We start from the raw sequence: 72,089 nt of genomic DNA on the forward strand, positions 1-72,089 counted from the left end.
GAGGAATACAAACTGTAGGATTCTAATAATGTGTGATTAAATAATAATTAAGTAGTAATTCCCAGTGTGTGAAAAATTAACTGTTATTTTATCCTTGCTTGTAGTCTTCTCAACCACATGGGCTCAGGAAATTTTACAGAAATTTCAGAATTTCTTCTGTTGGGATTTTCAGAGGAATAAGAACTGCAGTCCCTCGTATTTGGGATTTTCCTCTCCATCTACCTGATCACTGTGCTTGGAAACCTGCTCATCATCCTGGCTGTCAGCTCAGACTCCCAACTCCACACGCCCATGTACTTCTTCCTCTCCAACCTGTCCTTTGTGAACATCTGTTTTACATCCAACACTGTTCACAAGATGCTGGTGAACATAAAGGCACATAGAAAAACCATTACCTATGAAGGATGCATTGCCCAGATGTATTTTTTCATTCTCTTTGCACGACTAGACATATTTCTTCTGACTGTGACGGCCTATGATCACTTTGTAGCAATTTGTCACCCCCTGCACTATATGGCTATTATGAACCCTCGACTTTTTAAGTTGCTGGTTCTGGAGTCATGGTTCATGGGTGTCCTGCATTCTTTGTAAGAAAGCTTAATGGTCTTGCGGCTTGCCTTCTGTACAGATTTGAAAATCCCTCATTTTTTTGTGAACTCAATCTGATGGTTCACCTTTCCTGTTCTGACATTTTTCTTAGCAGCTTGGTGATGTATTCATCATCTGTACTGTTGGCTGGTGGTCCCTTTGCTGGGGGATCCTTTTCTCTTACTCTAAGATTATTTCTTCCATACATAGAGTCTCATCAGCTCAGGGGAAATATAAAGCATTCTCCACCTGTGCATCTCACCTCGCAGTTGTCTTATTATTTTATTGTACAGCCCTTGGAGTCTATCTTACCTCAGCTTTTACCCATAATCCACAACCAAGTACAAGAGCCTCAGTGATGTACATAGTGGTCACACCCATGCTGAACCCCTTTATCTACAGCCTCAGAAACAAAGACATACAGGGAGCTCTGAAAAGGATCTTTGGAAGATACTTTATACGTGGCCCAAATGTCCTAGGAATTTCCAGTAATATCAGGCTCAAAGCCTGAGTCAAATGTGGCAACTTGATTCTACTATGGAAGTAGAACTTGTCTCTTCATTTCTCATTTTTTTGACTCTTTGTAAAATCTGTTTTAAAATTTTACTCTAGTTTATTGGTGATGTTTCTGATATTCAGTGTGTTTTCTCATTTGCATTTTTCTATGCTGCCAAGGGTTGTTGCACTTAAATCTTTAACATTAATTTTCTCAAGGTAAATATATCATTCTAAATATTTTCATTTATTTGACTCATGAATTATAGTCATGAATTACTACCCCTACAAAAAACTATCTATATAAATATACATTAGAGAATAATCTGAGTCCAATATTTTTCACTTTTTCAAGTATTAATATATGTATACTTATCCCTCTCCACACTCTCAGATGAGCCTCAGCCATGAAGGAACTGGCAGAGGAACATAGGTATGCGGGACCCGTGGCTGAGATAGCCAACCCTGCTTGGATCGGGATTGGGACTCCTCCACCCAGATCCCCAGTTTTCCAGTAGTTTGGCAGTCACACCCACAAACTTCCCTTGACACCATGTAATCTCATAAATGGCCAAGATCCAGAGACTATAAAACAAAGCTCCCAGAAGAGAGTGATGCAATTTTTCCTAGAGTGTGCGGCTACATTCGTGGCTGTGTGACATCTTTATTTTTATTTATTTATTTTTTTCCTGCATGGCAGAGCCTGGCAAGTTACCCGTGATGTATTTGATATGCAAAAAACAGTAACAACAACATTCTCTTCATGTTCCTGGAGTGAGCTGACGCTATTGGGCCACACTAGCATGCAACAAGGACAAATGAAGACGTTACTGGAGCCTGCTTGAGCAAATTGATGAACAATAGGATGGCAGTGATACAGTGATACAGTGAAACAGTGATACCTATCCCTTAAAATGCTTCCTGGTTGGATAGACTGAACATTCTGGCTATTGGAGCTGGTCATGGGTTTGTTTCATACTGTTGTCCAAAAAAGGGCACAGGAACAGTTGACTAAGAAAGAAGATTTTTACATGCAAGAAAACAATCTCAATTAGAAAGCTTACCTGCTAACCAGTTTCTGAAGATGGCTAAAGGGCAAGCTTTAAAAAGAGAAAATGGGGTCAGAATTAGGATGCAGTAACAGTTTACACACACTTAGTAGGTTTGGGAGAAAGTCATGCATATTTATTATACCTTGGGTATGCATGACTGAGAAATGGAAAATAGACATACCTTGCATGTACAGAAATGAAGGGAAAATGTAGGGAGCCATCTTACCGAGCTTGGCTCTTATCGTCTAGTCAAGCGGAGGCTGCTTGGGATTCCTGTGATCTTATCATTTCACCACTTGTCTCACTAGCCAACGGCCATGCCTGATCAACATTTTACTATTGTTCCTGTGGGGGTCCAAGCATGCATACCACCCCCTCCCACCAAGAGGTATAAGTATTGTAACTGCTGTGAATAAACTCTCTCTCTCTCTCCTCCTCCTTCTGGCTCTGCGTCTCTTCGTTTGGTTGTGTCCCCTCATTAGCCCCACGAAGGGTCCTCCCTGCGGGACAGGATGATGCCCGCAGGGGGGACCCCACACCTGGCGCCCAGCGTGGGGCACTAGGGGACCACCGAACGCCCGGACAAGTTCACGTTGGCCGATGAATTCACGGAAAAGTGAGTGTCTCTGAGGGTCGCCTCTCTCTTGGCGCACACCCTGGTATGGGACCGGGCTCGAATACAGTCTCGTGTTAAGGACGAGACAGTCACTGGTGGAAGGCTTGAATCCCTTTGTCCTGTGTTTTCATTTCTGTCGAGTTGGCAGAAACAGCCTACCAGTGAAGACAGTCACTGGTGGAAGGCTTGAATCCCTTCATCCTGTGTTTTTCATTTCTGTCGAGTTGGCAGAAACAGCCTACCAGTGAAGACAGTCACTGGTGGAAGGCTTGAATCCCTTCGTCCTGTGTTTTTCATTTCTGTCGAGTTGGCAGAAACAGCCTACCAGTGAAGACAGTCACTGGTGGAAGGCTTGTATGGAAAAGATATTGGATGGATTGTCTGAACTCCTGTTACAGTGCTCTTAGATAATTGAATTCTTCAAAAGTTGCGGGAAATCAAGGGTTTTTCAAATGGGATTAAATGAATTAGACATGTTTAACTGTACACTGGACTCCCAGTACAGTGCTCTTATTAATGGGAAGTCAAGGTTTTCAACATGGGATTGAATGGGTTAAATATGATGTTAAATTGTACACTTTCTCTACAGATTTTAGATTCTTTGGCTAGGAACTACAACAAATGGATGTGTTGCATCTCACTGTGAGTAAAGTGAAATGTTTTTCTCTTCTTTGTACCTTCGGTATGTTTTTGATGCTTCATGGCACTATGTTGGTTTGCATAAATCCAGACAAAAGTCTTTCCTCTCTGTAATAGGGTCTACCCCTCATGCAGACAGGAAAATCAATTATGGGATCCCAAAGCCCTCTTTCAGGGAAAGAGTCAAGGGATTGGTCTAAATGACAGGAGCAGGTATTTAACAGGTACTGTTTCAAGTACCTACAAACCTCAGGGAGACCCTAGAGGCCAGTTGGCTTAAGGAAACAATGGAAATCATCACTGCTATGGAAAATGAGAAATCCGGGAATCTGTGTGACTGACACAATCTGGGCCTACTCAGCATCAAGAAAAACCCTGGAAACCAGGATCTCTCTCAGCCCTGAAAAAGGGAGGGGATGGACTCCTTTCTGCCAGGATGCATCTACGGAAAGGGCCACCTCCAGTTCAACCTGAAAGCTCGAGACCATCCAGTTCATCGTGGGACATTTATGGCCAGGCCTGGGTAACCCTGACGTGCCACATAAGATTAATGCCATTATTAGTGTGCCTCCTGTCTTTAGCCCAACCCCCAGGACTTCTCAGTAAATAATGGGGTACCCCAAAATGGAGAGTTCTCCAATCTTGCTGTGTTTATGCAAAAGAACAATAAAAATAGATAATTGGATAGCTGGCAGTGGAAGGTGTCAACAGATAAAAAGAAGCCCCCAGGGTCACCCCCTCCATATGCCCAGGGAGACTGCATGATTGGGTGGAGCTCATGCACAACCAGACAGATGGCATATGCAGGCAGGGACAGATACTGAGCACAGGTGTCTTACCCACTTGCACTGTGGCTGTGACTGAAGGGGAGGAAAGACAAGCTGACAGGAACTGCTGGGGTACAGTTTTAGAGAGACCCAGCAAAGGTGGAGAGCACAGGGATCTTGCCCACAGCACTTGGCAGCAGGTTAGAGACTTATAAACGCCAGGACAAGATGTCAGGGAACCATTGCAGTACACAGTACAGTTTGGGAAAAAAACAGGGACAAGATTTCAGACTAGGAAAAACACTGAACAGAGGCCATGCAAGGACAATGCCCCGTCATTGTACACTGGAGGTGAGTGGAACGCAGGGAACAGGCCCAGAAGGTCATCCATGGGAACAGGGCAGTGCCTCCGGCTGAATGAGTGACATTGCACACGTGTAAAGGAGAGGTCTGGACACCTGGGAGGGACATGGACCGATCTACTTAAACTGTACAATAAACTAAGTTCTTAATCGATGCCAGTGGGGATCCCTGGGTGACTTCTATGACGTGTGGAGGAGAGAAGCAGCAGCCTTGAGAAGGAAACATCCAGCTTTCTCTCTGCCTCTGCTACCCAGAAATGGCTGGGGCGCTCTTGGACTGATAAGAGTGCTGTGAGCCTTGCTCCACGCATGAAAGAACAGTCAGTTCTAAGCCCTACCCAGGCCTTTCAGGTCCATCGCTTTGCCTGTCTGAAAAGAATTTCAGGAGACAAACAGTGAAGTAAAAACAAGTTTTACTTGGAAGTTTTGAGGTGGGGTGGGGAGATAGAGATAGATAGATAGATAGATAGATAGATAGAGAGAGAGAGAGAGAGAGAGAGAGAGAGATGCCATATGTAAGAGAGAACACAGGCTTCTGCAGGGTGGAGAGAGAGTCCCAGTGCACATCCCAGTGTTAAGCATGAAATTACACATCTTAAGAGAGGAGGTGAAAGTGACATGTGCTTGGGGAACCTGGGCAACACATGTGCTCAGGCAGTACGTGCACTCTCTTTATTCAAGTTTGCCTATACAGGGTTTCTCTCAACCTGCCCCACCAGGGGCTATCTACCTAGGTACAAGTCCATTACTAGGATAATTCGGACTAGCTGATTGATGGTCTTCTTTGATATTTCTTTCCTGGCCTTTGTTCCTGCTGGAGCTTTTCTCAGAGGGGTTCCAGCCTTTTCTGGGTCCATCCTGGTGCCAGTTAAGGACAGGGACTATCAGGTCTTAGTTCCTGTGTCCCGAAAGGTGAGTCCTGGCAGTCTTAGGGTTAGTAACAGAGTAGCTTCTTCAGTTCCTATCTCTGAAGTTTTCATTATGTCCTAAAACTGATTACTGTGACGGGGGAAGGGAGGGCTCTTTAGTTAGCAGGGGACAATCAACATAGAGTAAGAGGTTTTGTTTGGAGGTTTTCAAGGAAGGGGAAGGAATGAGAGAAAGAGAAACAGTGTAACATGCATGAGAGAGAACTCGGGCTTCTCCAAAGATGGAAAGAGCCCCTAGCACACATGCCAGCATTAGGTATGAAGGAAGGTACACATTTCAAGAGTGAAGATGTGGGCAACACAAATGCTTGGGCATCACATGAGTTTGGCCATGACACATGAACACAAGCTACACATGGGCTCAGCTCTGGCAGCATATGCATGTACTTACTTTGTTCAAGTTGGCTTTTATAGGGTTTCTCCCAAGCTGCCCATGGGAGGTTTTCTCCCTAGGCAAGAGTCTGTTGCTAAGGAGGTTGCCAAGGGATTAGAGTTTGGAGTAGTTGATGGTCGTCTTTGAAACTGCTTTCTGGTCTCTGTTTAGGTTGGAGCTTCTCTTGGAGGAGGGTCCAACCTTCTCTGGTTTGTGTTGGCACCAAGTAAAGGTTTAATCAGGCTATAGTGGGTCCTGACAGCCTTATGACTCGATGGCTATTACTCCCCAGAAATTCCATAGCTATGGGGGCCCTGCCCTATATGCCTGCCTACCTGCCTCACTTCTATCCTATCTCTACACATTTGATTGCAAATGAAAATGAATGATTAAACAATCATAACAAACATATCAATAATAATCTTACTACATGAGAGACCCTCTGCTCCTAGAGGTCTTCTAACCCATTTTGGCACCCAGAGCGGCTTCTTACAGAAATGCATCTAGACTGTGAGCTGTACTATGATTTTGTGCCGCCCAGGAAGGGATTTTCCCTCTCTACCCTGTTTTTCTGTGCGAAAAATGGCGGCGGCATCATCCATGTGGCGAGAGCCACCCCCTAAGACTTCCGCCCAGAGGTAGGAACTTTGCAATGTTGTGGCTCATAGGTGATCATGGGAAGGGGGCATTACTGGCACGCCCTTGGCCCAGATAAGATCTGGAGCTGCTGCTCGCGAAACAGACCCTTTGCTCCTAAAGACTGATCCGAGAGGTCTTCTAACCCATTTTGGCAAGCTTCTTACAGAAACGCATCTAGACTGTGAACTGAACTAAAATATCAGAAATACAAAACCACCGGCCAGGACAGAATCTTCATTCTCAGCAATGAAAATAAATTATTAAATTATGCCTTTTCAGCAGGCCTGATTGTTGGGAGATAATTCCAAACACTAATAGTGAGTTCTCTATTGAAATATTGAATGTATTCAAAGTATAGAGAGAATAAAATGAAGATCATTTTCTACTTTGTTGGGGGTTGGGTGGGCGGGGGGTATATTGGGGTTCTTGATGGTGGAACATGTGCACTGGTGAAGGGATGGGGGTTCAATCATTATATGACTGAGACTTAAAACTGAAAGCTTTGTATTTTTTCTCATGGTGATTCAATAAAATAAAATAAAAAAGACACTTGGTTAGGCCCTAGATTTTGAAAATAAACAACAAAAGTGTGCTGCTTAAAAAAATAAAATAATCTTACTACATGAAACAAATTGGCTTTGCTGTTCAGAATTTAGGAAGTTACTGGATTTGTACTGTGTGGTATTCTCTCTCTCTCTCTTTGTAATTAGGATCTCAGAGGGTCATTTCTAGTGATTCTCAGGTTAGTGGTGCTTGGGGGTGTTATTGAGACCACAGTTGGGCTTCCGTGGGTCCACTGGGGCTATAGCCTCAGTTTTCGTGGAACCTTGTGCTACCAGGCACATGTTCTCCCTTCTGAGAAAATAACCAACTCTAATGTTGAAGAATCCTTTTTTTTTTCAGAGCTTCATTCTGAAGTTGCTCAAAAATTTGAGTAAAATGTAACTTTGTCTTGGATTGCTTTAAAAATATCCTCTTGAATCCAGGCCCAGTAAGACAAGCAGTAAAAGAAAATTTCCAGGGCCCGTTCCTGATGAAACAGTGAACAAGGCAAAGACACTGGAAAAGAACAGAACTCACCCTGGATTCATGGACCGACTGGAGAATGGAGGAAAAGAAAGAGAGCTTTGGAAAACAGGAGTGGAGGCTGTCCCATAGGGAGACTTGGGATGATACCTGCAATCATAATATTGTAAACCCAAGGAGAATCATGGGGCAGAAGCCTTGGAATGTTCAAACTGCAGTAGTAAGTAGTAAGTGATTTCTCGGTTGATGAGAGAGAGACTATAGACTCTCCCAGAGCTTTACATACATTTGTAGTTCGCATGATTGAGGTTTTCTAATGGCCCCAGTGGGAGGAGATGCTTTCCTTTGAGTAGGAGGTAACTCCAAGAAAATTAGTTGTAGATTTCCATTTTTATTACAATCTTCAGAGTCCTGGAAGCTGTCTTGTCTCAGAGTTGATAACAGAAATTCGATTTAACTAGAAGCAAATTCAGCTAGAGAGCTCAATAAGCCTTAATCTTAAATTAATAAATCCCAGCAAAGGAAGGACACTATCTCCTGCCTCCTAGGCATATCTGATTCCAGGAAGTGGGAGTTTGTCCCCCTAACAAAAAGCTATAAGATTGGGATAGTACCCTGGGACATAAGACAGTGTCGATATTAGAATATAATTGGCTGAGGGGGCTGGAGCGATAGCACAGCGGGTAGGGCGTTTGCCTTGCACGCGGCCGACCTGGGTTCAAATCCCAGCATCCCATATGGTCCCCTGAGCACCGCCAGGAGTAATTCCTGAGTGCAGAGCCAGGAGTAACCCCTGTGCATCGCCAGGTGTGACCCAAAAAGCAAAAAAAAAAAAAAAAAAAAAAAGAATATAATTGGCTGCAAGATACGTCCAGGAAAGAGTAGACTAGCAGGAAAGAATAGAATATATGCCTCCTTAGCTGCCCAGGAAATCATGGAATAAAATAACTTGGCAACACAGGCAAAGATAGAGTAAGAAATTATCACTTTATTCTATACTTTCAGGGTGCCTGCTATTTGGCTATGTGAAGTATCCAAGCTTCTGCTCTACATGTATCTATTGAATGTGGATGTGCTTACTAGCTGTCCTTGATGTCTCTGTCAGCTTAAACAATGCCGAAAGCCAGGTGGGGGAGTGATATTGTATTGCATAAATGGCCAGCTTGTGAACTCACTGAGGGCTACCTATAGTTCTTGTATGTCTGTTTGTTTCTTTGCTGGTTTATCTCATTTTCTGCTACCAAGGGCAGGATTCACCAGTGTGCACCCTTACGCCTTCCCCAAGACACCCTCCACCTGCCTGGGAAGGCAACCATCTATACACAGAATCCAGCCTCTCCAGGTTTCACCTGAGGAGAAGCACATCTGTACCTGGGGCATTAGATATAAGAAAAGAAAAGAGGTCAGCAGCCTAACCAAAGGGGAGGAGACTGGGGGGGTTCTAGTAGGGTCACGGGATCCGAAATGTTCAAGTGCCTAAGATAGAATGAAGGCAGCATCTATGAGCACTTCCTCTCTCTGTGGCTGTCTGCTCTCTCCTTTCTGGAAAACAATGATACCCTCTCCCTGTCTCTAGTATCTCCTGCATGGCACTGGGATCCCACAAGTTGTGCACAGAAGACATCTCCTCCTGCTCATGGTGCCCCACAGGGACCCCACTCCTCATGTGCTCCCACTGAACTGTCAGTCAGTGATAGGCAAAATTCTAGCACCCATCACTAGGGAAATCAGATAAAAATATCTCAGTAGAAGAGATGAGCCCCAGGAGATTCCATCCACTGGAGAGATTCTGCAAAGGTAGTGTCAGAGAATGAGCTCCAGGGAGCCAGACCCTTGGGTGCACATGATATGTATTGGTGTTGCTTTTTGAAGGAGGTATTACTTTTTCCTGTTGTGCATCTATACAGTGTCCAAAACAAAGACAAAAATAAAGTTTGTTTTTTACCTAGAACCAAATGATTTCTTAGATGTTAGAGCTTTCTGGTTGATTTCCAGCAGCCAATGTTATCATGCCAAAGTGTCATCTAATTGCGCAGGCCATAGACCTATGCTTGCTTTTTCTTAGATTACTTTGGTCTAAAATTTCAGAACTATACTGGGTGGGGCTGGAGTGACAGCACAGCAGGAAGGGCATTTGCCTTGCATGGGGCTGAGCCGGGTTTGAATCCTTCACCCCTCTCAGGGGCAAGCTATTGAGAGTATCTCGCCTGCAAGGCAGAGTCTGGCAAGATACCCATGGCATATTTGATATGCCAAAAACAGTAACAACAAGTCTCACAATGGAGCCCACTTGAGGCAATCAATGAGCAATGGGATGACAGTGATAGAGTGATACAGTGATACTGGGTGAGGCTGTGACAGGCAGGTTTGTCTCATATATAATCTTCACAGTGATCCTCAAGTGTTTTCACATTGGGCATGATATGAATTCATAATAAAGGAAGCCCTCTTTTCGTGAAAATGTAATTTTACAGCAGCCGAAGACATAGTAGAGGGGTAAAGACAAATACCTTACACACATCCGACACTGGTTCCATCCTTGGCATTACATGGGTCCTCAAGAACTGTGTTCAAGGGACAAAGAGAACATCAAAAGAAAATAAAACAAAGCATCTCCATGTATAAAATCCACAAAGAAATGTTATAAGACTGAAATAAATGACGGGGAGCTTCTGCCATTCTTCTCTGAGAACACCGAGGGTTGCTGCAATGTAGCTGGGCTGGCTGTGCACCATGGGGAGCCTGAGGGAGCTGGGCTCCATTTCAGCCTCTCTGGCTCCTTAGGCCTTCAGGGTCACCAAGTCTTCAGTGGCACGAAGGGGACGTCAGTGGCTGAACCACTTGCCCTGGTGGAAACCAGCCCTGGAGTTGAGCGGCAGTGGCCCGCCCAAATTAAAGGGTAGATGGAAGGACATCTGGACCAGAAGGTTCTGAGAGGTCAAAAAGGACTAAAATTGCCCTGAGTCTTCAGGTTACAAGAGCAGAGCTGGTCCGAGTCAAGAGGCATAGAGAGATTTCAGAGCTGGATGGGGCTGCGATGCAGTGTCTATGGCGAGCCAGTTATGCCCATCACAGTCCACTCAGGTGGTCTTGCAGTGATGCATGGTGCAGGTGAACTATCCTGGCATCTGAAGAGCTAAGCACTGGTTTCCAGAGGGGCCAGGAACATTTTATTGTTGTAAACTGGGCATCTCCCACAATTACCCTTTGGTGTGGTCAGTGGCAAAGACACATTTATATCATGGCACAGGATAATGACTGTCTGGTCCAGGGTATTTCCATCACTGGGACAACCCTTACCCACTGCTCTCCCCGCCATCTGCTTTCTGTGCCTCCCGAGTCTGGATGGCAAGACATGATGTCAGCCCTATGGAGACACACACAGGTAAGGGGGAGGCTCCTGCCTGTATTTACAAGTGTGTGTTCCTGCCCTGTCATACTGTCCATTTTCAGCTCCAGTCACTTGCTTGTATCTTGTGAGGCACCCTCAAGGCAGAGTTTCTAGCAAAAGCCACCGGTTCAGTATTGGAATACTGCAGGCCACCCAGTGCCCTTGCTTTGAGGCTTAAAGTCACAGAGTTCCTCCTCTACACGTAGAAAGGTGTTAAGTCCATTGGTAAAAATTTCAACACTATCCATTTTGCCTAAAAGTTTAGATATTTTTTCCTTGTGTCCTAATAAACTCAAATCTATTAATCAGAAAAAGAAAGGTGTTAAGTCAACCCCCTGGAAATGTATTTATATTGTAAGATTGTAATACATTTTTAAAGGGGGTAGTATGAATTTATGGGCACCAATCTCACAAGCATTTTATTCACATCTCCCCAGGATTGTCTCATACCTACTTGGAACTTTTCTGGTACTTTTTCTGGTACATAGTACTTTCCATAGTAGGACCAGAGATTGGGACACTTATTTGGAGCTTAGGGAGATCCAGGCACCTGTTCACAAATCAAGGTGCTTGGGACTACATGGTCTTCCAATGTGCGCCTGTCTATGCAAAAAATTTCATGTCACTCCTGAGAAAATGGTCCTGAGAGAGGATACAGGGTCAGACCCAGGAAGCAAGAAATACTAGGTCCAATAGTGGGAGGTTTTGAGGGGCATCCAAGCCCCTCCCAGGTGCAGGATGAGCAGAAAAGAATCCCTTTCTCTTTGGGTCCCCTCCCTCCTCCATCCTGAGGGCCAAATTGTTCAGAGGGTAGAGTAGACAGAGGAACAATTAATTTAATGAGCTCTGTGAGAAGTAACCTCTGAGGACTTGGTGTGTACATATGGTCTCTACTCCTCACACCTACAGTTGAATGTGTTCAGGAAGGGTTCAGCTGCATTCTCCGAGAGAGGGGATCCGAGGCTGCCCCTACTCTTTCCAGAGCTGATCAGATATCTGTGTCTCAGGACTGGAGACCCTGAGACCATCGAGTGTCTGCAGGAAGAACAACAGCATCCAGGCAAGTAGGACTCTCAGAGGGTGGTTCTGGGGCACAGATGTGAATGAAAGAGTAATGGGAGTTTGCATCCTTTAGATATTCTGCAGAAAGAAATTGATTCTTCAAGTTTTCTGCTTTTCAGTATCTGAATTCCTGAGAAGCTCTGGCGATCCTAATGGAAACTAGCTGTCAGTTTCCTTCAGTTCTCACCTAAACACCTGTGGGGTTTCAGTCCTCCTACTGGTGCCCTCATCAAGGACACCACTGTGTTCTTCACCCGTCAAACCTGACTCATCCACTCATTCATGCAGGCACTGCAACTTGAGGCACATGTCCCTTAGCTCTTTGTGTCTCAGTTTCTGCGTTTGTAATGTACTTCAAGGCCTTCTCACCAGCCCAAATGAGAATGTTCTTTGTCAGATTTTCGTAGGTTCTTTGGGGGATCTGGGAATGTTCCTTACTATTAACTGATATGGGAAAAGCAGCATTCTAATACCTCCTCAAATAGACTTACAAAAGTGCTCCAAGAATACTCTACTTTGAGGTGACAAGGGAGCCCGTACCCACTGCCTAGGGTTGATGTGGAGATTAGGGGAGGTGAGGCATGGGAAGAATTTTAGTTTTGTCTGTCAACTGGGAACACTGTACATGCTATCTATTATGTTGCATTTGTGTGAAAGACATGTTCACATACTAAATCAAAAGGCTAGTGATGATGATAAAATCAGTGCAGTTTCTAAACTCAACAAACTGGAGACCTGAAGGAGTGCTCCTTTTACTGATACTTGCATGTGTGAAGCCCTGTTCTAGGGGACCAGTATGTCTGTTAAAAGATGGAGTGGCTCCAAGTGGAATTGCTGAGTAGTATAGAACCTCTATCGGCAGCAGTATTATAAACTGCAGTGCTTAAGAAGAAAGATCAATCAAACAGTACAAAGTCCCTGTCATAGAGGTGGGGGGGGGAGGAGGAGGGAAGGGAGTGGGAGGGAAATTGTACACTAGTGAAGATATTGGTGTTGGGATATTGTACACCTGAAACCCAATTAAAAATAACCTTGTAACTTTGCGACTCACAGCGACTCAACCTTACAAACAAAGCAAAAATACATAGGGAGCAGAAATCATTGCTATAAAATGTGAAAAATACAAATGAATAGAAAGGACTGAGTCCAATCTATTTCCTGAGAGACTTGACGATAAAGATGAGCGCCTTGGGCTCTCCTTGGGCTCTTCCCAGTACCTATTTTTTGGTTCACTTTGAATTTTGGAATAACTGTAGGTTTACAGAAAAGTTATAAAGACTGTATAAAGTCCTTAGAGTGGTGAAACCATGTTGAGATGAGATGAATTCAGATAACTGGTTGCACATCCTTATATATTCTAGCTGCCACAGAAACCACCAATGTTATTTGTTTGTGTCAAACTGACTGCCTTTCTAAAATAATAATTTCAAAAGGTTTTCAACAACCAAATCATTACTTTCAGCCAATTAGTCATCATCAATCAATGAAGAGCTGCCTTTCCTTTTTAGGTGTATCTCCTGCCTTTCTCTCCTTGGATTACTGTTGATTCAAACTTCCTGGGGCTAACTAACACTCAGGATAAACAGTGATATTAAATAGCATCTATAATCACAGTTTTCCTCCTCTGCTTTAAAACTTGCAGGAGAATTCTGTTGTTCCTGCCACTGAATTCCCCCAGGTCTTTGAGGAGGTAGGTTTTGTCATCTACTCCCTTTGCTAATCGTTGATCTCTCATCCTCTATCCTGAGTCAGCCTTGAGCACACTTTCCTGGAAACAAACTCAATTCTAAGAGATTTTTCAATTATTAGCATAGGATGAGAAATTATGTTATCTCAAATGTAAACACATATTTGTCTGTGTCCATTCTTCTTGTTTTTAAGCATGGTGGTTTTTTCTTTCTCTCTTTGCCTTGTGGGTCATTTTATCTATTTGCTTGCATTTGCTAAAAAAATTGCTCTGGGATTTATTCCCAGAATTTTCCTTCTTTTAAATTCATTCACATTGCTTTTATCTTAACTTTCTGCTTTGCTAGTTCTGCTTTGTGGAAGCTCAACTAAGAACTTTAAATCTTGTACTGTATATTTCTGAGGATAGACCACACATGTATTCATGTACAGGTTTTGAAAGACATCCAGAAATCAAGATTTGCATTACCATACAGAGATGAAGTCTGTTCACATTTTGATACATTTCATTGATCATTTTTCCTAAGCTTTGTGCAAATATGTGCTTAATTATAAACGATATGAATGCTCAGTAAACTCTCTCGGTCCAGAAAAGCTGGTCAATTGTCCTCTCAGATACCTGAGCTGTTTTGCCTCTGTCCACATGACATAATTTTACATTCTTAATTATTCTTTTAAAAATAACTTCCTAGGGTTGGGAGGAATGGTTCAAAGGGCTGGGTACGGTTCTTGCCCTCAGAATCCCCAGATTCCACGTGGTTCCACAAGCACCACCTGGAGTGCAACCCCTACTGGGGCAGGGGTGTCCACCAAATGGACACCCTCGTTCCCTCCATAAGCAGTGTGTCTACTGTATTTCTCAGAGACTAGTTCCACAGAGAAATATTCTCAAGCATCTGTTACCTATTTAGCTTTTTAAAAAATTAATTTCTCATAGCTTGTGCCTTTTCCTTGATAATACACTGATAATTTTAAGATTTATATTTAAGGTTTTATAGGTTAAAGGTTAGATGAATGGCAGCTGCTCCCAGACAAGAGTATAAAATCAGTTCCCCATAGCCATGCCACCAGACTCCACACCAGGCTATTTTCACTCGGGGCAACCCAGAGTGGGACAGGTGAGAACCCTCCCCGTTCCAAGGGACCCAGCCCCAGCAGCCGACCTCCAGTACCCAACAGCCGCCATACTCCAGGCCACTTTCCGGACTGTGTGGCCATTTCTGCGCGACACATTACAAGACAATTCCTACCCATTTTCCAAAATTACCAGACCATATTTGATGGAGTTTAGATAGTAGGCAACAAATTATAGAGAGTAATATACATATATACATATATATATATACATATATATATATGCCTAACTCTTGGAGAGCCCAGCAAGCTACTGAGAGTATCCCACCTGCCTGAGGCAGAGCCTGGCAAGCTACACATGGCGTATTCGATATGCTAAAAACAGTAATGATAGGACTCATTCCCATGACCCTGAAAGAGCCTCCAATCATTGGGAAAGACGAGTAAGGAGAGGCTTCTAAAATCTCACGTTTGGGAAGAAAAGAGACGTTACTTGCGCCCACTCGAGTAAATCGACAAACAACGGGATGACAGTGATACAGTAATACAGGTTAAAGATGGTTGACCTTTGACATTTAGGTCATTTTTGCATTGTATTTTTCTGCATGGTGTGTATTCACAAAATAATCGCCTCACTCTTGCCATGTGCCTTGGTTGTCAGGCCATTTTCCCAGCCCTGAGAGCTGATGGTGAACAGATGAGGAAAGGAGAAAACTGGGGCCAGAGTGGTTGGTGATCAATTGTCGTTTATTCAAGTCTATCCTCCTCCACCTCCTTACAGTCTCACTCACTGCCCATACTTCTCTTCCAGCCCACTCTCACAGCCTAGTGATAGAGAACAATCACCAAGGGTTGGGGGTAGCAATTGCACATAGGTGAGGCAGCACAATCAACATATGAAAGCCCTTCCTTCAGGGAAGCTCTGCAAAGACAAAGATCTCATCCTGCTAGATCTGCTCAAAGGCAGAAATTCATCTAAAGGGCACATTTCTCCTTTTCTTAGTCCATAAACATTAAATAGTCCCCTTAAATTTACTTCTTGATAATATGTCTAGTCCTTTTGTAAGCACACAGTAAGAGCTTAAAGGGTGGCTCTCCTGGGAACATCTCGCTACAGATCACAGACTACAGTCCTCAGGCCAGATTAGTCCTCCTAAACCTAGCAGGGTCTTTGTCCAGTCACTTCTCTCTGGGTCATGACAGAATTCATCCACGACCAGGCTCTTAACTTATTATAAGTTTTATGGCACTTGTCTTGTACTGTTTTAATGCCAGGGTAGCTTACAGCTTGCCCTGGGTCCATCCACTCTCTTGTCTGGACCCTGATTTTGGGGTGCTAGAAACTAAGAGCATCTGAGGTTTAAGTCAAGTAAATATGACAGATGCCCCGGAGTAGATATTCAGAGTTTGTTAATTCCCAAATTATGAAAGCATAGCATTAACTCTCTTCCTGTGTCTATATAGAAAGAAGATTACTCCAAAGTAAAGTATGCAAAGGACATAAGGGAAAGAGAAAAGCAACATTTCACTTTCAAAGACAAATCCAGAGATCTCTGAAGAATTTGACAAGTCACAGGTTAGTGGAAATGAGTGGTTAACAAATAGGGGAAGCAGAGCACAAAGGAGAAGGTAAAGATGAATACAGAGGAAATAGGAGTGCTTTGGGAGCATTGTGATGGGTATTACTCAGAAAACCTAAGCTCCTTGGGGCAAGGTGAAAGGCCTGAGGAGAAATGGCAAACCAATTTTAAACCTAAAATGTTTAGAACTAAAATTGAACAGCATGGCACACATTCTCAATAAGCATCTTTTGGTTTGTTTTGCAGCTGCATAATTATTGACCTTGTCTTTTCTAATTTCTGTCAGACTATTAAGTCTTCTACAATAAAAGATTATATATACTCCTGTGTAAAGTAATATTATCTATGCATTTTTTCTGATATCTGAATGGTCTCCTGCCCCACACTTAACATCTGAAATTTATTAGGGAATGTTTAGATAGAATTTGCATCATGTTTTTAACTGATAATTAGTCATGAAAAATCATTTGTACTTTTATAAAGACCCTAAAGTATCTAGAATTTTCCCCATGTCCCCCCATTCACAGTACAGACCAGGCAAAGTGTCTGAACTGAGGTGCATATGGGGTGGATTTACTGTGTCTCCTTTTTCAGTACAGTCACTGTCATCCTGTTGCTCATTGATTTGCTTGAGCGGGCACCAGTAACGTCCCCATTGTGAGACTTGTTGTTACTGTTTTTGGCATATCGAATATGCCACAGGTACCTTTCAGGCTCTACCGTGCGGGCGAGATACTCTCGGAGGCTTGCCGGTCTCTCCGAGAGGGGTGGAGGAATCTAACCCAGCTTGGCCGCATGCAAGGCAGATGCCCTACCTGCTGTGCTATCGCTCATCTCTATAATATGTTACTAGAGAAGTTTCTCTGATTGTGTAGAGCACCCTTTTCATTACAGTCAATGTAAAGAACACAGCCCATCATAAGCCCCAGGAAGCCATATCTAGAATATTTTAATGCAAGTTAAAAGATGTGCCCTAAATTAAGATAAAAATTATATTAGATTACAAAATTCTAAGACTACTCCCTTGAAAGAGAAGAAGAATGGTAAGAATTCTAACTCTTATCACAAATTTGGATAGTATTGTGGAACTTTATGCTAATGCAGGGGGACCTAAAGATAAACAGGTGCCTTAAGCTGGTATGTTAATATAAGAAGAAATATATTAAAATCAACAAGGAAATGTGCGTGCACACACCTCATGGAAACAGAACATTGAAAGGCTTTCCTGAGAGAATGCCAGGTCATCCTCATTGAGCAGCTGGTAGCAGTGGCCCTGCCAGTGCAGTGCTAGTGTGGGCCCATTGGCCTGAGACTGGACAGCAGGGGCAGACCCGTGTGTGGACTGTCCCATCAGACACAGGAGCAGCACCTGGGAGAGAACTTCAGTGACTCCCAGTGAGAGGGAGACATGGGATGTAAAGTTTCTGTTCTTCACAGAAATTAGGCTGAACATCACCGCACATGCATGGACTTGTCGTACATAGTATTTGCCAGGACACTCGCAGTGTCTGGGGGTATCTTGTAAGGGTTCCAATGCACTGAAAAAACAAAGACATTTTGGAAAGTGAACAGCATTTGTTATTGTGATTTTGAAATTATCAGGAGTGAATGCATATGACCAAATTTTTCAACGTGGATAGATAGATGGTTGATAGATTGATGATAGGTACCCAATAGATGTAAGCATACAGATACTTAAGAAGTAGAAAATGCTTGAAGTAACCGTCTCAGTGACTAGAGAATCTGTGAAGTTGAGGGATCCACGTTCCCAAACATGCTGAACACAAAGACTAAAGTCGCCATGGGGTTCTGGAAAGGGGTGATTCTGAGAGGCCCATTACTCAGTCAGCACTGCTGGTCCTTGTGGGTCCATCACCCACCTAGCACTGCTGCCCCATATAGTTCATCACCCAACCCAGCACTGCTGGCCCGTGTGGGTCCATGATGACTACGTGTGCTGGAAGTTTTGTCAAACCACAGAGCTTGGCTCCTCACCAGGCTCACTGATTCAGTAGATTGGGTGGGTCCAACCTGTGCACTTCCACTGGGTTCTCACACAGTGTGAAGGTGCAGGACAGGGACTACCTGTGAGAACCCCCGAATGAATAGTTTTCCAGGAAGCAAAGGTAACCACAACACTGTCAGTAAAGACTATCAATCACTGGGCCAAACCATTTGACTTCATGATTTCCCTGGGCCTGGGTTTAAGGTGTTTTGGTCATTCGGGGATGTTTATTTGGAGTGAAGCTGTGTTATTTTCTCCCTCTCTTCTGGGCAAATCCAGCAGCTCCATGGAGAGAGGAAATCATACCCCAAACAGCAACTTTGTGCTCCAGGGGTTTGCAGAGGAAGGAGCCCTGCGGCATCTGCTCTTTGGGCTGTTTCTGTCCATGTACCTGGTCACGCTCTTGGGGAACCTGCTCATCATCCTGGCCATCCTCTCAGATTCTCGCCTCCACACAGCCATGTACTTCTTCCTCTCCCACCTGTCCTTTGCTGATTGCTGCTTCACCTCCACCACCATCCCTAAGACGCTGGTGGCCCTCCACACACAGAGCAAAGTCATCACCTATGCAGGGTGCCTCAGCCAGATCTTTTTTTTCATTGTGTTTGGATGCCTGGATAATTTGTTCCTGACTGTGATGGCCTATGACCGCTTCGTGGCCATCTGCCACCCCCTGCACTACACAGCCATCATGAACCCCCTGCTCTGTGGGCTGCTGGCTCTGGGGTCCTGGGGCATCAGTGTCCTTGGCTCCCTGCTGGAGACCCTAACCCTTCTGAGGCTGTCCTTCTGTACAAACAGGGAGGTCCCCCACTTTTTCTGTGACCTCTCTACGGTCCTGAAACTTGCCTGTTCAGATACCCTCCTCAATAACATAGTGGTGTACTTTGTGACTGTCATCCTGGCAGTTGTTCCTCTCTCTGGGATCCTCTTCTCCTACTCCCAGATTTTCTCCTCCATCCTGAAAATCTCATCAGCTGGAGGCAAGTACAAAGCCTTCTCCACCTGCGGGTCTCACCTCTCAGTTGTCTCCTTGTTCTATGGCACAGGTCTGGGGGTCTACCTCAGCTCGGCAGCTACTTCATCCTCCAGGGCGAGTCAGGTGGCCTCAGTGATGTACACTGTGGTCACTCCCATGCTGAACCCCTTCATCTACAGCCTAAGGAACAGGGACATGAAAGGGGCCCTGCAGAGACTCCTCAGCAGAGTGGTGCCACTCAGAGGTGAGAACATCCCGGGCTGCTGGTGAGCAGCTAGGCACAGGCACCTCGCCTCCTTCACCCAGGATTTCCCCTGGTTTTACTTGTACTGAAGCATCTCTTCCCTCGGATCTTTTTCTGCCCTGTTTTTTCCCCTTCAGATACCTTGGAATGCCTTCTGCACTTTGGAACCAGTCGTTTTAGCTTCATAAGAGCAGAAACTGTTGCTTCTCTCTGTATTTGACTTGATAACAAAATGGACCAAGGGCCTAGGGGATAGATCGGTGTCTAAAGCACCGACTTTCCGAGTGTGAGGCCACCGTTCCTCTCCCAGTGCTGCCACAGGCACCAAGGTGGTCCCTGCTGCTCGGCTGTCTGTGTTCCTCTGAACCACAGGCATTCTCCAGACACATCCAGCTAGGTGTGTGCAAGCACCACTAACGAGTGTGACCCCAGAGAGCACCACAATCAGAAGGTGTGCAGGCACAGTGGCTGGAAGTGAGACTGCCAGTGAGCACATGTGTGAGTATCTGCAGAGCACCAGACAAGAATGTGTGCACGCACCACAGCAAAAGTGGGAGCAGCGCTGTGAGCACAGCATGGAGTCCAGACAGTGCCTCCCCTCCAGATGATTTCTCTGAGTCGCTGCCTGGTCCCCTGACTTTTCAGAGCATATGTGCAAAGAACCTGAAAAAGTTAGTGGCTGTGTTGCCAGAGAGTGTCACTTAATGATAAATTTCCCGTTGAGCACCAGTCTCGCCATTTACAAGAACATTTATTGGCTTGTGACGTGTTGCCGGAGGGAACCAAAGTCAAAGTCTGCTCTTGGGGAAAGACGTGTTGTGGTTGTTATCGTATTAGAGAAACACAATTTCCTGGACCTTCTCCAGTTCCTTGCGAAAATAAAAACCTAAAGCATCTGCCAAACGTGGGCCCTGCAGTCCTTCCACCCCAGGGAAACTGTCAGCCCTTGCCCACCTGGCTGCCTCCCACCAGGTTTCCAACACACACGTGAAGAAATGGAGACCCACTTGCGATCGTTTCTGCGCCTATGTCTCTATCACCACCAAACACGAAGAGGGTATGTGTGTGTGTTCTTGATCGGGCCAACAATGGGTCTCCTCCCAGCCCCCTTCCTGGCCTCTTCCCTCCTCTCTGAGCGGCAGAGCTGGGCCTCACAGGGCATTCTCGCTGCCTTCCCGTCCCCTGGACACCTCTTCTCTTGGGCCATAGAGACTGGTAGAGCTCCCTCAGGCTGGTGAGAGGACAGCAGGTCCAGCTCCCACTGGGACAGGTGTTAGGTGATGGCTGCTCTGATGGAGTTCCCCAGAACATTGGTCATTGTGTGCAGGAGGTCACTGGGTGTGGGAGAAGATGCTGAGAATCCCCCAGACTTTGAGAGGGAAGGAGTCCAGCTGAGGTCCAGGGGAATTGAGCCACACTGCATTTGACTCCTGAGCACTTGCCCTCAGATATCTCCAACCTCTGCCCCCTCCCCTGGCAAACCTAGACTGTACCCTCTCCCTTACATTTGATGGTAGCAATATGATGGCTTGTACGGTGTAAGTGTCTGGTACAGGAAATGAGGAGTTGGGAGCTAGAGAAGGAGGAGGAGGGGCACCTGCATGGGCAACTCTGGAGATATGATGAGAGTCCACACTGCATCCTGTCACCCCCTGTTTTTAAAGCTGCCACTTAGAAAGAAGTGCTTCTGCAAGTCGGCCATGTCCCACAGCTCTTATGGGACTTCTAGATGAGAGATGCAAAAGCAGGCCTTTTCAGCGGGGCAAAGGGCCTGTCACTAAACATCTGCGGGGTGGTGATTTGGGAGCTTGCGGTGGGAGAAGGAGGCAGTGCAAGGTGCGGTCTGTAGAGCACTCACAGAAACCAGTCCATGAACATGATGAACTATGTCTTCTGTGGGCAGATGGCTGGCAAGAGCACGATGACCATGATGACCAGCCAGGCCTGGGGAATCTGGCAGCCCAGTTACTTTGATCTCATGCACCTCTCACCATTGACATGTGGTGAGGAACAGCTCCTGATCTCTCTAGAAAACTTGAGTTTAATTTTCAATGACAGAGCGAAGTGTGTTCCTTCACCATGCTATCATGGGTACATTCATTCTTGGCCTTGCTGTTTCCAGAGGAAAATGATAGTATCGAGACACCAGTGTGGAGATTAGCACTTCTTGCACAAGAGCAGAGACTTGGAGACTCAGCATTTACTACACCCCTACTGTGTATCTTTATATCCCACACATGAGAGTGTCGTCCTGCATCTGCCTCTCTCCTTCTGACTAGCTTCACTTGTATGATACTCTCCAGATCCAATCACAGAGCATCAAGTTGCAGAATTTCATTTGTTCTTAGAGACCAGCAGTGCTCCATTAAATAAACATACTGTGGTTTCTTAATAAATTAAAACTATTAATTGGAGCTACACCACAAATCTCCACATTGATGTCTCAAAGCTATCATTTTTCTCTGGAAACAGCAAGGCCAAGGAATTACTGTACTTGTGATTTTATAGTGAAGGAACACACTTCTCTCTGTCATTGAAAACTAAACTAAAGTTTTCTAGGGAGATCAGGAGCTCTTCCTCATTGCATACTAATGGTTAGGTGGTGCGTGAGACCTAATTAAGGTAGCCTATACAATCTTTGATCTAGAAAAAATATATATACATATAACGAAAATTTTGAGTAAGCTTTAAGGAGGTTAGAATTCTAGAAGGCATGTAAGTTTGTAGAGAAAAAATATTAAAACTGAGGTCCACCTGACTTCTAACTTAGTCTCTTAGAGTAGGAAATATTTTCCTTTGTGCTAAGACCAGGGTCCCATGAGGAAATGGTGTGCTGAGAAGTAAGGATGACCATAGGAACAGTGCCTAATGAGCAGACATAGGTGTAGGATATCATTGGTTTGTTCTTTCTCCCTTGCCACAGAGTTTGGGCTTATCTGGTAATAATCTCTAAACTATTCTAGACTACATTGGTATGTCCTGCTCCTCTTGCCATAGGAACTTAGGTATATCAGTCACACCCATCAAAGTGCTCCTGAGTCACTTCCATTCCTTTGTTTATCTTTAACCACTTCTACCAGTTTATCTGCTCTTCCTCTAATCAAACTCTGTATATTTGTAAGGTCTGACCTTGCTAGGACAGTGTACTTGTATTGTAAGTTAATATTGCCTTGCTCCTCTCCTTATGTCTTTTGAATAGTTTACTTTAAAACAATATCCTTTTTTTATGGTGTATTAATATGCAAAACCAGTAACAAGCTGGGTCTCATTCCTCTGACCCTGAAAGAGCCTCCAGTACAACATCGTTGGAAGGATGAATAGGGAGAGGCTTCTAAAATCCCAGGGCTTAGATGAATGGAGATGTTACTGAGATCGCTCGAGAAATTCGACAATCAATGGGATGATGATGATGATGATGATGTGTAGGATATCATTGGTTTGTCCTTTCTCCCTTGCCGCAGAGTTTGGGCTTATCTGGTAATAATCTCTAAACTATTCTAGACTACATTTGTATGTCCTGCTCCCCTTGCCACTAGGAGCTTAAGTATATCAGTCACGCCCATCAACGTGCTTCCAAGTCACTCGCTCTCTTTTGTCTATATGTAATCACTTCTATGCTCTCTTCCCCAACTAGTTAATAAGCTCTTCCCCTAATCAGACTCTGTTAATTTGTAAGGTCAGACCTTGCTAGGACAGTGAACTTGTATTGTAAGTTAATATTGCGTTGCTTCTCTCCTCATGTCTTTCGAATAGTTTACTTTAAAACAATGTCCTTTTTGTATGGACAAAGAAAGACAGTTGTTAATATGCTTTGGTAACATGGGATTTAATTGGCTTCAGGTATTATTCACTCCCGGGCATCTGCTTTCTCGACTTAAGCCTTAGCTTCCCTTACTTCCTACCACCCCTAAAATCAGGGTCCCGACAAGGGACGGGACGGACCCAGGGCAAGCAGTGAGTTATGTGCTACCCTGGCATCAAGATGGGCCTGGCCAAAGTGCCTAATGTTTAATTATATGTTAAGAGATTGGTCATGGACATGTCATGTCATGATCCAAAAGCAACGATGAGACTAGGACCCTGCTACGGATAGGAAAGACTAATCTGGCCTGAGCACTGTAGTCTGAGATCAAGATGACTCCAGGAGAGCAATTCTATAAGCTTAATGAATCTCTTGCTATGTCCATACAAAATGATTAATATATGAATACTTATATGTTAGTTGGACAAGGAGAGGAGAAACACATCCATGGGATTCCGCCCTTGGGTGGGTGTCCTGCTGAAAGAGAATCTGTCCTAGAAGAAGCATCCCCCGAGGGAAAGAACTTTACCCCCTATTGATTGTGACCACACCTATGTGTAAGCCCCAACCCCTCATGCTGAGGGACTTAACTAGGCTGTGAGAGTGGGCTGAGGGCCAGTGCCAGGGCCAGTTCCAGGGCCATATCTGGAGAAGCTAGATTAAGATCCAGACCCAGAGGAGAAGGAGAATGAAGTAGCATGGGGGAGGAAGAAGCAGGAGGAGAATCAGAGGAGAATGGAGGTGGGAATGGAATAAACTGCAACTGAGAGCAACCAGCCTGGCCCTTGTTCCTTCCTTCACCTGCCTCATCATCGCCATCAACCTCCCTGGGATGGGGGAAGCGGCTAGAGACTACCGAACGTGGGCGGCGAGAGAGATAGAGCGCTGTGGCCCTGTGCCCAGTGCCCGCAATGTGGTGCCCTGCGTGCCCCTCTCTCCTTTCTTTTTTTGTGTTTACACAATGATTTTATATATATATATATATATATATATATATAATTGGATAGTCAGGCAAGCTACAGAGAGTATCCTAGGATCTCGGAAGAGACTGGCAAGCTCCCCATGGTGTATTTGATATGCCAAATACGGTAACAATAACAGGTCTCATTCCCCTGACCCTGAAAAGAGCCTCCAATCGTTGGGAAAAACTAGTAAGGAGAGACTGCTAATATCGCAGGGCTGGGAAGAACAGAGATATTACTTGTGCCCACTCGAGTAAATCGATGAACAATGGGATGACAGTGATACAGTGACAGTGTTCTTGGAGTTTTCATAATTGAGTCCATTTTCACAGGGACAATTCAGGTCTCTTGGAATCTCAGTGCTTTTTATCCTCATATATGGGAATTTCTTTTTCATGATCTTTTTAGCTATTGTTTCTTCATCACACTTGCTTCCTGTTCTTCAGAAACTCCAGTGATTCTTATATTGTTGAACTCATAGCTCTCTGGCATGCTGTTCATTTATTTTCAAATGATTTTCTGCCTCTGCTGTTTCCTAGTTATTTCCTTCTCATCTTGGATCTTTTGCTCAGATTTGGCATTCTGCTTTCCAGAGCTTCAATCGACTTTTTTCATATCACTTACTATGTTCTTCATTTTGATTATGGCAGGTTTTCCATTTTATTCTTATGCTTTTATTTTGTTTCATTTTGCTATTTTGGCTGCACCTTGTGGTTCTCCAGGCTTATTTCTGGCTCTGTGCTCAGAGATTACTCCTGGTGGGCTCAGGGGACTGTATGGGTGAAGGATCAAATCTGAGTTGGCAGTGTAAGGCAACACCCTACCCACTGTGCTATTGCTTGAGCCCCTTGACTGGTACCTTCTTGTGCTTTACTGATTGCCTGTTCTATAATTCCTTTGAACTCATTGAGCATCCTCATAATGGTGTCACTTAAAACCTTTTCTGAGGATTTACTGGTGTTGTTTATGTCTTCAGTGATATTATTTTCACTTATTGAGCTTGGTGGGCTTCTCTGTGTTTTCCCCATTGGTTTCCAAGTGTTCTTTTTGTGCTGGGGATGTCTTTTTAGTTAGACGCCGATCCCAATCCCCCAGAAGATGCCAAGGGATTAGGCTGGTGTTGCTTCTTTTCTCTGCTGATATTCACCAAATGACAGGATGGAAAACTGTGAGCAGCACATAACTTGGTGAATAGATCCATTGTGTGGCCATGCGCTTCAGGAACTGTGGTGTGAGCTATTTAAATAGTGCGGGTGTTGTTGAGATTAGCTGGAGCTAAGGTCTCTGCTTCGTATTCTGAATTAGGTCCAGTCTTATCAGCTGGAAGAAAACCTCACCTGGAATGGCAGATCAGCAGTCACCAGTTCAGGCACTGTGGTATAGAACCATTTTATATGGTGCAGTCTTCCTTTTAAAATTAATTTTGAGGGCCACATCCACAGTATTTAGCATCCACAGTATTTAGGGGCTACTTATGGCTCTGTTCTCAGGGATGACATCTGGGGATGTTCATGGACCACATATGGTGCCAGGAATTCAAACTTGGGTCATTGGGTATGAGTTAAGCACCTTAACACCTGTTTTTTTTCCCTCAAATCCTTATTTTAAAGAATTTTTTAGCAATATTATGTCTTAGATAACATGTTTCAATAGTGCTAACCTTTACAGTTTTATGTTCAAAGCAAAATGCTCTAGATAGTCCACCAATTTCCTATATGATATTGCCACCTCACTTCATTTCTCTCCCCAGATCCACCCCATACACCTACTTCCTTCACTGTTCAGTAATTTCAATTTTGTAATCAAAGGTCAAAGACTTTTTATTTTTCTATTCCCTTGTTTTGTTTCTCTGCACACTGGAGACGAATGGGGCTGTCTTGTATTTTTCCTTCTCTCTAACTTATTTCACCGAACATGCCCTTCAGTTTCATCCATGTTTCATCTTTTCTAATAGCTTCATAGCATTCAGTTGTGTATACAAACACCATAACTTCTTTATCCATTAGTGTTTCATTGGTTATTTGGATTGTTTCCATTGTACTAATCAATGCAATTAACATAGGTATGAATTTATCTTCTCAAATTAGTATTTTTGTGTTTGGGTACTAAGTATCAAGAAGTGGAATTTCTTTATAGTTTTACCTTTTTAACGGATCTCCATGCTGTTTGCCGTAGACTTTGGACCAGAGGTCATTCTCACTCACAGTGAATCAGGGTTCTTTCTTCATCACATTCCTGGTTGCTTTGTCGTTTTGTTTTATGTCTTTCTCACTGATGTGAGATAACTCATTGTCACTTGGATTTTCATTTTCTTTTCTTTCTTTTTTTTTTAATTTTATTGAATCACCATGTGGAGGGTTACATAGTTCTCAGGATTGTGCCAATTATACAATACTCAAACACCCTTCCCTTCACCAGTGCCCCTATTCCATCACCAACCACCCCAGTATACCTCCCGCCCCCTCCTGCCCCCCCTGTCCCCGCCCTTGCAAGTGATAAGTTTCACTTCGTTTACGCTTTATCTTGGTTACATTCTATGTTTCAACACATAACTCGCTATTGTTGCTGGGGTTCCCCCCAAAAAAGAAAAAGACAGTCCTATTGTCAAGGAATCATTTGATAGTTCTCCATTGCTGAGAATGTAAAGATATTAAGTCCCGCTGTTTGTTACATCACTTTTCTATTTTTTTTTCCCCTCGTCCCGCGCCACTGAGTTCACACCTGTTTAGTATTCACCACGCTGCCTGACAAAGGAAAAAAAAAACCGAAAAAGATGGTTATTTCCCATCATCAGCAGGCATGGGGCTCTGGCTTAGTTGATAGTCTGGTAGAAAGTCTGCAGTTTCTGGAACCAAAAGTAGTGCACTGGTATCGGCCCCGGCTTGAGATTCCACCAGCGTCCCGCTGTTCCATGTACATAATACTTTATTCCCTTGTATCCCATTCCCATGCCACCAGGTTCGTGTCAACTTAATGGACATCATACTATGGTTAATGCCACGCCGCGTTTCTTCCCAAGAAAGAAGGATATTTCTTCTCAGCTGGCGTGGGTATATGGCTTAGTTCAATCTAGAGAGATGGCTACCACTTTGGTTGCCTTCAATATTTCAACAAAAAACTTACTATTCTTGTTAGGGTTTCCCACCAAAGTCCGACCCGTTAACAAGGAACCATTTCATATTGCTGATGATTAGATGATATTAGGTCGTGCTGCCACAGCAGTGGCCCCGCGGTTTTGGGTTTCTGTATAAAGTCCAGGGAAAATTCTGCCTGAAATTCTATCGCTACAATCTTTTACCCTTTTATGGTGTTCATAAGATGGGAAAACCTGGAGAAATACCGGGCCCCCTCATGGGCGGCCTGGCGGAAACGCTCAGTTCACATACTACAAGTTGTTCAGTGGGCTTCTGGTGTCCAAAGCAGCTCCCTTGTCCTCCTCGGTCATACTGGAGCGGCGGGCGCGGCGAAGTGGGCTGGATTTTCATTTTCTGATAATGTCTTCAGTGTACCGAATGATGTGCACTTTTCCATACACCTGCTGGCCCTCCACATGTCTTCTTGGGGGAAGTGTCTCTTCATCTTTCTGCCCAGTGTTTGATAGGGTTACTAGAATTCTGTGCTGTTGAGCTTTGTGAGTGTCTTGTCTACTTGTCTCGAATACTCGCCTTTACCTAATGTATGGTATGGGAATATTTCCTCCTATCAGAAGGCGTCTTTTTATTTCAGCCTGAGTTTCTTTCACTGCATAAAAACTTTAATTTGAGGTGAGTAGAGAGATAGTCAGTGAGTGAGGTTTTGCCTTGCACACAGCAAACCTGGATTTATCATTGGCATCCCATATGGTCCCTCAAGCACTGCCAGGATTATTTTCTGCGTGCAGTGGCAGGAATAACCTCTGACCATCACTGGATGTAGCCCCCCAAAAATCTTTGAAGCTGACATAGTGCCAGTTGTTTATTTTTGTTCCTGTTATCTTTGCCAATGGAGTTAAATCATTGAAAACACCTTTGAGATTCATTTCTGGAGGACTCTGCTTAATTTTTTCCTCAATTTGTTTTATAAAATCTGGACTAATTTTCAAGTCTTTAATCTCAGAATTAGCTTTGTTGGATGGTGTGAGATAGGAATGCAGTTTCAGTTTTTTTGTGTGTGCTATCGAGTTCTCCAACACTGTTTGTTGAAGAGATTTTCTTTATAACCTCAGGTATCTTAGGTTTATTTGGGTTGCTCCCATCACAATACTCCCATTTCTCTGTGTTTATTTGTAACTTCTTTCTTTGTGTTCTGTGACTTGTAAATATTGTTTTTCTCTTCTCCTTGAGCCCTTTGCATTGTTTATTCAGAGCCATGTCCTTTTGTATCGGCACAGGAAGATAGTAGTAAATGCTATGCTTTTGTAACCTGGGAGTCATTTGACTCACATGATATTTTCCTTCTGGGCATCCGTTCTCTGGACCTAAGCCTCAGCTGCCCTTACTTCCTAGTACCAGCAAATGCAAGGTCCCAAGGAGGGACAGGATGGACCCAGGGCAAGCGGTGAATTATGTGCTACCCTAGCATTGAGATGGGTCTGGCCAAAGTGCCTAATGCTTAACTATAAGCTAAGAGCTTGGTCATTCAGGAGGTCTACACCACAGCTTGGAAACTGGCCTCACAGGCTGGGGGAAAAGGCAGCTGAGATAGAGAAGGGAACACCAAGTAGAGGATGTTGGGAGGACTCATTTGGGTTGAAGGATGCATGCCAAATGTAGACTATAGACCAAACATGATGGCCACTCAATACCTCTATTGCAAACAACAACACCCAAAAGGATAGAGAACAAAAGGGAATGTCCTGCTGCAGAGGCAGGGTGGAGTGGTGGGGGACGGGATGAGGGTGGTGGGAGGGATATTGGCAACATTGGTGGAGGAGAATGGGCACTGGCGGAGGGATAGGTGAAAGATCACTGTCTGGCTGAAATGCAAACATGAAAGTTCATAAGTTTGTAATTGTACATCATGGTGATTCACTAATAAAAATTTTTTAAAAAGAGCTTGGTCATGGACAAATGCTGCCATGATCCAAAAAGTAATAACTAGATTCCAATCCAGCTTAGGTTAGGGATGATTAATCTGGCCTGAGTGCTGTAGTCTGAGTCTATGGCAAGATGTTCCCAGGAGAGCTGCCCTACAAGCCACAATGTATCTTTTACTGTGTGGCCATACAAACATAACTAGTATTAAGATGCTGATGGAGTTTTTGGACCGAGGAAAGGAGAAAAACACTTTAAGAGGTATTTTGCCTGTGGGCAGTCAGGAAGGGCTTTGCAATACCTCTAGGTGTGTTTCCTTTGAACCTGGTGGGCCCTGAGGAAGGGCTTTCTTACGTTGATTTTGCTGGAAATAACTTGGGTCCAGAGAGACAAGTAGTGGGGGAGAGACTAGTGAAGAAGATGCAGAATCCAGAGAGCTGGGATCCAGGAATGAGGGGCTAGGAAGGAGGAGAAGCTGTCAGAGTCAGAATCCAAAGGTTTGAGTCTGAGTCAGAATCCAGAGAGGACAGAGTGAGCTCAGGCTGCAAAATGGAGCACAGAGATGAGCGGGAGAGACAGGAGGAGACGGGAATGAGGAGCAGTGTGAGACTAGAATGGGGAACTCAGAGAGAATGGGCCAGGTGCATGGAGAGAATGAAATAAACGGCAACTGATCAATCAACCGGCTTGGCCTTCATTTCCTCTTCCATCTGCCCCATGTCCTGGGCTGCTTCAGCTGGGTGAGCGGCCTGGGTCTGATTCAGAACCAGGCTGGCCAAGAGGAAGAGCTGTCCAGGGCCTCCCCTGGACGCCCCTGGCAGATTTTATTTACATCTCCCTAGCTGATTTTTCTAAGTTCCAAGCAGGAGGGTGCCTTCTTTATTAAACTTGATGGGAGAGGGTGGGGGATTAGCACAATGGGTTAAGCACATGCTTTGTGTATAAAAATAAAAAGAAAAGGAGCGGGCGAGGAAAGGGATGCCTCACTGCACCGAGCCAGGCACAGGGCCTAGGGCAGCAGCTGTCTCTCCCGCCACCCGAGTTCGGTAGCCTCCAGCCACTTCCCCCACCCCGGGGAGGTTGATGGCGATGATGTGGCAGGCGAAGGAAGGAACGGAGCCAAGATGGTTGGTCTCACCTGCAGTTTATTCCAGTCTTCCCTCTATACACTCTCTGTCCTCTCTACACCTTTTTCCCCTCACCTTCTCTCCGAACCCCTTTTATTGATCATGGCCCTTCCAAAGGGCACAATACATTGATGTCACCAAAAGCACCAAAAGATCTTACAGGAAGAACATTGAGGCAACATAATTCTCTTGTATCTGCAGGCCCTTAATCTAGGCCCCCCCCCCCCCCCCCCAAGAAGATACAAAAACAAAACCAAAGCCTTCTTTGGGCTGAAAGCACTCGGATTTACATCCCAAAGACCAGGCTGGGCTGCAGCAAGAAATCTACATGTCAATTACAAACTAGACAGCACCTGAAATTTACATCCCAAAGACTAGGCTGGGCCAGAGCCTGGAATCTACAATGTCAAATCAAGCCTGGCTAGCACCTTAGATCTGCGGGTCAAAGATCAGCTAGGTTTCTGTGACAAAAGGTTTCTGTGACAAAACTCCAGAAGGCAGCTGGAAAAGGGGAAATATTCCAACACTTTGCATGTAAAAGATGGGGGTTCATACCAGGCATTGCATGACACTTCTAGGATTGAGCGCTGAGTATTGTGAGTGTGGTCCAATCAAAGAAAAAACTAGGAAGATTCAAAAATTATTTAGAATTTTAACCTAGATTAGTCAAGTCAGCTTGAAGAGGAAACGCAGAGAGGGACATTTTCACTCCCCACTTTGAACTCACCTAGAATACTGTGACCTCCACCAGCTCCTGCTTTTGTAGGCATGCAGGTCACAGGAAGCTAGAACAAAGGGACTACAGCTGCATGTTGAGAAAGGCTCAGATGATGTGATGCAGGAGAAAAGTCTTTCCCACTGTGGATGCAGAGGCTGGAGAACTGCCTGCACACCAGTAACATTCCCCTTCACCATGTTTAACCTAGTGCAAGCTAGAGGGAAGCCAGGATGCTAACATTCAGACATGAAGGGTTTGGAAGGAGTCAGAGGGAAAGCAGTGGCAGGCCTGGTGTGGCAACAGACACCTACATCTAACACCAACAGCATTAGCAAGCAGAGGGAATCTAGGTCAGAGGAACTCATCAAACTAAGAGTGTTGACAGTTTAAGTATACCTAAGGAAAGTGAGATAAAATCACGAGGATGGAAGAAGGTTTTGCCACACAGGGATGTGGGTGCCACAGCTCACATGATCACCAGTACACAGATAGGTAGACAGACACGTGAGCTGGGTCTGCAGAAACCTGGCTCTGCCTCTGTGACTACAGAGAGTTGAATGCTGTTAATGATTATGCTGAAGGATTAGCTTTGAGGGTCGCTTAATATTACCTTACAGGATTTCTAAACCTCACCACTAAGATTTGCAAAGTAATAATGGGAGAAAGAATCATAGTTAGTATTGATACTTCTGGAGTTTAACGTTATGCTAGCACTACAAGTGTCACAGAACAAAAGAATATTTAAGCCGTGGGACACTATGCTAATTGTTTCAGATGCATTATGCAATCCTTGAATCAGTTGCTACTTTTACTGTTGATCTTGGAATGGTATTTTAGTTCAATGTTGCCCAATGATCACATTATTAGCGAGTCTTTCATCTACCTTTGTCCTATTCCTCTGTGTTTAGTACATATATAGGGTGATCCATTATCATCTCTATGCAGTGGCTGTGCAAAGAGCATCATGGCATGCAAAGCTCTGTGCTTTGGGCTGATTTGTATTATCTTTGCTTACTACATTTATGCACCAATGCCAGAGAACATTGAAGAACCTTGGAAAGTGGGGCTCATAGATGCTGCTATAAAGACAACTTCATTTGTGGTAAAAACTTTTACAGAACATTGGGCTGTTATAAGCTTATAGTTTGTAAATTACAAGTACTATAAACTATTTTCAATTCGTATTTTGAAAGACACTTTGGTTTTTCTTTTAGGAAAAATCAGTTGAATCATGCTAATCTTTTAAATTTAATATATTAACAAATACATTTAATGATGTACAAAGCTGAGGGAGATAAATATACATGCTTGCAAATGTCTATCTTCAAAGATAAGTCTATCTTTGGAGAATTGTTTTACTTAGAGGAAAATTATATGGCTGTTAAATAACTTGATGATCCTAAAATGTCTTCTGTGCTGATTTTTGTTTTGGCTTTTTGTTCATTTGTTTTGGAGCCACAACTAGGGGTTCTCGGGGCTTACTCCTGACTCTGCCAGGGATCACGCCTGGCAGTGCTCTTGGGACGACATGTAATGCCAGGAATCAAACCAGTGTTGGGTGCATGCAAGGCAAGCACCTTGACTGCTGTACTATCTCTATGGTATCCTACATCCCATATTTCTGAAAAGAATAGAGCCTCACATGTCCCCTAAATACTTAAAATGCATGTTAACTGTGCTCTATTATTTTCATGTATATGAGTGTCTTTATGTTATTGTTGTGGTTTGGGGGCCACACTCAGAGGAGCCCCGTGTTCTATCTGTAGGCATCGCTCCTGGTGGTGTTCAGGGAACCAGATACGGTGCCAGGGCTCAAACTGGGGTTGTGGTATATAGGTAGGGCAGTGCATTTAAACTATCTCTCTGGCTCCTATCAAGAGGCTTCTTTCTAAAAATTTATTCTTTACTATATAAATATCTTCTTTCTCAGGAGTTTTCAGATTTTTCATGTCAGAAATTCTTTCCTTAGTGGGGTATATCTGGTAGTCCCCAGAGGCTAGTCTTGGCTCAGTGTTCAGGTATGACTTTTGCGGCGCTCAGGGGACCATACGTGGTGGCAGGAATTTGATTTAGGGTTGTGGTTGCATGCAAAACCTCCTCTACTATCTTTCCAGATTTTCAGAAATTCTTTCTTTCTTTCTTTATTTTATTTTCTCTGTGCCATCTGGTTGGGTTTCCTCCTAAGTCTGCTCTCAGGGGTCACCCCTTTTGGGTTCCAGGGGCTATCTGATGTGCTGGCGACCAGACTCAGGCCACATGCAATTGTGCAATTACTCCAGCCCCTCAGATATTCTTTATATTTTATTGAGTATCTCAAAGAAATGTTTATTTTATTTATTTTTGGTTTGGGAGCCATACCTGGCAGTGCTCAGGGATCATTCCTAGTGACTTAGGGGACAACCTTGGGTTCCAGGAATTGAACCCAGGTTGGCCATGTACAAGACAAGTACCCTACCTACTGCTATTGCTCTAGCTGGCCCTCAAATAAATGTTTAAGTGGATTATATTGGTCCGTGTGACTGGATTACAAGCTAATTTCAGTAGAATTTAATTTACTTAATTATTTTACCAGTGATAAAAAAGGTTAATATAAACTATATATTTAATCTTGATCATATATTTTTTAAGACATGGAAGATGAGTTATGATAGTAGCATTACTTTGCATTCTTGCTGAACTCGCTGCTGGAGCAACATGACTGCTTTTGCATTGAATCTATTTCAGTATTTCCTGTCCTTAACCTCTTGAAAACTCTACTGCACACTCATAGGGAATTAAACTTTTAAAATTCAGGAAGTTAAATAGTATCATGGAATCTGACTCTGTCCCAGAGACTCCCCTGCCCCCTGCCCAAAGATTCTAAGACCACACTTTGAAAACCACAGTTTTTAATCTATGTCCAAACTTGAAGTGCTGATTTTAGGTTATTTTTATGATAATGCTAGAATTCAAGCTCTCACCTGCCTTATTGTCAATATCCTACTCTCCTATCAAAGCATGCTGTTGTCTGGACAGTGCGGTGAACCTGACAGTGGAAGTTTTACGGGAGAGTCTCAACAGACAAACAGTGAACAAAGAGAGCATCACAAGGTGCCTGAGACAGATGACCTCACATGCCACCACAAGCTCAGGGAAGTTCAGTGAAGCCAGACACTGGAAGTTCTCCCACTGAATGTTCACCACGTGAACATTCACAAGAGGCCCTTTGACTATTATTGCCAATGATCATATCTTCACCCACTGTATGACAGAGGGGAAGACGGATAAACTAATGCCAGCCCACAGAAGAGCTGCAATGCCACCTTGCTAGATTGTTCAGAGTCCTTCACACTTCATAGCATTAATGTCCCAGATTGTTTGTTCAGAGTCCGTTACACTTCTCATCAATGAATTCTGGTTTCCTCACTAATGTTAGCACATTCTAAAAGAACCTTGCTTCATCAAACAAAAAGAATAAAAATACTGTACACCTAGAATAACAGTATATGTGATACGCATGTATGTATATAATTTATGCTAACAATTGATCTGCTTCTACTGTACAAGAGATAGCCATTTTACATTTTTTCATTCAATTATAGTAACACAACTAATTTCTAGAAAGAAGTTAAAGTTTATATATGAAAGGATAAAAATAGTTTTGATAAAATGTGGGTAAAGATGAGTTTATGCATTTACACAATAAAATTATAGGTAATATAAGAGAAGAAATAGCATGAGTTTCTGTGCCCATTGACCTGAGAGATGGCTGAACGTTTGTGTGACTGTTTTTCACTATGTGGGAGATCTGATCAGCATGTTGCAGCATTGTTCTGAGAATAGAGTATTGCTAGTTAACATTAAGTGGTGTAACATGACACATGTCAGCATTGGTGTGAGAATAAAGTACTGCTAGTTAGCAGTATGATGTATAATATGATAAAACAGTTATTATGAAGGGAGGGACCTAATTAATTAATTATTCACTGTATCACTGTCATCCCATTGCTCATTGATTTGCTTGAGCAGGCACCAGTAACATCTCCATTCTGAGACTTGTTGTTACTGTTTTTGGCATATTGAATACACCATGGGGAGCTTGCCAGGTTTTGTGCCCGGCACCTTGCTGAGCTCTTTGAGAAGGATGGAGGAATCGAACCTAGGTCAGCCCCATGCAAGGAAAACACCCTACCCACTGTGCTAATTCATTAACTGTGTAGTATTGCAGCACTTTCATAGCACTGTTGTCCCATTGTTCATCGATTTGCTCGAGTGGCCACCAGTAACATCTCCATTGTAAGACTTATTGTTACTGTTTTTGGCATATCGAATACCCTTGGGTAACTTGCTTGGCTCTGCCATGCGGACAGGCTACTCTCAGTAGCTTGCCAGGCTCTCCGAGAGGGATGGAGGAATCAAATCCGGGTTGGCCAGTGCAAAGCAAACACCCTACCCACTGTGCTAAGGAGACATATAAAAACATAAAATAAGATAGAGTAGTTACTAAGAGTTCCAAAAGTTAACTAGTAATGTTCACAGAGGTAGTTGGTTCCTGTTCAGTAGAAAAAATGTGGGCATCTGCTTCAGGAAGAACTTTATGTAAGTCAGAGTCAACATATTCACTAAAACCGAAAGGACGTTTAAGTCAGCATGACGTTCCCTAAGCTGAAAGGACCTTTTGGATGGCTACTTCTAACTAGCAATTAGAATATATGTAACTATTTTGATATACATAAATACTAGAAAGATAAAATTTATGCCACACATACTTATTCCCTGTCTTAATATTTTAAAGAATTATTTAATGACACATTGGAAAGATCACAGGTAAAGTGCTCGTCTTGCATATACCAGACCCAGGCATGACTGTCAGCACTATGAATATTCAGAATATTATTTTTTTAAAAATTTTATTGAATCACCGTGAGATAGTTACAAGCTTTCATGCTTGGGTTACAATTTCACAATGATCAAACAACCATCCCTCCACCAGTGCACATTCCCCACCACCAATATCCCGGGTATACTCCCCTTTCCCACCCTCCCCCTGCCTCCATGGCAGACAATATTCCCCATACTCTCTCTACTTTGGGGCATTATAGCTTGCAACACAGACACTGAGAGGTCATCATGTTTGGTCCATCATCTACTTTCAGCATGCATCTCCCATCCCAACTAGTTCCTTCAGCCATCATTTTCTTATTGATCCCTTCTCTATTCCATCTGCCTTCTCCCCTCTGCTTATGAAGCAGGCTTCCAGCTATAGGGCAATCCCCCTGGCCCTTGTATCTACTGTCCTTGGGTGTCAACCTCATGTGATGCTACCCTACACTCCACAAATAAGTGCAGTCCTTCTATGTCTGTCCCTCTCTTTCTGACTCATTTCACTTAGCATGATACTCTCCATGTCTATCCATTTATAAGCAAATTTCATGACTTCATCTCTCCTAACAGCTGCATAGTATTCCATTGTATAGATGTACCAAAGTTTCTTTAATCAGTCATCTGTTTTAGGGCACTCGGGTTGTTTCCAGATTTTGGCTATTGTGAACAGTGCTGCAATGAACATATAGGTGCAGATGTCATTTCTACTGTGCTTTTTTGCATCCTCGGGTTATATTCCCAGAAGTGGTATTGAGAGGTCATATGGAAGCTCAATTTCTAGTTTTTGAAGGACTGTTTATATTGTTTTCCAGAAAGGCTGGACCAGTTGGTATTCCCACCAACAGTGAAGGAGCATCACTTTTTCCCCACATCCATGCCAGCACTGGTTACTTTTGTCCTTTTGAATATGTGCCAGTCTCTGTGGTATGAGATGATATCTCATTGTTGTTTTGATTAGCATCTCCCTGATTACTAGGGATATGGAGCATTTTTTCAGGTGCCTTTTGGCCATTTGTATTTCTTTTTTGAGGAAACTTCTACTACAAAGCAGTAGTTATTAAAAAAGCATGGTATTGGGATAAAAGCAGACCTGAAGACCAATGGAACAGAGTTGAATATCCTGTCACAGACCCCCAAATATATGACCACTTAATTTTTGACAAAGGAGCAAGAAATGCAAAGTGGAACAAGGAAAGCCTCCTCAATAAGTGGTGCTGGGAAAACTGGATAGCTACCTGTAAAAAAATGAATTCTGAGCTCTGTCTAATACCAGGCACAAAAGTCAGATCAAAGTGGATTAAAGACCTCAATATCAGACATGAATCTATAAGGTTCATAGAAGAAAATGTAGGCAGAACTCTCCATGACTTTGAAACCAAAAGCATCTTTAAGGATGAAACAGCACTGACCATGCAAGTGGAAGCAAACATAAATAAATGGGACTACATCAAACTAAGAAGCTCCTGTACTTCAAAAGCAACAGTGACAAAAATACATAAAGAACTCACAGAATGGGAAAGAATATTTACCCAATGCCCATCTGGTAAGGGATTAATATCCAGGATATACAAGACACTAGTAGAATTGTGTAAGAAAAAAGCCTCCAAGCCCATCAAAAAAATGGGGAGAAGAAATGAACAGAATATTCAGAATATTCAAGAGTGAATTGGTCTGCTTATGGAAGTAGAGACACAGGACTAAGCCATGAGTACTGCTGGGTGTGTTTCACATTTACAATTGCATTTTCTGAATAACCATCATTGTCTCCATTCTATGGGGAGAACAATAAAGCTCAGAAAACAATTCAAGCATTTAATGACTTGTAGAATTAGGATTCAAACCTATTTAGCCTATATCCCACCTTTATTTTTTGTTATTATTTCAATTAACAATTTTTATTTTAGCTTTGCATCCAGGAATATTTTTCCTTTTGGTTATAGGACAGTTAATATTTGCCTAGATTCCTGAAATGTTCACATAATACAATATTTATTTATTATCCATGGGAACCTAACCCCTGAAAACCACTCTGTGTTGTCCCTTTGTGTAAATTTTCTCTGTGCCCACTGCTGGTGACCATTGTCACATGTCATGTACTCACACTTTGAACCTTCCATGATCTAACATATATAATGCACTTGCCCTTTGAGTCTGGCCTGGCGATTGCAACACCATTATGTGTTACAGATTATCTGTATATCTCTAATCTATGTTTTTGGGAGTATAAGAAGTTACATTTAAAACTTACATATGGACACATCGTGATTTTTCCAAAATACACAGGTAAAGAATACTTGGGTTTCTCTATTTTGTAGTGATTATAAATCAGAGTGCTGAACCATTTACATATAGTCTTTTGTGTGAAGAAGGGAAAGTTCTGTTTTCTTTTGAATAAATGCCTTGTGCTAGATGTGCCAGGTCATATTATCATTATGTATTTAAATTTTCCAAAGACTGTACCACTTTGCATCCACAAAATAAGGTATAAAAGTTATAGTTCTGCTGTATTCATACCAGAATTTAACAATTTAATACTCAGAAATATTCTAATAAGTGATTAGAAATAGCGCATTATGTCACTCACATTTCTCTAATGATTATGGATGCTGAGCCCTTTTGTATACTTTCTATTTCTTTTTTTTTTGAAGGTGGCATACATGTTCAAGTCTCTATTTAAATATTGACTATTTGTTATTGTCAAACATTAAGTTCTCTTCCTATTCTGGGTACACATCATTTGCCAGATGTTTGATTTGCAAATATTTTATCTAAGTGTAAGGCTTCATCATATTGTCTAAATTTATACAACAAAAGCTTTGCATTAAGTTGAACTCAAATTATCCTAAAATGCCTTCTATGAGGATTGGAGTCATAGGTTGAAGGGATTGACTCATGATTTTTTTGTGAGCACCCGTGGTTTCAATTCCATTACCATATCCAGGAATCCTGAGTACCTCCAGGAAGGGCCTTGAGCACTTGTTGACTGTAGTCACCGAGTATGGAATGGTACCATACCATACCATACCATACCATACCATACCATACCATACCATACCATACCATACCATACCATACCATACCATACCCCAATCCCCAGCCCCAATCTTTAAGGATGTTTTTAGTATTGCATTAAAATCCTCCTTCTAGCTTCATTATTTAATCTCTTTTCCTTTCTTGGATTTTGTTCTCTCTTCTTTATCCCATTAAAACAGAAACCTAAAAGGTGATTTGAGACCTTTCTTGATTTTCAATGTCACTTGTCACTTGTCATCATGTTGATCTTAGATTTGCTTGAGCGGGTGCCTGTAACGTATTCATTTGTCCCAGTTGCATGATAATGTAGCCCAATGGTATTTGCTTGCTCCAGCAACATGAAGAGCCTCAAACCACTCCTTCAGGCTTCTGACGAAGTCTGACCATCTTGTAGGTGGGAGGCCACATGGCTTTTTGACGTATTGTGGAATCCAGTCGGTAACAGCTCTAGTTCAGTGGTCATTTCTAAATCGCATTACATGTCCAACCCATCTGATTTTCGACACCTTGGCAAATGAGATAGCGCCCCTGATTCTTGATTGCCAATGGAGGTCGGAACTCCTGATTCCTTCTGTCACTTGGGTGAAATGTGATATTCCAAGCATAGCTCTTTCAATTCCTCTTTGGGGTACCCGAATAGCGTTCTTGTCCTGTTTTCATAGGTCCCAGGTCTCTGAGGCATAAGTTAGTGCAGGAAGAATGGTGGAGTCGAAGAGATGTGCCCGGAGCCAGAGGTTCTTCATTCTCTTAACCACTTCTTCGATGCTCCTGAAGGCATTCCACCCCACTCTCTTCCTCCTGCACAGTTCTGGCACCAAGTCGTTCCTCATGTTCAGTTCTCGACCCAGGTACACATAGCTGCTGCATTCAGAGATGTTCATTCCATTGAGAGCAAATGGAACATCAGGGACTAGTTCATTTTTCATGAACATTGTCTTGGTGAGATTCAGCTGCAGTTCGACTTTTCCACACTCTCGGTCAACTTGGCCAGCATTTGTGCCGCTTGGCTAATGTTTGGTGTTATTATAATATAATATTTGTTATTATAATATTATAATATTTGCTATGATAATGTTTGGTGTTCAGCACCTCCATGACTGTGAGAGAAATGCCGAGAGTAGGAAAGCCACAAACAGATGTCTGTCTTTGGAAACTCTCAAGTTTATTCGCCATCATGGTTTGGCATGAACCTCAGGTAATCACAAGCTAATGTCCGAGCTCACAAAGCTGTGCAGAGAAGTGATAAAGGAAGACCTCAAAGAGAGAAGAGCAGCAGTGTTGGCCGATGCAACAGAATCCGGGAAAAGTATTCATAATGCTTGCCAACAAGACCAAGATGTCTGCCCTCCGATGGATTTATCATATCTTCCAGAAAGGCAATGGAGAGGATTATTCATGACTTCTGCTTGAATCCCTTCGATAGCCACATCCACCTGCCCACATACCAAATTCCGAAGGATGGATATGTTGTTCCCAATGTTCTCCCTTCTGAAATCCAACACACCATTTTGTCAGTAAAGTCTCATACAGCACCCGGTCCAGACAAGGTCAGACCTCAATACCTGAAAAATCTGCCACCAGTACTCATCAATACACTGGCTCAGCTCTTAACACTCTACCTGTTCGAATGCAAGGTTCCATCCCAACGTGAGATATCCATGACATCAGCAACTATCGCCCAATCTGCCTGTTGTCCATCATGTACAAGTTGTTCACTTGAGTCATCCTGAATAGGATAGGCAGAACATTAGATAAAGGACAACCACGCAACAAGCTGGGTTCCAAAAAGGATTCAGCACCACTGACCATATCCACACAGTGACCAAGCTCATTGAAGTTTCGTGAGAGTTCAAGATGCCGCTCTGTCTAATGTTCATCAATTTAAAAAAAGCCTTTGATTCTGTTGAGATTGAAGCAGTCATTGAAACCCTAGCCAAACAGGGCATTCAAACTCAGTACATCAAGATCTTTGGTGAGCTGTATTACAGATTCACCACCAGGATCTCACCATTCTACAAGAAAGTAATCATCAACGTAAAGAGAGGGGTGCAGCAGGGCGATACCATTTCACTGAAACTCTTCAGTTTCACCCTCGAGAACGTCATGTAATGGGAAGGAATGGGAGTGAAGACAGATGGTCGGCAACTACACCACCTCCGCTTCGCTGATGACATTGTTCTAGTTTTCAATATTATGCTTTAATTTTATATATTTCCCTCTGCACAGTTCTTTACTACATAACAACAATTTTGATTATTTACTTGTTCACATCATCATTTATAATGGAGTAGCATTCTGTTATAATTTCTATTCTATTATAATTTGTATTCTATGCTCTAATTTCCCCCAAATAATTTTCTGTGACACCTGTTAATATATTTATATAATTTTTTATTTTAGCCCTGAGATTTTAGAAGCCTCTCTTTACCCATCCTTCCCAACAGTGCCGCATTGGAGGCTCTTTCAGGATCAGGGGAATAAGACCCATCGTTGTTACTTGTTTTGGCATATGAATATGCCATGGGGGAGCTTGTCAGGCTCTCCCATGTGGGCAGGAAACTCTCGGTAGCTTGTCAGGTTCTTCGAGTGGGAGAACTAGGCTATAAGATGTTGCGGGACCACTCGCAGCCACGAGCTTCTGGGAGCTTTCCTTAAGATTTAAAAATAATTTTTTTTAAAAAAACACCAAAAACACCAACATAGTCAAGGGGCGGTGGGGGCGGGGTGGGGAGAGAGGTTGGAAGGAATGACATATAACTTGGCCTGCAAATGTTCACTCTAGAAATATTAAGAAGGAAGGAACACCTGGCACCCCAGTAAAGGCAGCATGATCAGGCCACTAGGCTGCAGTTAGAAAGGAAGAGGGGTGACTTCCTGGACTTCGGGGTTCAACATCATCAGAACTTACTGCGTGTATGGGGGCAGGCAGGGGGCTTCCAGGGCGTCTTGAGGCCCCAGGATCAAGTCTTTACCAAACCAACTGGAGAGCTGTAACGGGGAAGAATATGACTTAGAAGCCCCCATGGAGCAAGAAATGTGAAGTGGAAGAAGGAAAGCCTCTTCAACAAGTGATGCTGCGAAAACTAGATAGCTGCCTACAAAGAAATGAACTCTGACCTCTGTCTAATACCAGGCACAAAAGTCAGATCAAAGTGGATTAAAGACCTCAATATCAGACATGAATCTATAAGGAACATATAGGAAAATATAGGCAGAACTCTCCATGACATTGAAGCCAAAATCATCTTTAAGGACGAAACAACACTGACCATGCAAGTGGAAGCAAACATAAACAAATGGGACTACATCAAACTAAGAAGCTCCTGTACTTCAAAAGCAACAGTGACAAAAATACAGAAATAACCCACAGAATGGGAAAAATATTTACCCAATGCCCATCTGATAAGAGATTAATATCCAGGATATACAAAACACTAGTAGAATTGTGTAAGAAAAAAGCCTCCAGGCCCATCAAAAAAAGGGGAGAAGAAATGAACAGAAGTTTCCTCAAAAAAGAAATACAAATGACCAAAAGGCACATGAAAAAAATTCTCCCCATCAGGGAGATGCAAATAAAACAATGAGATATCGTCTCACACCACAGATACTGGCACACATTCAAAAGAACAAAAGAAACCAGTACTGATGTGGGTGTGGGGAAAAAGTGATGCTCCTTCACTGTTGGTGGGAGTGCCAACTGGTCCAGCCTTTCTGGAAAACAATATAAACAGTCCTTCAAAAACTAGAAATTGAGCTTCCATATGACCCCTCAATACCACTTCTGGGACTATATCCCGAGAATGCAATAAAACACAGTAGAAATGACATCTGTACGTATATGTTCATTGCAGCACTGTTCACAATAGTCAAAATCTGGAAACAACCCAAGTGCCCTAGAACAGATGACTGGTTAAAGAAACTTTGGTACATCTACACAATGGAATACTATGCAGCTGTTAGAAGAGATGAAGTCATGAAATTTGCTTATAAATGGATAGACATGGAGAGTATCATGCTAAGTGAAATGAGTCAGAAAGAGAGGGACAGACATAGATAGAAGGACTGCAGATAGAAGGACTGCACTCATTTGTGGAGTATAGAATAATATCACATGAGGCTGACACCCAAGGACAGTAGATACAAGGGCCAGGGGGATTGCCCCATAGCTGGAAGCCTGCTTCATGAGCAGAGGGGAGAAGGCAGATGGAATAGAGAAGGGATCACTAAGAAAATGATGGCTGGAGGAACTAGTTGGGATGGGAGATGCGTGCTGAAAGTAGATAATGGACCAAACATGATTACCTCTTGGTGTCTGTGTTGCAAGCCATAATGCCCAAAAGTAGAGAGGGAATATGGGGAATATTGTCTGCCATGGAGGCAGGGGGAGGGTGGGGAAGGGGGGGGTATACCGGGGTATTGGTGGTGGGGAATGTGCACTGGTGGAGGGATGGGTGTTTGATCATTGTGTAATTGTAACCCAACCATGAAAGCCTGTAATTATCTCATACTGATTCAATAAAATTTAAAAAAATTTTTTAAAAAGAAGCTTCCAGGGAAACAGGAAGCTACCAACAAGCAAAGGGTCAGCTCGAGGAAAGTCGGAGATGGCGGAGAGGGAAAGGTCAGCTTTGTGGTAAGCTACTCTGGCCGACCTCCTGCGAATTCCTGGCACTGCATGGAGCCACTCCAGATGACCCAGGGGTCACTCTGGGGCTACGAGGTCAAAAGTGGCCCCTAAGCAGGCGGAGTCTGTTCCGAGGGACCGGGGAGCCTTTAATCACTGACCAGCCACTCACGGACCTTGGTAGAAGTGCTGGCACCTAAACTACAGTGTCAGTGTTTGGTGTTAAAGTTGAAAGTGGTTCAGGGTTTCCCTGGTTGTGGGGTGTGCAGCTCTATGCCCGCACCCTGCTATGGTCATGTGGGGGGAGTGACACGGTGCCAGGGCCCTCCTAGCACCCCTTACTTGGTGGTCCCTTCTCTATCTGAGCTGCCCCTTCCTCCAGTGTGTGAGGCCAGCTTCTAAGCCTTGGAACCAACCTCCTGGTACTTATCTCTACTATTCTTGGGTGTTAGTCTCCTATTTGTTATTTTATATTCCACAGATGAGTGCAATCTTTCTATGTCTGTCTCTTTCTGACTCATTTCACTTAGCATGATACTTTCCATGTTGATCCACTTATATGCAAATTTCATGACTTCATATTTTCTAATAGCTGCATAGTATTCCATTGTGTAAATGTACCAAAGTTTCTATAACCACTCACCTGTTATCTGGCACTCGGGTGTGTTTTTCCCAGATTCTGGCTATTGTAAATAGTACTGCAATAAACATACAAATGCAGTTGTCATTTCTACTGTACTTCTTTGCACCTCCAGGATATATTCCCAGAAGTGGTATGGCAGGGTCAAATGAGAGCTCAATATCTAATTGTTGAAGACGTCCACACTGTTTTCCAAATAGGGCTGAACCAGTCGGAATTCCCACCAGCAGTGAAGGAGAGTCCCTTTCTCCCCACATCCGCACCAACACTGGTTGATTTTGTTCTTGCGAATGTGGGCCATTCTCTGTGGTGTGAGGTGGTATCTCATTGTTATTTTGATCTGCATCTCTCTGATGATTACTGATGAGGAACATTTTTTCTTGTGTCTTTTGGTCATTCGGATTTTTTCTTTGAGAAACTTTCTGTTCATTTCATCGCCCCATTTTCTGATGGGGTTGGATGTTTTCTTTTTGTGGAGTTCTACCAGTGCCTTGTAAACTCTTGATATCAACCCTTTATCAGATGGGTATTGGGTGAATATCCTAACAATTCTGTAGACTGTCTTTGTATTCTGGTCACTGTATCTTTTGAGGTGCAGAAGCTTCTTAGTTTAAGATAGTTCCATTTGTTTATCTCTGTTTCCACTTGCTTGGCCAGTGATGTGTTGCCTTTAAAGATACCTTTAGCTCCAATGTTGTGAAGGGTTTTGCCAACCTTGTCTTCAATGTACCTGATAAAGTCTGGTCTGATTTTGAGATCTTTAATCCATTTTGATCTGACTTTTGTGCACCGTGTTAGGTAGTGGTCTGAGCCCATTTTTTTGCATGTAGCTGTCCAGTTTTGGCAGCACTATTTGTTAAAGAGGCTTTCCTTGCTCCCCTTCACATTTCTTGCTCCTTTATCAAAGATTAGATGATCACATATTTGAGGGTGTGTGTCAAGATATTCTACTCTGTTCCATTGGTCTGCAGCTCTGCCTTTGTTAGATTACTATGATGTTTTAATTATTGCCACTTTGAAGTAGAGTTTGAGGTTGGGGAAGGTGATGCCTCCCATCTTCTTTTTTCCCAAGGATTGCTTTAGCTTTTCGTGGGGGCTTATTGTTCTATATGAATTTCATGAGTGTTTACTCCATTTCTTTGAAGAATTTAATGGGTATCCTTATAGGGATTACACTGAATTTGTACAGTGCTTTGGGGAGTATTGCCATTTTGACGATGTTAAGTCTCCCAATCCACAAGCAGGGGATATCTTTCCATTTCCTCGTGTCTTCTTTTATTTCTTGAAGTGGCGTTTTGTAGTTTTCTTTGTACAGGTCCTTTACCTCCTTAGTTATGCTGATTCTGTGGTACTTTTTAAAAAATACAAACGCGTGCGTGTGGAAGGGTGATATGTGTGTATGTGTGTTGGCGGGCTCTTGGGGTGGCTCTCTCTCTCACTGCTTGCGTTTGGTGCTCTTACGCTGCTGTGTATGGACCGGATCAGGATGGCTCCTCTTTTGTGCTCTGCTTTTGTGTGTGCCACTGTGCTCTCTTCTGTCTATCTCTCTATCGCTGATTCTGTCTCTGTAGTCTCTCCTCTGGTCTCTTCTGATCTCTCTTCTTCTGATGTCTCTTTCCAGAGCCCTTCTGCTGCTTTCTCTGGAGCCCTTCTGCTTCTCTCTCTGGAGTCCCACTCGCTCTCACTTCTGACTCTGTCCCTTACTTCTGACTCCTACCCTTCTTCTGACTCTGACTCTGACTCTGATTCTCACTTGCTTTGTGCTCTTTATATTTCCCCTGCTTCTGGCTCCAATGACTCCCTGATTCTCTTTCGCTTGGTGCTCTGCTTCTGTGTGTTCTCCTCTACTTCTCTTATAGTCGCAGTGTATATAGCAATCACATAGGGTGGTGACACAAAGGTGGGTTGAACACTAACAAATCAATAAAGAGGGGTAAGACCACTCCTCCAGGAGATTAACAGAAATCTCATCTAAGGAGATTACTCCAGATTACTAGGAGATCCGCTTAAGAGCGGGATTCCATTCAGGGTGTGTTCTTTTCTTTTTTTCTCAGCGAGTATCCACTTAATTAGTTGTAGCAAATCTACTTCTAATATTTCTAGCAATGTCATTCTGTATGAGAACAGTAAGGGATATATCAAATTTAAAGTTTGGTTCTTCCTGAGGACATTTACTATATATTCCAGACCACAGTCCTCAGGTCAGGTTAGTCTTCCTAACCCCAGCAGGGTCCTAGTCTCGTCGTTATTTTTGGATCATGACAGCATTTGTCTATGACCACGGTCTCAACTTATAGTTGAGTATTGTGGCGCTTTGGCCTGGCCCATTTCGATGCCAGGGTAGCTCACAGCTTGCCCTGGGTCCATTCCATCCCTCGTCGGGACCCTGCTTTTCGGTTCTAGGAACTAAGGGCAACTGAGTCGAGAAAGCAGATGCCGAGGAGTAAATATTATTGGAGTCCATCAACTTGCAAGTTACAAAGCATAATATTAACTGTCTTCCTGTGTCCATACAGAAAGGACATTGCTTTAAGGTAAACTAAGTTCCCTGTGGCAAGGTTGAAAGGACAAACCCAATGTTATCCTACAATACTTGACTTTCTGAGGCATAATTGTGAAGAGGATTGCTTTTCTCATGTCACTTTCTTCTCTCTGATTATTTGCATATAGAAAGTCATGGACTTTTGGATATTGATTTTATAGTCTGCAACTTTACTATACAACTCTATTGTTTCTAGGAGTTTCTTGGTAGAGGTTTTAGGGTTCTCTAAATACAGTATCATATCATCTGCAAATAGTGAGAGATTGATTTCTTCCTTTCTTACCTGAATGCCCTTAATATCTTTTTCTTGCCTAACTGCTATTGAAAGTACTTCCAGTACTATATTGAATAGAAGTGGTGAGAGTGGGCATCCTTGTCTCGTCCTTGATCATAGAGGGAAAGCTCGTAGTTTTTCCCCATTGAGGATGATACTTGCCATAGGCTTGTGGTAAATGGCTTTGACTATATTGGGGAAAGTCCCTTCTTTACCCATTTCGGTGAGAGTTTCCATCATAAATGGGTGCTGGATCTTTTCAATGCTTTCTCTGCATCTATTGGTATGATTATATGGTTTTTATCTTTTCTTTGGTTGATATGATGGACTGGAGCGATAGCAGAGTGGGTAGGGTGTTTGCCTTGCATGTACCATCCCGGGTTTCATTCCTCCATCCCTCTTGGAGAGCCCGGCAAGCAACCGAGAGTATCCCTCCTGCATGGAAGTATGGCAGAGCCTGGCAAGCTACCCGTTTCAATATGTCCAAAACAGTAACAAGTCTCACAATGGAGACGTTACTGGTGCCTGCTCAAGCAAATCAATGAACAACGGGACAACAGTGAGACAGTGCTACAGTGATATGATGGATTATGTCGATTGATTTCCGAACGTTGAACCATCCTTGCATCCCCGGGATAAATCCCACTTTGTCGTAGTGTATGATCTTTCTGATGAGCTGTTGAATTCTATTTGCTAACATTTTGTTGAGGATCTTTGCATCCGTGTTCATCAGGGATATCGGCCTATAGTTTTCTTTTTTTGTTTGTTAATATTTTTATATACTGAAAATTATAAGACAGTGAAAGAAATTAAAGACAATAAATGCAAAGCTACACTGCATTAGTAGATTAGAAAAGCTCATATACTTAAAAGGTTAATATTAATTTTAACAAAAACAGTATGTAGTTTCAATTAAATATCTATAAAAATTCCACTGGCATATCCCAGAAATAAAACAAATAATTTTAAAATGTATGTAAAACTACAAATTCTATGAATAGGCAAAGAAACATCTGGTTTAAAACTGTCTCACAGGGCCAGAGAACTATATTAACGACATGAGTGTATACTTTGTATGAGGACAGAGCCAGGGAAAAAAAGTTGAATACTGCTGGATGGGACTCCCAAAACTAATTGAATCAAACAAAAGCAAAACAAAATGAAACCTGTACTATGTCAAACCATACTGTCCTCATACTCTGAACAGTATGGTTTGACATAAGACAGACATATAGCACAATAGAATGGAACAAAGAACTCACAAACATGCCTGGGGAGACATGATACAAATTTTTGGCAGATTCCAAGACTATGAGGTTAAAATGAAAAATTTGTATAGTACTTTCAATAAATAGTGCTGGGAAAATGGATTTCTATATGCAAATAATGAATCTGCACTCATGTCTTATGTCTTATGCCACATGTAAAAAAACAAAACCAGAGTGAACTAGAAATTACTGCAATATATACAACTAGCAAATTTCCTAGAAGAAATCATTGATTAAAACAATGACATAAGCCTGGTAATTATTTTTTGGAGAGAATACCAAAAGCATAAGGAACAAAAGTAAAAGTAGACAAGTGGAACTATATCCAAAAAATGCTTCTGAGGGCTGGAAAGATAGTACAGTGTATAAGGTGCTTGCCTTGCACACAGCAGACCTGGGCTCACTCCCCAGCACCACACATGCTTCTCTGAGTCCCACCAGGAGTAATCCCTGACCTCAGAGACTTGAGAACTAACAGGTGTGGCCCCCATCTCCCAAAACAAACAAAAATAAACTCTGCACATCAAAGGAAACCACAAAGTAGTAGGTAAGCTACAGGATGATAGAAAATATTTGTAAACCGTCTATCTTATTTATTTATTTTTGCTTTTTGGGTCACACCCGGCGATGTACAGGGGTCATTCCTGACTCTGCACTCAGGAATTACCCCTGGAGGTGCTCAGGGGACCATAGGGGATGCTGGGAATCAAACCTGGATCGACTGCATGCAAGGCAATCGCCCTAGTCACTGTGCTATCACTCCAGTCCCTTTCTTATATTTTTTATTATTTTTTAAAATTTTATTAAATCGCCATGAGATAGTTACAAGCTTTCATGGTTGGGTTACAATCACACAATGATCAAACACCCATCCCTCCACCAGTGCACATTCCCCACCACCAATACCCCTGGTATACCCCTCCCTTCCCCACCCTCCCCCTGCCTCCATGGCAGACAATATTCCCCGTACTCCCTCTCTACCTTTGAGCATTATGGCTTGCAACACAGACACTGAGAGGTTGTAATGTTTGGTCCATTATCTACTTTAGCACGCATCTCCCATCCCGACTGATTCCTCCAACCATCATTTTCTTAGTGATCCCTTCTCTATTCCATCTGCCTTCTCCCCTCTGCTTATGAAGCAGTCTTCCAGCTCATGGGGCAATCCTCCTGGCCCTTGTATCTACTGTCCTTGGGTGTCAGCCTCATGTGATATTATTCTATACTCCACAAATGAGTGCAGTCCTTCTATACCTGTCCCTCTCTTTCTGACTCATTTCACTTAGCATGATATTCTCCATGTCTATCCACTTATAAGCAAATTTCATGACTTCATCTCTTCTAACAGCTGCATAGTATTCCATTGTGTAGATGTATCAAAGTTTCTTTAACCAGTCATTTGTTCTAGGGCACTTGGGTTGTTTCCAGATTTTAAACCATCTATCTTATGAGGAGTTAGTATCCAAAATATATACAAGGATCTCATGTAACCTGATAACAAATAAATAAAGTACATTTCTTTAATGGCCAAAGGACTTGATAAAATTTTTTCCCCAAAAGATATGCAATTGGTTCACAGGTAATTGAAAGATTCCCAAAAGTCGTCAGGAAATGTAAATTCAAACTATAAGGATTTGTGATTCCTCTCATATCTGTTAGGACAACTGTTAACAAAGAGACTGAAAATGACAACTGTTGACTCAGATATGGAGAAAGGAAATCATTGTGCTTTACTGATAGGAATGCAAGTTGGTACCCAAATATGAAAAAGAGGATATAGGTTCTCAGAAAAATAAAATGAAGAGGTATCCAGCAGTCATTCCTCAGAGTATATACCCAAAGAAAATGAAGGCACTATCTCAAAGAAATTTTAAAATGGGACAGAGAACTCAGAAACTTGAATGGGGAGATATGATGTATGATTTATTGCAACACTATTCACCATAACAGACATGTGGAAATTTCTGTTACAGATGAATCCATAAAGAATAGGTGTATATGTAATAGTACAGAGGATATGGCAAATGCTACCTTGCATGTGGCTGACCTGGGTTCAATCCCCAGAACCCACGTGGTTTCTTGAGTCTGCCAGGAATTATCCCTGAGTGCAGAGCCAGGAGTAACCCCTGTACACCACCAGGTTTGGCCCAAAAAAACTAAAAGAAAAGAAAAAAATGGAAAGTACATATTACCTATATTCATGTGTCTATGGTATGTAATAAAACGTCATTCATATCAAAATAAAATGAAATTTTGCAATTTCTGACATGATGAACATGGTGGGAAGTGACATTATTATCATTATTTTTAAAAAATATTTTGATAAAATAATCATAATTATAAAATAAAATAATTATAATTATTACTTAATTATACTAAGTGAAATATCCAGACATAGAAAGTATAAAAATCCATGATCTCAGTTATTTGTAGATCTAAGTCTGTTATGAAAGTAGGAAGTGAAAGGCAATGCTAGTGTTAGGGGATTGAAAACAACAAGAAGATGCTGGAAACAGGGGACAAGGCTGAACTTACCAGATTGCACTTACTGCAGAAGAACAAATCTAAAACAGCCAAACTGCAGGGAGAGTTCTTCGCTTGCAGATATTGTCACACAAAAAGGGAGACTTTAAGGAAGATATGTCAGTTGATAGCAATCCTTGACTAGTATAGCAAATCACCATGCAACATGCCTTAGATATACATGATTACTATTAAAAGATAAATTGTATCCCCTAGGGATTGATGGCATTCCTGCAGTCATCCTCTCATTGATTTCCAGCTCCTAGCCAGAGAAGAAAAAGTACTTTCTACAACTTCAGATTGTTTTATGATTTAGTTAGTGAGAAGGATGGGCATTCTGCTGTTGTGTGCAGTTGTTGTACACATATCAACGAGATGAAACATTTCTTTACATTTTATTATTTTGATATACCCTTAAAGATTTTTATTTTTAAATTTTCTATCAATTGCCAAGTAACAGTATTGATGTGATAATTATATGAATTATCATTTTCCTTTTCAGTTTCATCTCTATTAATGTCATTAATTTTGTAATTAATAAGTATGCATTCATTTTACATTACTATCTTGGTGGATAGATTATTATAATTATGTAATATATTTTATTCATGAATTTTTTTCCTGGTCAGGCATGTACTTTGTCTGATATTATTCAAGCCTCTAGAGTTTTCTTTTTAATTATTATTTGCATCCCACCTCACCTGAGAATGGCCTATGTCAAAAACCAACAGAAATACAAGTGTGGGTGGGCTGTAGAGAAAAAAAGACCCCTCTTATTCTTTTGTAGGAAATGCCAGCTGTTATGGAAAATAGCACAGAGGATTCTTAGAATACTGCCCTATGATCTAGCAACTATGGTCCTGCATCTTTACCCAAAAACATCAAAACTCTATTCTGAAAAACTACATGCTTACTTATGTCGATTTCAGGATTATTTATAATAGCAAAGATAGGGAAAAATCTCTAGAATAAATAACAAATAAGTGGATAAAGAAGACATCATATATGACAAAGCAGAATATTACTCAATTATAAACGATGAAATCTTGACTTTTGCAGCAACAGTGATGAAACTGGAGGGGGTGTTAATAAGTAAAGTAAGTTAGAAGGATAAGGACAAGCACCAGATCATTTTTCTTGCTGTTTCTTTATGCTTGTCATTTCCTATCTGTCTCAATCCCATCTCTCTTCCTCCAGTTCCGTCAATATTCTAGCACACAGCGAGATTCTGTCTTTCCTTGTAGCTGAAAAGTATTCCTTTGTGTGTGTGCTGAGAATCTGAGTTATGTCCAGATCATGGCTATTGAAAATAATGTTGTAATGGACATAGGTTGCATATGTATTTTGAAAAAGACACCCAACTAATTGGGAGGAGTATTTTTTCATCACACATTAGACAAAAGTTTAATATCTAGGGTAGGTAAAGAGCCTGGTGTTGCAGCCCTGACGAGTGGCCAGTCTTGTGGTTGCCCCACATCTGCTCAGCCCAGTGGTGCATGTGTCAGTGGTGCCACACCCAGTGACACCTGGGATCCATGCAGGACCAGCGATTGAGTCCATTCTTGCCCATGCTACATATGTGCCCAACTACTTGAGTGGTCTCCATGACCCTATTCTTCCTTTCTGAAAATAGGTTTATCCACGTTTGGTATTGCTTAAAACAAAAGTTTACTATTTGATTTTGCTATGACAGTGTATGTTAACGGAAAATATGGGTCTGATAAGACAAGATCAAGTATTTTCCACATTTGTGAAAGTGGACTACACATCACCAGTGTCAGATTCAAACATCACAGTGACAGACACCACCTTCAGTGGCAGTCCAGTGCGCTTGTACCTGCCCAAGAGGAAGTCGGACAGTAGGAGACCAGCTGTCATCTATATTCATGGCGGTGCCTTTGTCCTGGGAAGTTTCAGTAAGTATTTTTGTATAAGCAAGAGTATGTGTATATAGTGTCATACATATTTAGAGTAAAATATCTGTGTATATATACATGCATATGAACAGGGCAAAACATTTGTTGACATGATTTTTTTGCTAGTGTGTGCTTATATCTCAGCAGAGAAATAGAGTGTGCATCATGAATCACACATATTTCTTGATGTACTACTTGGCAAATAAAATCACAAAAATATCAGATGAGATTTGTGGTGGGTGTAATGTGGTAACATATCTTGAAGAAGTGTGAATGTACCCCAAACTAGTGTCTTCACAATAAAAATGGGGGTAAAAAAACCTTTATTATCAAATGAATTAATGATTACAGGGTAACTGAGAAATTCACACAGTAAAGTTAAATTAATTCAAGTAGCTAAGTTTGAATAGGATCGGGATGACTGCTCAAAGAAAGCGAGAAAAATTACAGACCTTGTATGATCAAGGCTCTAACTTGAATCTCCAGAGCTAGAAGGTCCCCTAACACCCCCAGTGTAGCATTGGTGACACTATACTCACCCCCATTCCTCCAGCTGAGCAGAGTAGCACTTATGGCTTGGTCCTAGCACCAGAGGTTCAGGCCACCAGACTCCAGTGCAGCCGCCCTGGGGGTGTGTAAAGGCCCCAAACAAACCATCCAGCAACTGCTCTTAAGAGGAGGTCCTCATCCTGAAGTCTGTGCACCTGCAGCCAGTTCCTCTGCTTTGGCAAGGACACAGAAACTTTCTGTAGTCCTCCCCTTTTTTGGATCACACATGGTAGTGTTCATTGCTCGGAGGAGGCCACACCTTGCACTGCGAAGGGACAAAGAGGTTCCGGGGGATCAGACCTGGGTCTTCCCCATGCGGAACATGTGCCCTACCCATATGAACAATCTCCCAACCCAAAAAGACATTTTCATCTTTTGGCAAAGTCTCTACCTTGCTTGGGATTCTATTTCCTCCTCTGTCATTATTTGGTTTAATGGATATTCTCTTTCATTCTTCTTCCTAGAATCTTGTCCTCTCAGATGACTCCAATACTTGTTACTTCCTCTTCTACCTTGACATCCCTGAGCCCCCAAACCCTCTCTCTACTGCTTCCTCTTTCGCTCTCTCTGTTCAGATTACTTTCAACAGGCTTTAGACTCTGTTTTTCCACTTAGAATAATTCTTTTAACTAGAATTTGAAAATGACCATCCCTTCTGATCATTCTCTATTTCCTAGAAATCTAGGACTTTCTTTGGACTGACTTGTTTCTCCTCAGAAATTCCTTTTCTTATATTTGTGCATTTCTCCTTAAAGCGAAACAAATACAAGCAATAAAAGTGCTGTACCGGGGTCTACCCTTCCTTTCTTTTCATCCCTGAAGAAACTATTTGATGTTCAGACTCCTATGTTGCTGCTCCTCTACTTGTCTACCACCCCCTACTTTTCAAGGTCACCCCCACCTCTGATTCCCAACTTGTGACATGCAACCAGGATTGTGTGTATTATTGAGTTTTTTCAACATTCACCATTTGTTGACAAAGAAATTCTTGATGTTATACCAAATATTGATGCTTGTGTGCTAATTCCCTCCTTGCTTCCACTTCATCTTCATAGTCCAAATTCAGTACATTACACTGTATCTGTTCCATGAGTATGAGTATTCCATGCATTCTAAGACTATTATTTTTGTTGGTGGTGTGAGGGAATGATCACAGGACTTACTCTGGTTGTGCTCAGGGAACCATGTGTGGTGCCAGCAATCAACGAGGGTCTGCCAGGTGCAAGGCAAGTGCAATAAGTGTAAACCAATGTGGAACAATAAACAATAATAACAAATAATAATGATAAATATAAGCATATGTATCTCTCAACCCCACCTACCATATTATCTCTCCAGCCCTCAAACTCTGATGTTTTAATCCCTTTGGTAGTGACTTTTCCCATCTGATAGTATCATCAAATCTTCTGTTTTTGAACCCCCACACACTTAAAGGGCAGTGGGAATATGGGGAGTCCACCATTTAGTAATGCCCTACGTTTCAAAATTGTAGGTTGTTCCCTACTACTTTCTATGTCTGTGTGTTTGTTTTAAATTTCAGAGCTGAGCAGCTATGACTTCCTGAACAGATGGACGGCGAACACACTTGATGCTGTTGTTGTGGCAGTGGAGTAAGAACCTGGTTTTCCCTAGTAGCTATGATGCTAGTCCTATGGCAGAGGGTTGGTTCCCACAGCAAGCCATCCAGGTCTCATAATATACCTTATATTTCAAAGCAGTCGTTTAGATAGTAATTAATTCTAGATTTGATTAGACATATATTCAAACACAGGAAAATTGTTCACTAGACTTCTGGAGGAGAGTAGCTTATGAAATCATACAAGTTCAGTAATGTATGTTTTACTGTTTACTTCCTTTCATTTTTCTCCTTTTGTTCTGAAGCTACAGACTATCACCCGAATACCAGTTCCCTGTTCCCCTTGAAGATGTCATTTCAGCAGTCAAGTTTTTTCTACAGGATGAAGTTCTTGAAGCCTATGGGGTGGATCCCACCAGGATCTGTATTTCGGGGGACAGTAGCGGGGGCACTTTGGCAGCGATAATAACTCATCTGGTATGCTTTCCATACTGGATATGTTTACAGGATTCACTGCAGATCTAGAACAAAAGTGTTGTGTTTTGGTTACAACATTTTATGGTCTCACATTTTATCATGTCCTTTTGCATAATGTTATCCTTTGGCAGATATGGCTTTAGTGATATTGTAAGGACACTATTTTCCTAAAGCACTCTTTTATATAACTTGGTTTGAAGAAACTAGAACAATTTTCAAAACTTGTCAAGGTCATTTAATAATAAATTAAATATTATTTAGTGTGATTGAGCATTTGAGTTTTTCTGAGTCAACTGTAAATTCTCTCTCTTTTTTTAAGTTTAGGTCTTTTAAAATCTTTTTTAAAAATTTAATTAAAGAACTGTGATTTACTATTAATAGCTGCATTTTAGACTTATAATATATTCAACTATAAAGTCTTCCAAGTAGAGGGTTTATTGTAATCCATGTTTGAAACCTAGTGACACATTATGAGGTAACACTGAGTCTATGTGCTTTCCTCCTCTAAAAATTTTAGAGAAGTTCTGTTCTCTAATAATTACTAATCATAGCTCTTATGTAAATCACTATAATAAACAAAGAAAAATGGCCTGCATTGAGACACTTCAGTTTCTATACATTACTTTGCTACTTCTCATTACACTATTTGCTCCAGAAGAGTAATTGGATATCAGGAATACTTCTGTCAACATGGCCCAGTTTTTACTTTCTGAGCCACACTTGTGAATGTTGATGGACTACTCCCATATCAGTGCTCAAGGCTTGGTCCTGGAGATGCTTAGGTGACTAGGATTAAACCCAGGGTCTAACATGCAAAGCATGTGCTCCAGCCCTTGAGCCACTCCCTCTTGCTCCTAATTCCATATGAATTCAGCTATCATGTGAATTTGATATCGTATTACCATATTTATCTTTTCTTCTTGGGTAAAAATTTTAGAGAAGTTGTTCTGTTTTCTGATAATTATTAATCATAGCTTTGGTGGTCTATGTAAATAAACACACAAGCATGTGCATGTGTGTGTGTGTCATTGTTTCACTGATGACAATGGGATGATTTTAATGCCATCTAAATAATGTATAAAAATGTGAAAATCATCATGAAGAACACTATCAATTTTATAATAGTTTACATTGTAACTGCACATATGATTGAGGCCATTGGTTCCTGTTACTCATTCACCTTTCATTGTTTGTTTTCAGGTACAGAATGATGCTGAATTTAAAAACAAATTTAAGGCACAAGCTTTACTTTACCCAATCTTACAGATAGTTGACCTTTTGTTGCCATCCTACCAAGAACATCAACACGGTCCGATTCTTCCTAGAAAAATGGCTATTGAAATGGGATGCCTGCATATCTCTAAGGACAAAGCTCTTACCAAGGCAATGATATTAAATAACCATATGCCTTTGGGATCAAGACATCTGCTCACATTGGTGAACTGGAGCACTCTTCTTCCTGAGAACTACAAAAAGAACCATGTATATACTGAACCAGTTCTTAGCTCTAACTCTTCATATCCACAGCTTTTGAATTCTTCACTATCACCCTTGTTAGCCAGTGACTCTCAGCTACAGAATGTACCATTGACGTATGTCCTTACCTGTGAACATGACATCCTACGAGATGATGGACTTATGTACATCACACGTCTTCGAAACCTTGGACATAAAGTCTCTCATGACCACATAGAGGATGGAGTCCATGCAGCACTATCATTCACAAGATTTCCATTTTATTTACATGTGGGCATGAGGATAAAAGAGAAATACATTAGGTGGTTAAAAGAAAACCTATAAGAAGTACATGGAACTAGCCTGTCATTTCATTAGTATTATAATTTCAGAGGTTATATTTTGGCACTTCTGGGCAAAAGCAATAAAGCAATGATATTAGTTTTTATGAAACCTGTTTATATCAGAAATTTGAGGTAACCATAAGTTCAAATCAGATGAGACATTAGTTTATCTTCTTAATCTTAAATAATGCTAACGTTATTTTATTATTTCTACTCAGTGTGGTTTGTTCTTCTCAACAAGCTCTAAGTATGTGCCAGTAGTAGTAAAATACAAAAAGTAAAGCTGATTGTGAGAAAATGTTCAAAGCAATATTATCTTAGTGCAGAACTCATAGAAAATTTGTATGCTTGAATTAACCACTAATTATTTATCTTGGCTGTATGGCAGCATAAACTCTAGATTTTTTTTATAAACATCTACAGAAAACGGTTTTAGGGTAATCCATAATTCATGCATGTATTGCTTATTCTCAAAACTTTATTTATATATTTATTTAAATTTTGTATTACAATATCACCCTGGGGTACAGTTACAAACTTACGAACTTTCGTATTTGCATTTTAGTCATACAATGATCTTTTACCCATACCTCCACCAGTGCCCATTCTCCTCCACCAATGTTTCTAATATCCCTCCCACCACCCCCACACCATCCCCCACCTCCCCACCCTGCTTCTGTGACAGGGCATTCCCTTTTGTTCTCACTCCTTTTGGGTGTTGTAGTTTGCAATAGAGGTATTGAGTGGTCTTCATGTTCGGTCTATAGACTGCTTTAGTCTACTTTCGGCACGCATTTTTGAACTTGAATGGGCCCTCCCAACATCCTTGGAGTTCCCTTCTCTATCTGAGCTGCTTTTTCCCTCAGCATGTGAGGCCAGTTTCCAAGATGCTGAGCATACCTCCTGGCCCTTATCTCTACTACTCTTCGGTGTTAGTCTCCCATTCTGTTATTTTATAATCCACAGATTAGTGCATCTTTCAATGTCTGTCTCTCTCTGTCTGACTCTTTTCATTTAACATGATACTTTCCATGTTGATCCACTTATATGCAAATTTCATGACTTCATCTTTTTTAAGAGCTGCATAGTATTACGTTGTGTAGATGTACCAAAGTTTCTTTAAGCAGTCATCTGTTTTGGGGCACTCTTCTTTCCCCCAGATTTTGGGTATTGTAAACAGTTGCTGCAATGAACATACAAACGCGGATGTCATTTCTACTATACCTTTTTGCATCTCCAGGATATATTCCCAGATTTATTTATCTCCGGAATATATTGCTAGATAAAATGGGAGCTCAATTTCTAATTTTTTGAGAAACACCCATATTGTTTTCCAAAATGGTTGAACCAGTTGGCATTCCCACTAGCAGTGAAGGAGAGTCCTTTTCTCCCCACATCCACACCAACATCGATTACTTTTGTTCTTTTGGATGTGTGCGGGTCTCTGTAGTGTGAAATGATATCTCATTGTTGTTTTGATCTGCATCTTCCTGATGATTAGTAATGTAGAGCATTTTTTCATGTGCCTTTTAAAAAAATTTTTAAAAATTTTATTGAATCACTGTGAATAGTTACTAGTTTTCATGTTTGGGTTACAATCACACAATGATCAAACACCCATCCCTCCACCAGTGCACATTCCCCACCACCAATATCCCCCTTTCCCACCCTCCCCCTGCCTCCATGGCAGACAATATTCCCCATACTCTCTCTTTACTTTTGGGCATTATAGTTTGCAACACAGACACTGAGAGGACATCATGTTTGGTCCATTATCTACTTTCAGCACGCATCTTCCATCCCGACTGGTTCCTCCAGCCATCATTTTCTTAGTGATCCCTTCTCTATTCCATCTGCCTTCTCCCCTCTGCTCATGTTTTAGGGCAGGACTGCCCTGGGCAGGGCCAAGGACAATGAAATCTGTATATTCTCCACTTAGGTCTCTGCTATCTGCTTGCTCCAAAAGGAATGTACGGGCTCCTGAGCTATGACCATATAAGGGTATAATCTAAAGAGATAGCCTCCTGGGCCCGGGCTCAGCCCTTGGACCCGTGCAGGAGCATATTCAATTGTGACCTGTAAATCTATATGCTGGACAAGCAGATGGGCCTAATGGGATTGGAGGGAGAGGCATGTCGAATTATGAACTTATTGGCTAGGGGATGTGCGGGCTTTCATGCTTTTGCCATAACGGCCACCATGGGCCTATATAAGTAACCCCTACACCCTGGGTCAGGGCCTTGCCTCGCACATGGGACCTGCATGTCACTGTGTGCGTGTGTATGACCCTGGCTAGCCAGCTTAATAAACTACCCTCTTGCTGATTGCATTCCTGTGTGGTCCTTGTCTGTGGTCGGATATCCAGAACCATGTCCTAACACATGAAGCAGTCTTCCAGCTATGGGCTCCTGGCCCTTGTATCTACTGTCCTTTGGTGTCAGCCTCATGTGATGTTATTCTATACTCCACAAATGAGTATAGTCCTTCTATGTCTGTTCCTCTCTTTCTGACTCATTTCACTTAGCATGATACTCTCCATGTTTATCCAGTTATAAGCAAATTTCATGACTTCATGTCTCCTAACAGCTGCATAATATTTCATTGTGTAGATGTACCAGAGTTTCTTTAAGCAGTCATCTGTTTTACAGCATTCGGGTTGTTTCCATATTTTGGCTATTGTGAACAGTGCTGCAATGATTATATAGGTACAGATGTCATTTCTACTTTGCTTTTCTGCATCCTCAGGATATATTCCCAGAAGTGGTATTACGGGGTCATGTGCCTTTTAGCCATTCAGATTTCTTCTTTGAGAAGTTCCATTCATTCCCCCACCCCCCCATTTTCTGATGGGGTTGGATGTTTTCTTCTTGTAGAGTTCAACCAGTGCTTTGTATATCCTTGATATCAATCCCTTATCAGATGGGTGAATATCCTTTCCCATTCTGTAGACTGTCTTTGTATTTTGGTCATTGTTTCTTCTGACGTGCAGAAGCTTCTTAGTTTAAGATAGTCTCATTTGTTTATCTCTGTTTTCACTTGCTTGGCCAGTGGCATGCCATCTTTATGATGCCTTTAGCTTCAATGTCGTGGAAGGTTTTGCCTGCCATGTGCCTTATGGATTCTCGTCTGATGTTGAGGTCTTTAATCCACTTTCACCTGACTTTTGTACATGGTGTTAGGTAGAGATCTGAGCCAATTTTTTTGCATGAGGCCGTCCAGTTTTGCCAGCACCATTTGTTAAAGAGGCTTTCCTTGCTCCACTTTACATTTCTTACTCCCTTATCAAATATAGGATTACATAGCCTTAAGTAGTTTAGATTTATTGTGTTATTCCCATCACAGTGCTCCATTCCTCTGAATTTTTTTGTAACTTCTTTCTTTGTGTTCTGTTGACTTGTAAATACTGCTTTTTTTCTCTTCTCCTTGAGTCCTTTACATAGTTTATTCAGAGCCAAGTCCTTTTGTATGGTCATGGGAACACTAGCAAATGCTATGCTTTTCTAACCTGGGAGTAATTTGACTCTACATGATATTTTCCTCCTGGGCATCTGTTCTCTCAACCTAAACCTCAGCTGCCCTTACTTTCTAGCACTCCCAAAAGCTGGGTCCTGAGGAGCAAAGTGAGGGACCCAGGGCAAGTGGTGAGCTATGTGCTACCCTGGCATCGAGATGGGCCTGGCCAAAGTGCCTAATGCTTAACTATAAGAGCTTAGTCATGGGAGAATGCTGTCATGCTCCAAAAAGTAATAACTAGATTCAGACCCTGCTAAGATTAAGAATGATTAATCTGGCCTGAGTGCTGTAGTCTGAGTCTGCAAGATGTTTCCAGGAGAGCTGTTCTGCAAGCCTCAATGTGTTTCTTACTGTGTCCATACAAAATAACTAGTATTAAGATGTTAATGAGTTCTTGGATTAAGGAAAGGAGAAAAACTTAAGAGGTATTTTGCCTGGTGGCAGTCAGGAAGGGCTTTTGGAATACCCCTAGGTTGTGTTGCCTTTGAACCTGATGGCCCTTAGCAGGGGCTTTCTTATGTTGATTTTGCTACCTGACTGTGTGTAACCTAGAGGGCATGGTGGGGAGAGACAAGGAAGGGGAGAGACTAGTGAAGGAGAATTGAGCAGCAGAATTCAGAGAGAGGAGAGATCAAGAGCTGGGAGAGAAGCAGAGAGAGACAGGAGTGAATGGAATAAACGGCAACTGATAAACAGGAGGATCAACTGGCTTGGTCCTCCTTTCCTCCTTCATCTGCCCCATGTCCCGGGCCGCTCCGGCTGGCAAGCGGCCTGTGACCTAACCCCCAAACCCGGGGAGCGGCTGATGGGGAGAGCTGCTGGGGCTCTTCCCCGTTCGCCCCCTGGCAGATGTTTTTTATAATCAAAGATTAGATGATCATATATTTAGGGGTGTGTGTCAGGATATTTAACCCTGTTTCGCTGCAGCTCTGCCTTTGTTTCAGTACCATGCTGTTTTAATTATTACTGCTTTGTAGTAGAGATTGATGTTAGGGAGTGTGATTCCTCCCATCTTCTTTTCCCCAAAAATTCACCATCATCATCACCATCCCGTTGATTGTCGAATTTCTTGAGCGGTCTCAGTAATGTCTGCATTCATCCTAGCCCTGAGATTTTAGAAGCCTCTCTTCACGTGTCCTTCCCAAGGATGCAGCATTGGAGCCTCTTTCAGGGTCAAGGAAATGAGACCCATCATTGTTACTGGTTTTGAATGTACCACTGGGAGTTTGTTGAGACTCTCCCATGTGGGCAGGAAACTCTTGGTAGCTTGCCAAGTTCTCCCAGAGGGAGAACTTTATCTTCTCCCTGACCTTATCTCATCCTTATCTCATCCCTGACCTTAGAGGGAAGGCTCTTATTTTTTCCCCATTGAGGATAATGCTTCCATATGTTGGATATATTGATAACCCTGAGTGTATTAGGCTTCGAGACTTAGTCTGGGATTTATGGTAAAAGCCTTGCTTGTTCTCAGAGCCCAGACAACTAAGTGTTAAAAGCTTTGCTTGCTCTCAGAGGACAGACAACTAAGTGTTAAAAGCTTTGCTTGCTCTCAGCCCAGAGAACTAAGTGTTGAAATTTTTGTCTCTTACAAACAACTGTAAGTATTGATAACTTATATAATTAGAGGGAAACATAAAAGCAATGTAGTTGCCTCTGGGAGACAGTGTCTTCTTGCATTGGTCTCCCCAAGAGAATTTCCTCTTTGAAATTTTTATCTATGTAAATGATCAATCACACCTGTCCTTACCTCAAGCCCCCTTCAGATGTTCTATAAGTATGCTAGCAACTCTGCATTAAATGGGCCATTTTCACCATCAGACTGTGGTCCCCAGCCTCCCCGTCTCCCTGTCTCTCTGTGTCTCTGTTGGGGAGCCCTGGGGAGGTGGGGAGCGGGGGGGGGTGGCGGGGGGGGCTGGGAGGTGGCTCAGCGCCACCAAATAAATGCACACACGTGTCCAGCAGCAGCAGCCCCCAAGGATTATTTTGTGAATTTATAGCCATAGGCTTGTGGTAGATGGCTTTGACTATATTGAGGAAAGTTCCTTCAATACCCATTTTCGTGAGAATTTTCATCATAAACGGGTTCTGGATTTTGTCAAATGCTTTCTCTGTATCTATTGATATGATCATATGATTTTTATCTTTTCTTTTGTTGATATGATGGATTATGTTGATTGATTTTCGAATGTTAAACCATCCTGTATCCCCAGGATAAATCCTACATATGGTGTATGATCTTTCTGATGAGTTGTTGGATTCTATTTGCCAGTATTTTGTTGAGGATCTTCGCATCTGTGTTCATCAGGGATATTGGCCTGTAGTTTTCTTTTTTTTTTTTTGTAGTGTCTCTGTTTGCCTTTGGTATTAGTGAGATATGTGCCTCATAGAAACTGTTTGGGAGAGTTTCTGTTTCTTCAATTTCCTAAAAAGCTTGAGAAGAACTGGCAATAGGTCCTCTTTAAATGTTTGGAAAAATTTGCTAGTGAATCCATGTGAACCTGGGCTTTTGTTTTGGGGAAGACTTTTGATTACAGTTTAAATTTCCTTGCTAGTTATAGGTCTATTCACATATTCCAGATCTTCTTGGTTCAACCTTGAGAGATTATATGAATCCAGGAATTTATTCATTTCTTCTAGGTTCTCATGTTTCATGGCATACAGACTTTCAAAGTAGTCTCTGATAATCTCTTGAATTTCATTGGCTTCTGTTGTGATGTCCCCTTTTCATTTCTGATTCAGTTTATTAGGGATCTCTCTCGTTCTTTGTAAATCTTGCTAGTGGTTTATCAATCTTGTTTATTTTTTTCAAGCTCTTGGTTTCATTGATCTTTTGAATTGTTTTTTGGGTTTCTATATCGTTGATTTCTGCTCTAAGTTTTATTATTTATTTCCTTTTTCCTGGTTTGGGCTCCTTTTGTCGGTCATTTTCTAAGATCTTGAGCTGTGAAGTCAAGGTTTTTATGTGGAACCTTTCTCCCTTCCTGAGAAATGCTTGCAGAGCTATATATTTTCCTTTTAACATGGCTTTAGCTGCGTCCCACAGGTTCTGGTAGCTCGTGTCTCCATTCTTACTTTTTTTCCAAGTATCTTTTGATTTTTTCCTTGATATCCTTCCTGACCCACTCATTCAACATTGAGTTGTTTAATTTCCAGGTCTTTGATATGATTCTCTGCATCTCTATATGATTAACTTCTATCTTCAGTGCATCATGGTCTGAATAGATAGTAGATACAATGTCTATTTTTCCGATTCTGTTCAGGTATGTTTTATGCGAAGCATGTGGTCTATTCTGGAAAATGTTTCCTGTGCACTGGAAAAGAATGTGTATGTTTTTTGGGGGGATGTAAAGCCCTGTATAGATCAATTAGTCCTCTCTCTTCTATTTCTTCCTTCAAAGCCAGTGTTTCCTTGCTAAGTTTTAATCTTGTTGATCTATCCAGAGGTGATAAGGTGGTGTTGAAGTGTCCAACTACTATTGTGTTGCTAGCAATGTCCTCCTTAAAATCTGTTAGCAGTTGTTCTAAGTATTTAGCTGGTCCCTCATTGGGTGTGTATACTTTTAGGAGTATGCTTTCTTTCTGCTGTACATACACCTTGATTTATAAAAAATGACCCTTGCTGTCCCTTCTAATCTTTTTCAATATAGATTTCTAATCTGAAATCTATATTGTCAGATACTAGAAAGGCCACCCCATCTTTTTGAGGGAATTGTTTGCTTGCAGGATTGTTTTCCATCCTTTGACTTTGAGTCTGTGTTTGCTCTGACTGTTCAGATGTGTTTCTTGTAGGCAGCAGTATGTTTTGTTCAGTTTCTGAATCCATCTTCCCACTCTCTGTCTCTTAATTGGTGCACTTAGACCACTGACAGTGAGAGATTATTGTCATGGGGTTTTGTGCCATCTTTCTGTTGGGGTTTGTTGTGCTCATAGGGTTTTTTCTTGCTTTAGGATTGTCCATTTATACCAAAAACAGTAACAACAAGTTTCACAATGGAGACGTTACTGGTGCCCGCTCAAGCAAATGGATGAGCAACGGAATGACAGTGACAGTGACGATGGTCCCTTTAGTCCTTCTTTTAGGTTTGGTTTTGAGTCTATGAAGTTCCTGAGCTGTTGTTTATCCATAAAATAGTGTATCGTTCCTTTGAGTTTGAGTGAGAATTTACTGGATAAAGTATTCTTGGTGAGGTGTTCATTTTATTGAGTCTTTTCACTATATCCCAACATTGTCTTCAGGCTTGGAGGGTTTCCTTTGATAGGTCTGCCATAAATCTAAGGAGTGCTCCTTTGTGTGTGATTTCCTTCTTTGACCTTGCTTCTTGCAGTATTGTGTCTCTATCCATGGCATCCATCATTCTGACTATGATATGTCTTGGAGTTTTTTTATTAGGGTCTCTTTTAGCTGGCATGCTTCAAGCTCCTTGGATCTGGATGCCCGCATTCTCCAGCTCTGGAAACTTTTCAGCAATGATATGTTTAACTGTGGCTTTTTCTTTTCTATTTTTTAATTTTTAAAATTTTATTGAATCACCATGAGATAGTTATAAGCTTTCATGGTTGGGTTACAATCTCACTATGATCAAACACCCATCCCTCCACTAGTTCACATTCCCCACCACCAATATCCCAGGTATACCCCCCCTTTCTCACCCTCCCCTTACCTCTATGACAGACAATATTCCCAATACTCTCTCTCTACTTTTGGGCATTATAGTTTGCAACACAGACACTGATTGGTCATCATGTTTGCTCCATTCTCTACTTTCAGCATGCATCTCCCATCCCAGCTGGTTCCTCCAGCCATCATTTTCTTAGTGATCCCTTCTCTATTCCATCTGCCTTCTCCCTCTGCTCATGAAGCAGGCTTCCAGCTATGGGGCAAACCCCCTGGCCCTTGTATCTACTGTCCTTGGGTGTCAGCCTCATGTGATGCTACCCTATACTCCACAAATGAGTGCAGTCCCTCTATGTCTGTCCCTCTCTTTCTGACTCATTTCACTTAGCATGATACTCTCCATGTCTATCCATTTATAAGCAAATTTCATGACTTCATCTCTCCTAACAGCTGCCTAGTATTGTATTGTGTAGATGTACCAAAGTTTCTTTAACCTAACTGTGGCTTTTTCATTTTTTGGGGTTGTCTCCCTGTCCTTCTGTACTCCAATGATTTTAATGTTGCTTCTCTTGGGATATACCCCTAGGTCTCTGATTTGCCTTAGAGCTATTTTGAGGTCTCTTCCCATTGTTTGTTGTTGCCTGTACGCTTCCTGCAGTTCATCTTCAAGCTCGCTGATTCTGTATTCAGCTGTACCCATTCTACCGATGAGGGCACCCACTGAGTTTTTTTATTTCATCTACTTAATCCTTTACTTGTGACCCTTCTGTTTGTAGCTTTCTAATTTCTGCTCTCATTTCTTCCTGTATTTTCTCGGCTGCCCATTCCACTGTTTCTTTCATGTCCTCCTTTAATTTACTGGATGCCTGTTCCACGGTTTCTTTGAGTTCTTTAAACAGATGTGATCTTTTATATTGGGCTTGTACAGCTTGTTGTGTTCACTTGCATTTTAGTGGATTATTAGCCTATTGGGTTTGAGATTGCTAGGATGTTACTCACCGAGTTAGGTGATGAAGATTGAGATGTGACTCCAGAGTGCTGGGAGTGGGGAAAATAACTGCAGCTGCCTGACAAGGCCATGCTCACTACCATGGAGGTCACGCTCCCTGCCATGCTGTAGGTGAGGTGCCGGCTGGGGGGACACCCAACTGGGACAGGGAGAAAGCTGGAGGCCAGCTGGAGGATGGCATGGCAGGCAGGATGGCGGACCGGGCAGCTGGGAGGGTCTGGATCTGAGGGATTGGCTGTGTCGTGGGTGAGGGAATGGGTCCGGTCACCCAACTGGGTGGTGAACTACATTCTCGTTTCAATAAACCATCTTGGGCCATGCAGAAGTAATCTTGGGAACAGGGAATAAAATCTATGATAACAGCTTTCACACCAACAGATTCTTACCCAGTACAAGACACCAAAGCCTTCCTATCCTAGTGAACACCTATTACTCTGTTCTATTTTGAAGCAGACAAGCATATAGGAAAGGGCCATGGCAATGAATTCCTGGGAAATAATAAAAACTAGAGCCCCGAAGCTGCCAAACGCTCACCTGTAAGCATGGGAACTAAGGCCTGAGAAGTCCTTCCTGATGCCAACAACAGACCAAGAGAAGGGAAGGCTGGACTCCCCTCCAAGAGAAGGTCCAGCAGGAGCAAAGGCCAGGAAAGGAATTTCAAAGAGGACCATCAACCACTTCCAAGTCTCCCCTCGTGGCAACTAACACAGGCACGGACTATTTCCCTAGAGAGAAGTGCACTGGGGGCAGGTTGGGGAAACCCTGTAAAGGCCACCTTGAACAGAGGAAGGAAGCACATATGCTGCCCTTGCCCATTGCTGCTTCTGCCCATGTGACTGAGCACATGTGGCACCTGAACATATGAAACCCACGTTTTCTCTTGGGAGCATATCTCTCTCTGTCTCTCTGTCTCTGTCTCTCTGTCTCTCTCTGTCTCTCTCTCTGTCTCTCTCTCTTTCTCTCTGTCTCTCTGTCTTCCTGAAAGCCTCCAAATAAAATCAGTTTTACTTCATTGTCTGTTCCTGAAATTCTTTTCTGCGAGATAGGACAAGGTACCTGGAAACCCTGGGCAAGCCTAGGACTGGCTCTCCTTTCCTGCAAGGAGCAGAAGAGAAGGTGAGGGGGCGGAAAGTGTATAGAGGGTTTTGGGGTTTTTTTTTTGTTTTTTTTTTTGGGTCACACCTGGCGATGCACAGGGGTTACTCCTGGCTCTGCACTCAGGAATTACCCCTGGCTGTGCTCAGGGGACCATATGGGATGCTGGGATTTGAACCTAGGTCGGCCGCGTGCAAGGCAAACGCCCTACCCGCTGTGCTATCTCTCCAGCCCCTTTTATTGATCATGGCTCTTCCAAAGGGCACAATACATTGACGTCACCAAAGGCACCAAAAGATCTTACAGGAAGACCGTTGGGGCAACATAATTCTCTTGTATCTGCAGGCTGTTAATCTAGGCCCCGGAAAGAAGATACAAAACCAAAACTGAAGCCTCCATTGGGCTGAAAGCACTCGGATTTACATCCCAAAGACCGGGCTGGGCTGCAGCAAGAAATCTACATATCAATTACAAACTAGACAGCACCTGAAATTTACATCCCAAAGACTAGGCTGGGCCAGAGTCTGGAATCTACAAAGTCAAGTCAAACCTGGCTAGCACCTAAGATCTGCGGGTCAAAGATCAGCTAGGTTTCTGTGACAAAAGGTTTCTGACAAAACTCCAGAAGGCAGCTGGAAAAGGGGAAATATTCCAACATCTCCCCCCTTTTTGTTTAGGACAGATTTTAACCATAAAATAAAATGCTAGGCACAAAAAGTTCAATAACACTAGCAGAACACCTATTCTCTAGGACATATACGCTTTCAGCAGGACCCATCCAAGGATGAAATCCCAAGGTTGTGTTTCTCCTCTCCTTGTCAGACAAACATATAAGCATTTACAATATTAATCATTTTGTATGGGCATAGCAAGAGATGCATAAAACTTTTAGAATTGCTCTCCGGGGGTCACCTCATCTCAGACTACAGCACTCAGGCCAGATTAGTCTTTCCTAGCCCTAGCAGGGCCCTGTCTCGTCGTTGCTTTTGGATCATGACATGACACCCCATGCATGACCAAGCTATTAACATATAGTTAAGCATTAGGCGCTTTGGCCAGGCCCATCTCGATGCCAGGGTAGCACACAACTTACCGCTTGCCCTGGGTCCTTCTTCGTCCCACGTTGGGACCCTGCCTTTTAGAGGGCTAGGAACTGAGGGCAACCAAGACTACATACAGTCAAGAAAGCAGATGCCTGGGAATTAATAATATTCAAAGCCAATTAAATCCCAATTGCAAAGGCATAATATTCAATGTCTTCCTCTGTCCATACAAAAAGACATGGTTTTATACTAAACTATTCAAAAGACAGGAAGAGAGGAGAAAGACAATATCTCACTCATACATATAAAATCATAGATTTAACTCATCAAAAATACTTTGCCATATAACTGAAAACCCAATACCAGAAGGATAGTTATTACAGGTACTATGAATTTACAAATCCATTATTCTAACTGCTCATATATATATATATTATACACTAACAAATGATTCTTAACATTATCCCATAAAAATTCAGTCAAATTTTACAGCATCAGTGTTGTACAAAATAAAGCATAATTCCAATCTACAGGAAATCAAAAGGGCGCACAAGCTAAAACAGGAAGAGTTAAATTTCTGTTAAAATACATCAGGTTAAAAATCCAAATTAAAGTGATGCAGTAAGAAAAAAATCTATTGCATCCATACACTGATTATCTTTAAATTGCCATACCAGGCTTATTTCTACTCTTTTGATTGTATGAACATAACTTTGATGGGTGTTGTTAGGGCGCGGATTGAGATCTCCCTATAACGACAAAGAGACTCCAGAGACTGCAAACAGCAAGCAGGGTTTATTGTAAGACTGGCTAGCCAGGGTCCAGCCGCCTACACAGACACGCAGGTCCAGCAGGTTGGGCAAAAGACCCCGAGCTTCTCCAAAGGAGATCTTATATAGGCCTTCCCCGGCCGTTACAGCAGAGCCCGCGCATTTCATAGCCAATAGATTTATAATATTGCAAACTTTCTTAACCAATCCATTTAAAAGGACATCACTCCTTAGCCTATGGTTTTAGAGATCAGTATTTGCACCAATATTCAGGAATGTCCTGGTTCTGGGGGCAGTCCTGGGTCTTGTGATACGGGTCATGTGATATGGGTCTGATTATCTGGTCTGACCACCACCGTTCTTGCGAACCGGGGTGCCTGAATCTGAATTCCTTGCTCAGGGGCAGAAAATCAAGTTATTCTAGAATGCGGGCTCCTGTAAAAAGAGTCTTAAGAAAGCTAAATAGATTCTTGTGTTCTGTCCTGGGCCCGATCCTCACAGGTGTGACCGATATACCTAAGCTCCTAGTGGCAAGGGGAGTAAGGACAAACCAATGATATCCAACACAAGTACATAACTCTTTTTTTTCTCCTTTCTGCACAACCAAGTTTGTACCTGTTTAATAGACCTCATAATATGGCGGACACCATGCTGCTCTCCAGGAAAAAGGGGAAAAAAAAGAGAAAGATGGATATTTCCTCTCCTTGGCCAGTGTGGGGCTATGGCTTTGTTCACAGTCTGGAGACACGGCTGCTACTTTGATTACCTTCAATATTTCAACAAAAACTCACTATTATTGTTTGGAGTTTCACCTCAAAGTCAGACCTGCTAAAAAGGAACCGTTTCACATTGCTGACAATTAAGAAATATTAGGTCACGTGGCCGCATGGTTTTGGATTTCTGTATAAAGTCCAGGGAAAATTCTGCCAGAAATTGCATCACTGCAAGCTTTTACTTCCCTTTTGTGGTGCTCATAGGATGGAAAAGCCTGGAGAGAGAAACCCTACCTGCCTGGCGCCACATGGGGCAGTGACTCAGTTCACAGTCTAGAGGCATTTCTTCGAGCTGCTGGTGTCCAGATTAGTTTAGTTGGCCTCTGGGATCATGCTCATGCAGCAGTGGGAAGGCCACACATGTGTGGCCGCTGAGCTTAAATATCGGTGGAGGGTGGGGACAGTACCCCCCCCCCCCCCGGGATCTCCCATGCGTCCTGCAGCAGCCGGCTGGTACCTCCATTTTGTGCTCAAAAAGCGGTGATCACCATGCTCCATTTTGTGCTCAAAAAGTGGTGATCAACATGCTGTGCCCGGAAAGGAAGGGTTGAGAGGGAGAAACCCTTCCCCCCTGGCACCACATGGGGCAGTGACTCAGTTCACAGTCTAGAGGCATTTCTTCGAGCTGCTGGTGTCCAAAGTAGTTTATTTGGCCTCTGGGATCATGCTCGTGCAGCAGCAGAAAGGACTTCTAGTTTTATAGTTTTATACCTTCAGTCTAATAAAGGATTCCATGTTGATTGGTAAGAGAGCTTGAATAAGACCCTCATACCCTGTCTTTTTTGTTTGTTTGGTTTTTGTTTGGGGGCCACACCTATCCATGCCCACAGCTGGCTCTGTCCACATGAAGTAATCCTGGCATGCTCAGAGGTCCATATGGGATGCCAGGGGTCAAACCTGGGTTGTTCCTGTACAAGGCAAATGCCCTCCATGCTGCACTATCACTCCAGCTCCATGCCCAGGCTTTTGACCCAAAGCCTGACACCTATTAAAAAACAGTTTATTAACATGTTTAATAATACATTACCTTAGTCTGAATTTTGACCATTAGCTAAAGTTTTAAGCTTCCTCTTAGAGAATATTTCAGCTCTCCACCTTAGAACCTTGTTTTCATTTGACAAGGTGAGTTCCAATGATCAGGGCTCAAGGTTGATACTTCATCACAGGATGAAGAAATTTTGTGGGAGTTTTATCTGCACATGAATGAAACAGTGAAACTTGTATCACCCTGTAAAGTTGTCAAAAAATTCACTGCGCACTATCATTTATAACTGAATGTTAGCTTTCAATTGTAAGATGCGCTTATAACCTGAAAGGTCTATGAAGTTCCTGAGCTGTTGTTTATCTATAAAATGGTGTATTATTCCATCGAGTTTGAGTGAGAGTTTGGCTGGATAAAGTATTCTCAGTTAGATGTTCATTTCATTGAGTTTTTTCACTATAACCCACCATTGTTTTCAGGCTTGGAGGGTTTCTACTGATAGGTCTGCTGTAAATATAAAGGGTTATCCTTTGTATGTGATTTCTTTCTTTGACCTTGCTGCTTGCAGTATTGTGTTTCTATCTGCAGCATCCATCATTCTGACTATGATATGCCTTGGAGTGTTTTTATTAGGGTTTCTTTTAGCTGGCACCCTTCTGGCTTCTTGAATCTGGATGCTTGCATTCTCTAACTCTGGGAACTTTTCAGCAATGACTTCTTTAACTGTGGTTTTTACATTAGAGTTGGTTCCCTGTCCTTCTGGTACTCCGATGATTCTAATGTTGTTCCTCTTGGAATCATCTCCTAGGTCTCTGGCTCGCGTTAGAGCTATTTTGAGGTCTTTCCCCATTGTATGTTGTTGCCTGTACGATTTCTGCTGCTCATCTTCAAGTTCACTGATTCTGTTTTTGGCCATAGACATTCTACTATTGAGAGCCCCTACAGAGATTTTAAGTCCATCTATTGAATCCTTCATTTGTGACATTTCTTTTTGTAGTTTTCTTATTTGTGCTCTAATTTCTTCCTGTATTTTCTCCGCAATCCGTTCCCCCATTTCTTTTACTTCTTCCTTTAATT

The 72,089-nt window shown here is 42.3% G+C and overlaps 2 protein-coding genes and 1 non-coding gene across 3 annotated transcripts; 2 read left to right on the forward strand and 1 right to left on the reverse strand.

Annotated features, from left to right (window-relative positions):
* Window positions 1-16,786: 16,786 nt before the first annotated feature.
* Window positions 16,787-16,919, reverse strand: LOC129403054 (small nucleolar RNA SNORA51). Its single transcript, XR_008629044.1, has one exon. It is a non-coding gene; the product is annotated as a small nucleolar RNA SNORA51 (small nucleolar RNA).
* Window positions 16,920-18,570: 1,651 nt separating this feature from the next.
* LOC129401861 (olfactory receptor 7C2-like) lies at window positions 18,571-19,533 on the forward strand. Its single transcript, XM_055124775.1, has one exon. The coding sequence runs from the start codon at window positions 18,571-18,573 to the stop codon at window positions 19,531-19,533; it is 963 nt and encodes a 320-aa protein (XP_054980750.1).
* Window positions 19,534-32,092: 12,559 nt separating this feature from the next.
* On the forward strand, window positions 32,093-57,213 carry LOC101552688 (arylacetamide deacetylase-like 2). Its single transcript, XM_004602895.2, has 5 exons — window positions 32,093-32,230; window positions 52,589-52,811; window positions 54,901-54,970; window positions 55,242-55,413; window positions 56,614-57,213. The coding sequence occupies exons 1-5, from the start codon at window positions 32,093-32,095 to the stop codon at window positions 57,211-57,213; spliced, it is 1,203 nt and encodes a 400-aa protein (XP_004602952.2).
* The last annotated feature ends 14,876 nt before the right edge of the window (window positions 57,214-72,089 follow it).

The sequence above is a fragment of the Sorex araneus genome, chromosome 2, assembly GCF_027595985.1.
Source record: "Sorex araneus isolate mSorAra2 chromosome 2, mSorAra2.pri, whole genome shotgun sequence".
Classification (NCBI taxonomy): Eukaryota; Metazoa; Chordata; class Mammalia; order Eulipotyphla; family Soricidae; genus Sorex; species Sorex araneus.

Excerpts from the sequence above, each read along its gene's own strand:
- LOC129401861 (XM_055124775.1), top strand. The coding sequence starts at position 18,571 with ATGGAGAGAGGAAATCATACCCCAAACAGCAACTTTGTGCTCCAGGGG.
- LOC101552688 (XM_004602895.2), top strand. The coding sequence starts at position 32,093 with ATGGCATGCAAAGCTCTGTGCTTTGGGCTGATTTGTATTATCTTTGCT. Across the intron at positions 32,231-52,588 it reads TAAAGACAACTTCATTTGTG|TGTATGTTAACGGAAAATAT; the intron begins GTAAAAACTTTT and ends TTGCTATGACAG. Across the intron at positions 55,414-56,613 it reads CAGCGATAATAACTCATCTG|GTACAGAATGATGCTGAATT; the intron begins GTATGCTTTCCA and ends GTTTGTTTTCAG.